Genomic DNA, 53,405 nt, shown 5'->3' with positions numbered 1-53,405 from the left:
CTGCATGCAGACAGAATACTACTCACACAAAGTTGAGAACATTATTCACACAAAAGTGAAAAAATTACTCGTACACGAATGAGATTGAACTCAAAATCTTTCACAAATGAGAGCTTTTGGAGGTGGGCAATTATTTATAGAAGTTTTTAGTATAGCACGTAACTCTGAGTTGCTTTACAATATAAAATGATAAAATCAAATCTAGGTTCACAACTTAATCGATTAGTGTACGAAAAGTAGAAGTAAAAATTTGGTGACGTATATATGTCGTATACCAATCAAACTCTTTTGGCATTTTCCACATGGTTGTTATACAAATATGAGTAAGTATTAATCTAAAACAATCGATGAGTATATAAAATTCAATATTTTTCTACAACACGTTACACAACCAAATCTATTATTCTCAATTCCGGTTTTCAAGGTTCTCAAAAAAAAAAAAAAAAAATCCGGTTTTCTTCAATTTTTATCAAGGATGTTAATCTAGTCCGAAACCCGTAGACTGACCCGATTAACCCGTTGCCCGAGAGGATTAGGGTTGAATATTTTTAACCCGATACAACTCAATTAGCCCGTAATCGAATAGCCCGGAACCCAATACGGTCGGCCCGACTAACCTGATGAGCTAGCCCGAAATCCGAATACTTAATATTAAATATTTAGATATAAAAATAAAAAAATGACATAATATTATAAAGTCTTATCATTTCACTTTTTTGTATTTCTGAGATGCTTTGATTCTATGAATTCAAACTATTGTTGGATATTTTATTATTTTTTCGTTAACAAAGTTGAACATTTTATTGTTACCAACTTATTTTATATGTTATGTAATCTTGATGTCTTTTTCAATATCTTATATTTTTGCATTTCATGCTTGCTATATAATTATATCTTTGATTTCTAGGTATATTTTATACATTATACATTAGATCATTAAAAATAATAAAATACAAATAATTATTTTATTTTTACGCATTTAAGCCGACTAGCCCGATGGGCTACCTCGAAACCCGAACATTTAGGGTTATGGTTGAAAATTTATAACCCGACAAAATCTCCAACCCAATTAACCCGCACCCCCGATAGGATTGGCCCAAAACCCGGTGGACTGGCTTGATTGACATCCCTAATTTTTATTATAGTCACATCACATCTATTGAATGCCAAAATTGAATATAAACACACACTTCAGTAAAATGACTCTTCGATCATCGAGAACTCTGAGCCACGGCAATGTCGAAGCGAAAGCAGCCTGAATTCGCCACAGATCATTCCGACGACGTCCTTTCTGGTACTTCACGCGAGCATGATGAATTATCCACTTCAATTCATCTGTTGAGTTTTGAGAAAGCGTGCAAAAATTGATTTCTGAGCTTAATTTCAAAATGCAAGTTTTTGTGAGGGTTTCGGTTGATGAATTTCTCTCGATTTACTCTTGTTTCATTACATGAATGTTTCGTTGTTGCTGAAATTTTGTTTGTGTGAAATATTGCTTGTCTTCGTTTCAACGACGACTAGCAGCTGGTTTTATAGGTGTTGTATCATTGTATGTGATGAACTGTGCTGTGCTCGATGTTGTATTTATGATCCATTAGTAGGCATATTAACAATCTATATCACTATATGTGCAAATGGTGTGTATTATGCTAAATGTAATATCTACTCTACTGTTCATGTAGTAGACAATTGAACAGATTAATGTGTGTAAATATTTGGTAGACTTAACATATAGCTCATGAGGTGTAGCATCTACAGATAGGGAGCGTTTAATTTGGAGGATTAGCCTTGATAGATAAAAATAGTTAGTGGTAATTCCTTGTTTACTTAGATGGGTTGAAACTTTAGGATATCTCAAGGCCCTTGATTATTTCTGTCATTTAAGCTAATTTTGCTTGATTCATATCCCATGGAAAGGGTGGGATTGGAGAAATCCTACTCTCGAGGATAAAAAATACTCAATCATGCAAAGTAAACGCCCCCATAGTGTATTATATTCGGAATTGTCTTGTATATACTGATGACTGAATTTGATTTTGCAGAAGAATTTGGAAGTTTGAAAAATATAAAGGGTTGTTATCATTTACATCCAATTTATAAGTCCATCCAGCGTAGGATAGAATTCTATGATCTACTTGATAAAGATAAGATTCCTCGTTGCCGGAGGTCAATGAGGGGATTTAGGAGGAAGAAAAAAACAGCCGAGCTAGATGCTGGTATGTTTCTCAATTTGTTTGTTTTTTATATGCTGCTTGCTTTGGATATTTGAAAAATATTGTGGATGTAACTGTTTGCCCTTGTAATGACTGATTAGGGAAACGGGTTGGAAGCGTTGCGAAGGCAAGCAGCAGATCTCGGGACGTGAGATGCAAACTGAAAGCAGAGACAGAGGAAAGTGATTGTGTAGTCATATACACATCTGTTTGTAATGGCCGAGTACTGAGGAGGCCGCGTGGTAGCACCACCGAGGGTCAGGAGACGGGGAAGTTAAGCTCTGGAAAGTTTGAAATCCACATAGAGTATGATATGATTTCTCCTATTTTTGTATGGAACTAATTCAATCTTATATTTTTTTATCATCTGACCTGTTGCTTTGGATGATGTAGGAATATGTGGAGAAAACTTTCAGAAGAAGAAAAGAAGGGTTTTACTTATCTTGACTCCTTGTGGTTTTCCTTGCATGCTAAAGGAACACACAAAACCAAAGTGTTGAGTTGGATTAAGAAAAAGGACATATTCTCGAAAAAATATGTATTTGTTCCAATTGTTCAGTGGTATGTGGTTGCATGTTGTGATAAAATCACTATCATTATGAATTTATGATTGTTCCTTAAGAGGTTATGCTGTTGCATATATTAATTTCTTGAGGTTCACTCATTAATGTTGCAATTTGCTAGGGGTCATTGGTTTCTTTTGATCTTCTGCCACTTTGGTGAAAATTCAGAGGCAAAATCTGAACGTCGCTGCATGTTGTTGCTAGATTCACTGCAAAAGGCACATGCTAAGCAGCTAGAATCTGGAATTAGAAAGTACATTATTCTTTTGTTCGACGTGAAGTATTTTTGTAGGATATGTACTTATAGTTTTCCTCTATATTTTCTTTACAGATTTGTCTTTGACATATTCAAAACAGAAAAACGGCCAGAGAATAAAGAACTAATCAGGAAACTCCCTCTTTTAATTCCGAAGGTCACATTACTAATCTACCAAGTACCTAATATTCAATATTCAGTTCAGTATATAGACTCACTTGATTGGGTGCATGATTCCAGGTGCCACAACAGAAAAGCAGTGATGAGTGTGGATTTTTTGTTCTCTACTACATATATCAATTCCTAAAGACTGCTCGTGATAATTTTAGCTTCTCAAGAGGCTGCACACACTTTGTAAGTGTTCATATTATTTCATTTTATCGTCTTTTAAAAGAAACCCTTTGCTTCAAGGTCTCATGCTGGGTCACTTTCTGCTCTGTGATGTATAGATGAAAGAGGACTGGTTTACTCCTGAAGATGTGGAATGCTTTATCAAATCACTGGACTCGATGACCAAATTATCTGATTGATCAGATCAGTATCTTAATTCTTGTCGTAAATGACGTATGGCAAATCAGTTAAATTTAGCAGTAAGAAGCTAGGTAGATGATGGTTATCGTTTTGGTTTTGGCTAACTAATTATCTTTCTGGGAGTACAAATTGGATTACTGTTCCCATTTTCTAATTAAATCCATAAGTATGTAGATTATTGTAAGAATATGAACGGAACAGCCCTGTTCCTAGTATTATATAAATTAGAAAAATTGTATATAATCTTGTTCTACTTTCTTGACATCTTACTATCCATATCTTTGGAAATTGATTGCCTACTTGTCCATTTTATATGCTGGCACAGTCATTTTGAGGAAAGCTTAGCATCACTGGGTAGTAGAAATAGATAGATTGTTGCTTTATATTCGTTTTTCTCTGTTTACTTATGGTTTTGAGACCAAATGAGACAATTTGCTAGCAACTTGCAGAAATAGTTCATGGTTGCTACTGTGGTGAGTGGTCGTATCAAGGTGATGATGCTGTGTGATCGATTCTTTGTGTTATCATTTTCAATATGTTATACTGATATGTTTGTCTCTGTGAAAGTATTGGCTGGACCAGATGCAAAAAGCGCGGTCCCTCAACAAGTAATGGGGCGTCTGAAAATCGCTGCTCCCTTTAATCCGACGGTCAGTATATTCTGTTGAATTAACACTGATTTTTCTTGTTTATTTGTGGCCCTTTGATATCTACTATGATCTTTTTAATCATGCAATACGGACTAGTTAATGGGAAGAATGTGGTTATATGTGTGTCTTTATTTGTGAAAAATGTGGGGTAAAGGAGAAATGATATTGACAGGTGAACCAATATGCTTTTCAGTATTTGGCACTCTATGGATAATGAATTATATGTGAACAATATTATTTGCTTGCACTTGAAGTTTAATCAAATGTCTAATGCATGATTAATCTCTCTCTCTTATTTGGAGTTGGATATGTTAACTTTTGTTTGGTTTAATTGAGTTCTTAAACTTTGTATTGTGTTCTCATTGGGACTTGTTATGGGTAGTTAGTAGTCATTTGAAATTTAAACATAATTCAAAGTTCAGTGATTCAATTGAAACAATTGGAAGTTTAATGGCTCATTTATAACATATTTGAAACATAAAACGTTTAATTGTATCAAACAAAAGTTTGAGAAGCCTAAATCATTTAATTTTAAGAATCTTGGGTTTTTTTTCCCCCTAAAACGTGCTTCCATTTAGCTGCAACTGTGTAAATTCTTTTTTGAGTTTGTATTTTTATTCTTTTTATAAAAATGATAACTTTGGGAAACCCTTTTCACCTTTTGTCATTTTGCCACCTCAATTTTACATTTTATTTTATTTTGTTAAATTGAAATGGCAAGAGATGGAAAAGAAGAAAGGTGATGTGACAAAAAAGAAAAAATAAAATTGAAAGGAAAGTGATGAAATTGAAAAGGTTTAAGTGACCTCATAATTTATTTTGCCTATAACTATAAAAATATAATACTGAGACTCGACTATGTCAAAGTGACTAAAAAAATGAATTGGTCAAAAGGGAAACAATTTTCCATAATAAGTTCTATACTGAAGCAATTTATATTGGCCAAAAGAAAAAAAATGATCTTTCTTGAAATTTAATTTTAGACTCGTAGTGGTGAAAGCAAGACAGTAGTATTATTTAATGTGGAAGAAGCAAAATTCTCTACAGATTTCTTAACTAATTTAACTTAGATTGCTAAATTTATCAGAAACGGTTGCTATCGTACGTGCCACTCATTTACTCGATCATTTTAGAAGAAAAAAACCGAATTTATTTAATTTTGTCCAAAACTAAATCGAAATTTGTTATTAAGAAGTTCACTAGAAAATTCATACTATTCGTTAAAGGTTGGCCGTGTTTTAATAAATTGCCTAACAATAGAAACGCGTCATTATGAAAATCATGTAACACCTTAAATAATAATTTAATGAGTTTATATTGGTAAAGTTGTAACTGCTTTTTGTTTGGTTTGGTGTGAAAACGACTCCAGAGGTAATCCACTCCATTCGTACCCATTTTATACTCCACGTACAATTTATACAATAGAACTCTATTTTTAAAATTAAACAGAGTTGTCTTCGGTAAAAAGTCTATTTTCAGAACATTATTATATTAATTTTTATAATATAGTCGAATAAAAAAAAATATTATAATATAGTGATATTATCGAAATTAGCATTATTGCGCCCCGGTAGTCCAATCTTATTAATAAATTTTAGGTAAAAAACTTTCTCATAAAATAGTTCGGATGTTATAAAATAGAGTTAATTGCAAAAGGATACACCAAAATTTGATTTTCCACACATTTCAAAATTATCGCAATAATAATCTAATTTTTTTATTGCAAAATAAACCCATCTCAAAACTTTCAGTAACTTACAAAATACCTTGATATAATTTTTTAATTAAGAAATTGTTGGATCTCGAAAAAAAAAACCATGTCACAATATTTTTCCAATAGTCATACTGCAAAGTTTATAAAATATGCTTAAAATCAAATTTGGGTAAGAACCAATGATTTTTTTTTTTAACAATTAATCTTATAGAATACAATACGTATTGAGTTATATCTCGACAGACATGACTCGAATATGAATGCAAGTATGTCATATATAAACAAGATATGAAATTATAATACATGATCAAATAAAGAAAATTTGTATGCGACATATATTTATTCTAAACAATAGTCTCTAAGGGAACATTAAGCGGTGTGATCTTCTGTCTGTGAACAGTGAGGTTTCAAGTTCAAACTCCTCTGCTCCCCCTCCTCAACCACCCCAAGTAAAAAAAACAACATAATAATAAATTATTTAATTATTATGTAATAAATAATACTACGCGACAGGACAATATTTTGAAAGTCTTTTAAAAAAATAAATTACACGAACATTTTATAATAAGTTATATAATAAAGTTCTTAAGGAGTCAAAACAATAGTAACACTAACACAACTATTTTTTTAGATACGATCACAAATAATAAATACTATAAACATCAAAATTAGTTTCATGTCGTGTAAACGAAGACCCTCGACGCGTATGCTGAATTGCTAATCTCTGTTTCATCCTTTTTAGAAATTAATTAATTAATAAATAGTAATACATAAAATAATTGTGTGAAGAAATAAAATTACATTGTTTATGTGCTCTCGTTGAATGAAAGAGAAACATGAAAACACACACACACACACACGTACGTTGGAAACAGACAACAGTATACGTCCAAGACTTTTCCACTTTCTCATTTCTTGCTCATCTTCTTCCTTGAATTTTCTTCTCTCTCTAACTCCCTTTTATATTTATTATGCATATAGACAGGAGCCCTGCTTCTCCATTATTACTACTGTTAGACTTTCAACCCCTTTCTTCAACACCATAAATTCTTTCCATCTCTCACCTCGTCTTCTTTCTTCTTCACCGTTTTCTTTTTGCTCGTTTTTGATCTGCATATTTGAAGCTCGTGATCCTTTGTTTTCAAAGTCAGGATTTTTCAGCTGTCTGTGGAAGAACTTGATAACAGGTACCTTTTTTTTTTTTCCTGTTTCTCTCTCTCTCTCTCTCTCTATCTCTCTGTTCCTTTTTTCTTCCTGTTGTTGTTTGGTTTAGCTTTCTATATTATTTCTGAGAGGCTGTATTGTTATGTATGGTGGGTTTTTGATTTGTAGTGTAAAGACTCCAGGTTTCGTGTGTGTGGTTTTATGTGGGTATGAAGTTTTGATTTTGAAGGTGTGATTGTTTTTCAAGAACCTTGCTCATCTGGGTTTATTGATGAGTTTCTTGTTTTGATGATTAGTTATGATATAAACAGAAATCTCGTTGAAAGTGGGAATTTTATTTAAAGTAATACAGTTCTTTAGCTAATGGAATATAACAAAAAAGTGGAGCTCTTTTTGAACAAAAAATCGGAATTTGGGATATTCTGTTCTTTATTTCAGCCTCGTAGGTTGACATGGGTTCAGATATTAGATACCTATAGTTCTTAAAGTTCTCTTTGTGGAAAGTGGAAATGTGTGATTAAATTCAATGTTTCTTGGTTTCTGGTTAATGAATCAATAATTTGATTTTGACATATGTTCTTGTTTGAGTCTAGAGAAATAAGATGAAACTGAATACTATAATCTTTGTGAGTGAGTCGAATAAGAATGATTTTTTTCACACATTTTGCTGCTCTTTTTATGACGCGTTTAGAGTTGCATTAGCACTGACATATTGCTGGATTAAAAAAGTGGATGTTTAGGGATGGATGATGTTGAACATGTAGATTTTGATGTTTTTGTAGGAATTCTATTCTGACTTTTTTTTTTTTTTTTGTTTTGGAACGATTAGTATTGCAAATGTTGTTATCGCATTTACCTTATATAAAAAAAAATATTGCTGGATGATGGAGGTTATGCGTTGTTGATATGAGCTTTAACGAAGCTTTAGACTTTAGTGTCATAACTGTGAATTGCTCTTGATTCTTTAGCGCTCACCACTTTCACTGCCGCAAAATCAATAGTTCTTATCTCTCTTCCGAGGGGTCGGGTTATATTTTTAAAACTCTTAAGCTGAACAGCTTTTGTTAGCTAAACAGCATTGTTTTTTTTGGTACTGAAAAAAGATGTCCTGTCTCTAAAAATGCAGGTGGTATTTCTTTTGACACTTCATCATCACTCGACGTTGCTCCTCCTTTTCACGAGCAGGTTGCTGAATTCACCGAAAACAAGACATTGGTGCTTTGTGGCGTAACCCATGAGCAATCTCAAGCTAGGTGTAGAGGTTGTAAGAGCCCACAACCTTTTGCCCAAAGATGGGCAGGGCTCGTCTAGTCCATTCGTGGAGCTTCATTTTGATGGTCAGAGATTCCACACCACGGTAAAAGAAAAGGACCTCAACCCATTCTGGAATGAGACATTCTATTTCAATGTGTCGAATCCTGATAACCTGCACAATCTCATCCTTGAGGCTCACGTCTACAACATCAACATAACCACCAAGTCAAAATCTTCCCTTGGAAAGGTTAGATTAACCAGTACATCGTTTATTCCCCATGCTGATGCCGTTGTATTTAACTATCCATTGGAAAAGGGGAATTTATTCACACGTGCAAGAGGTGAGCTTGGCATGAAAGTATTTGTGACGAATGATCCCTCTATCAGACCTTCAGTGCCTCTTCCTGAGACAGCTTCTTCGTCTTCACATTCAAGCGTGCATCCAAGCAGCCATGCCGATCATTTGCCTTCTGAGAAAGTGGAAGAGGCCGTCTCTGGCACATCGGCTAAAGGCAAAAGGGGGTCAATACGCACGTTTTTCCATCTTCCTAACTCAAGTAGCCAACGACAACAGCCTCCTCCTACGGGCTCCCAGAAATCAAATGTTTACGGAGTTGATGAAATGAGGTCTCACCCTCAGGTACCACAAGCATATGGCATGTATGCAAATTCCTCCTTGCATCCTGCTGATTTTTCTCTTAAAGAAACGAGCCCTTTTCTTGGAGGGGGCCAGGTCATTGGAGGACGAGTTAGACGTTCAGACAAGCCGTCTGGTATCTATGATCTTGTCGAGCCTATGCAGTTCCTATTTGTTAGAGTTGTTCGAGCTCATGATCTTCCTTCCAAGGATGTTACTGGGAGTCTTGACCCGTATGTAGAAGTGAAGCTCGGTAACTATAAAGGAGTCACGAAGCATTTCGAAAAAAACCAAAGTCCAGAGTGGAACACTGTGTTCACCTTTTCAAAGGACAGAATACAATCATCAGTTCTAGAAGTCGCTGTTAAAGATAAGGACACACTGAAAGACGAGGTCATTGGCAGTGTTCGATTTGATCTCCGTGAGATTCCCACACGAGTTCCACCAGACAGTCCGTTGGCTCCAGAATGGTATCGACTTGAGGACAAGAAGGGTGGGAAAAAGAAAGGTGAATTGATGCTAGCTGTCTGGATGGGCACACAAGCCGATGAGGCTTTTTCTGAAGCTTGGCACTCTGATGCAGCTGGTCCAGTTGATAGCTCGGTGGCCTCCACCCACATTCGCTCAAAAGTCTACATCTCACCGAGGTTATGGTATGTGAGATGTAATGTGATCGAGGCACAGGACTTGGTCATGGGTGACAAACATCGTATTGCAAATGTACATGTTAAGGCACAGATTGGCAACCAAGTTTTAAAGACGAAACCTGTCCAATCACATAGTATGAATGCTTCATGGAATGAAGATTTGATGTTTGTTGCTGCTGAACCTTTTGATGACCATCTGATACTTTCAGTCGAAGATCGTGTGGGTCCAAACAAGGATGAGGTTCTTGGTAAGGTTTTCATACCACTGACAACAGTTGAACGGCGAGCTGATGACCGAATTGTTCACTCTCGATGGTTTAACCTACACAAAGAAAGTTCAGCTGATACTGAGGAGCCAAAGAAAGACAAGTTTGCTAGTAGAATCCATCTCCGTGTTTGCCTTGACGGGGGCTACCACGTGCTTGATGAATCCACACATTATAGCAGTGATCTCCGACCATCAGCTAAGCTGCTATGGAAGCCACCCATTGGCCTTCTGGAGCTTGGCATTTTGAGTGCTGATGCTATTACCCCCATGAAGACGGTAAAAGGTCGGGGCACTTCTGATACTTTCTGTGTGGCGAAGTATGGTCAGAAGTGGGTGAGAACAAGGACAATTACAGACAGCTTAAATCCGAAATACAATGAGCAGTATACTTGGGAAGTTTCTGATCCAGCCACCGTTCTTACAGTTGGTGTTTTCGATAATGGTCATATTGGTGAGAGGGCCTCAAATGGTCACAGAGATCTGAAGATAGGTAAAGTTAGGATACGAGTCTCAACTCTTGAAACTGGCCGAGTCTATACTCATTCGTACCCGTTGCTGGTGCTTCATCCCTCCGGTGTCAAGAAAATGGGAGAGTTGCATTTGGCAATTCGGTTCACATGCTCATCAATGTCTGACATGATGTGCTTGTATTCCAAACCGCTCTTGCCCAAAATGCACTATAAGATGCCGTTGACAATGGTGCAGCTTGACATGCTGCGCCACCAAGCTGTCAATATAGTGGCAGCACGTTTGAGCCGTGCAGAGCCCCCTCTCAGACGAGAAGTGGTTGAGTACATGAACGATGCTGACTCACATCTCTGGAGCATGAGGCGTAGCAAGGCTAATTTCTTCAGGCTGATGTCTGTTTTCAATGGATTGTTTGCTGTTGGGAGATGGTTCAAGGAAGTCTCCCTGTGGAAGAACCCGATCACGACTGTACTAGTGCATGTTCTCTTCATCATGCTCATCTGTTTCCCGGAACTGATCCTGCCCACGCTGTTCCTCTACATGTTCCTCATCGGGCTTTGGAACTACCGCTTCAGGCCAAAGTATCCACCTCACATGAACATACGTCTGTCCTGCGCTGACACTGTGCACTCTGATGAGCTTGATGAGGAATTCGACACATTCCCTACCTCAAGAGGCTCAGATCTCGTCAGGATGAGGTATGACCGACTACGAACCATTGCTGGAAGAATCCAGACAGTGGTAGGTGACATAGCATCCCAAGGGGAGAGGATCCAGGCACTGCTGAGTTGGCGAGACCCACGCGCAACTGTCCTGTTCATGATCTTCTGTGTCGTGGCCGCCACCGTGCTATATGTTGTGCCTTTCCAGTTGTTGATTATCATGATTGGACTATATTCCATGAGGCATCCGAGATTCCGGCACAAGTTACCTCCGGCACCACTCAACTTCTTCCGCCGCCTCCCTGCCAGGACTGATAGCATGTTGTAAGCCATCAGATTCCAGTATGTCTCTTCCTCAAATTCATGTAGTTTAGCTATGTTTCTTATGGGTTTCTAAAGTGTACAAAAGTGTGTATACAGCCGTTTCTTTGCTGTAACAAGCCACTTTTTTTTCTTTTTTGGGTTACAGAAACTCAATTCCATGTATAATAGAGCTTCCTGTTTCTTGTTCTTCAATTCATGGATATGTTCGGTGGTATCACTTGTTTTCTGATTTCTGCTAGAAAGCCAAAAAAAAAGTGTTTGTGTTGGTATATGTATCATAGTATCATAATTATAATATGTATCAGATTATACATTTTATTTGACAAGTAGTGCAAATTTCTTGGAAACAAAGACTGTTTCTGACCACATACAGACTCTTATTCCTTAAAACTCTTATTCCTTAAAACACAAAGTAATTGTCTTCAACAAGTCACTGAATTCTATCTCAGTGCTGTTCTTGGTCAAGCATCAGTCCAGTGGATTTCCATTTCACCCCAATCCTTTTCAGGCACTTCTAGAGCTTGCCAGACAGCTTTAGAAGCGTCAACGATGTTGTTGTTGCACGGCGGCTGATAGTCGTGCTCCTCATCACACCCCACAGACGAATCGCACTCATCCACCACCTTGGCAACCACTTTCTTCCCATTGCCATGGATGACAACTTTCTTCAAACACCTCTTCCTGTTGTTGAACCACCCCGTCGAGAGTGCCACGATCGGAGTGTCGTCAGAGTGGAAGTTACCGTCACACGCTGCCGCCCCTCCACCATCATCTCCTTTGCCGAAGCCATTGAGAGTCAGGACTGCTTTAGTCCGGCCAGTGACCGCGGGTGAGCATCTGAAGGTCTTGTAGAACTTGCCACTTTCACAGCATTCGGAGTCGTGGTCCCGATTGCATTTCCCTTTAGGAGGCTTCTTGCCCTTGATCTTGCCGCTTGCTTTGCAGGTTTTAGGTCTAGCATCGACGCCCAAGCTCAACGACGCGATCAGAACAAAGAAGAGCAGGAAGAGCAAGAATGTGAAGGCATGATTTCTCATCTTCCTCTTCTTGTAATAGATTTTTAAAGTCTGTTGCTTTTAGCTTTTGGTGGTACATGTATATTTGTAGTGCTTGCAATCATCATCTGCTGAAAACATAGCTAACGACAATTTTGGCAGTTTGATGTGTTCTAGGATTTCCCTAGCTGTCATGAACAAGGAATCCTTGTAACTTTCCTAGGTTGTCAGATATATATGCACAGTGAATCTTTGCTTATGATTATTATTTTATTGAAAGTAATAGATACCTTATCAGAATCTAATTTGGTTGGTTGAATCTTGCAAGATACTTAGTTAATTTCATACATACGACAAGAGCTACAGTGATTAATCACATAGTAGTTTCAGCAGTTGTGTTTACTTGATTAATCATGGATGCAGAAAAACAGTGAAAACTGCAATTAACAGTTTGTTCATAACATGATTTGCTAAGTATTACACCATGCTTTTACATCATATTTTACAGCAGTATTGTTAAGCATCAGACCAGGTAATATCCAGCTCGCCCCAGTCACCTTCGGGAACCCCCAAGGCTTTCCAGACGGCCTTAGAGGCGTCAACAATGTTGTTAGGACACGGTGGCTGATAGTCGTGATCATCATCACATCCCATGGTGGAATCACACTCATCCACCACCATTGCTGTCACACTCCGGCCATTACCACTTATAGTTACGTTGTTGAGGCATCTGCTCCCTCCGCTGTACCAACCTGTAATACCCCGTTTCCCTGAGTTAAATTTAGAATTTATTTTGAACTTAGATTTAAGATGATTCACGCCGGAATGAGAAAAAGAATTTATTTTTAATTCCAACACAAATGATTTACAAAAACATTTGTAAATTTAGTTATTAAATTTATATGCATTACATATTTATTTAATTGAGCATCGATCATTTACACGAACTATTTTATTTAACGAACACTGAACGATTATTACAGTTTTCATAGTACAACCCGGAAGATTTTTATTTTATTTTATTTTATTACTCCCATCTACACCTACACCCTACAACTCCTATCCGCCACTCTACTGCCATCATCATCATGACTTTTTCAATCCCTACCATCAATACCTATTATTACACCCACCTACTCCCTCCCTTCTCCCACCTACTCTCCACACCTCTCTGACATATCTCAATTATATCAAATCATGGAGACTTTACTCATACCAAAGAGACTTTACTCATTCTACACAAAAGACATGTTGCATTTTTCTCATCTGCATTCAAGAAGGCAAGAACGCACAAAAGAAGCCACCAAGCACCAAGCACCAACCATCAGTAACCCTCAAGGTTTTTCTTCAATTCATAGCAGTAAACACACACATATACAGCTTTATGTTTGTTCATATGTCCATCTATAACTGAGTTTACATAACAATAAAGACAACGAGATGTAAATGTTTCATACAATGAGAATACAGATAATGAGATATAAGAACTGATAGTTTGTTGCCTATGTTTTGTTTATTTGTGTACCAATCACTGCTCCATAAGAACATAAGATATGTGCATGAAATGAAAATACTGATAACTAAAACAAGAATAGAACTCGTGGGGTATCTCTGCTTGGAGAGTGTCTGCGAGGAAGGGATGTGAGAGTCGGGAGTCAGGGCGGCAACGGCGGTGGCTATTAGCTGTTGTCGGACCGAACAAAGGGAAGATGGAGGCAGTAGCTAGGGCACGGCGGTGGTGGCCGTCTGTTTTGCTCGCTGGAGACCGAAGAGGGGTGACGGCCGGCGGCCTTGCTGCCGTCGATCTGAGGAGGGAGAACCGAGTGTCGTCAGCGGCTGTCGCTGCTCCCCGGCGAGCTTCCACGGCGGTGCGGCTGGTTGTTGCTGTCGGCAGCAACCTCGTCGTTTGTCGCTGGGAGTTTGATGGGGGCGGCTGGTCATTGTAGGTGTCGGGTAGGAACAGGAGGCGGCCGTGGCATCGCTGCGGTTGCCGGAGGTGAAGGCAGCGCGGCATATAGCTGTCGTTCGCCGGAGTTCCAGGAGGAGGGAGCGACGATCTCACCGTTTCCAAGGAGGGAGAATCGGCGGCAGCCTATCTGCTGCAGTCGCCGAGAGAGAGGCCGAGGGAGGCGGCGGCACTCGTCGTCGCCAAGGGGGAAAGAGAGAGCAGGGGGATTCGAGGGAGAAGTGACCGGAGCGGCGCTCGCCGCCGGGAGTGGTGGGCGTGCGGCCGTGAGTCCGAGAGGGAGAGATAGAGCAGTCGAGAGGGAGAGAGAGCAGTCGTGAGATGAGAGATAAGAGAGGGTGTGCGGCTGATAGGGAGAAGATAGAGAAGGGTTGGGGGTGTTGGGCTTTGGAGTGGGCTTGAGCATATGGGCCGAAAATTTTAAAGGTTGGGCTTTGTTATTTCCTTATTTGGGCCGAGTATTTGGGCCGATTTTTATGAGTGATGGGCTTCGATTTTTAAATAGATTTGGGCTGCGATTTTTAAAAGCTTGGGCCGATTTTTAATTTTATTTAGCTGGGCCCGATTTATTTTATTCAGTCTGGGCCATTCATATTTTATTGAGTTGGGCCTCATCTTTTAAATTTATATGGGCTATTATTTATTTAAGCATGAGCTCTATTTCATCTATTTAAATGGCTTCCCTATTTTATTTAATTAGACTATTAATTAGTTTGATTAATTATTTTTAAAGACTTTGGATTGCCTTCAATTAATTAAATTGGGCTTTCTTATTTTTAATTAATTGAACTATTATTAGTTTGATTAATTTATTTAAAGGATAATTTTTATAATAATATTAAATTATTATTAAGTGCATATTTTAAGTAATTACTTATCATATGCTAAGCATGACATGACATTTCATTTGCATCATGAAATAAAAAGTATTTATGATTTAATTGGTTTTATTTATAATTCCAATTATTAAAGAAAGATGAGTAAGAATATTGTTGGTGTTCTTAACTCAAGAGAAATGTTTTTAATTATTTATTCATTAAAAACCCGGCTAAGTGAATCATAGAATGTTAAGCACTACACCATGACTTAAGATTAGATTCAAGGAGACCTATTAAGAATAGAATTTCTTGTAGGCTTTGTGGACCAAGGGGATTAGCACTGTTTTCCCAAGACAGGTTATGTGATTATGATCTTCAGGCTTTGCCTATCCAGGTGGGCATTACTTTTACTATACGTATATAGAGATCCCCTGCGTGTCGTAGGCCTCTTATACGAATATATGCATGAGATGATTTTAACTGTTAATTTCAGTTTATTATTATGCCCAAATGATAAATGACTCTTATGAAATGAAAATGAAATGTTCATGAAATGAAATGAAATGTTTATGAAATGATTGACTGCCAAAAATGTTTATGTTTTTATATGTATCCTATCTGTGTTGGTTCGCCAACTTTAAAGGAAATCCAATTGGGATCCTATGCTAGACAAAGGTCGCTAGCTAGGGTTAACGTGTACACTTATGGAGACCGCGAGTCGCTTGCGACCGGTCTTGGCGTCCGTGGTAAGGAGGCCTCCTTCCCGGCGCGTGACAGAAAGGAACAGATATGGATCATATGAAGGAAAATGATCGGCCGATCGACTTTATGAAAATGAAAGAAATATTTTAGTAAGCGCAGGTCATTTAAGAAAACCCCTGTGTGTTACTGTTATGGCAGTTCAATTTATATATGTATGCATGTTGTATTTTCGGCTATGCCCACTGAGTATTTTTATACTCAGCCCTGCATGTATTTCTAAATGTGCAGGTTGAGCAGTTGATGGAATGGAATGATGTTGAGCGGGTGTTCCTTTGATCATTTCAAGAAATGTAACCTTGAGTATACATCTTCATATGTATATCTCACATGTTTTCCGCTGCAAAATACGTTGATTAGGATAGCCCTATGTTATGAAGTTGGGATACGTGTTATTGGGTAATCCACCTTAATCAGTTCTCATTTATGTGTATGTTTTATAAGTATCCAAATAATCATATATGATCCTAGCATTTTATCTATGAGTGACATTTCCATATACTTTAATGTTAAGTAATTGTCCATTTCCATTTCTTATTGTTCACCCCAAGTCATAACCCCGGTTAACCCGTCATTGGGATAGTGGGCTGTGACACAACCAGTGGAGAGGGCGACGACTGGAGTGTCATCAGAGTGGTACTGACTGTCACACTCTGATGGGCCGCCTCCGTCTCCACCCTTCTGGAAGCTGTTGATGGTGAGAACTGCCTTCGTGCTGCCAGAGACGGGTGGAGAGCATTTGTAAGTGGTGTAGAGCTTCCCTTGCTGGCAGCAGTCGGAGTCGTTTTCCTGGTTGCATTGCCCCGGAGGTGGCTTCTTTCCTCTGATTTTGCCACTCGGGTTGCAAGACTGGAGACGGCCCTCCAACGCCTGAGCAGCGAGGATGAGCAGCAAGACGAGAACGGCTACTTTTCCGAAGTAATTCATCTCAAAGCTCGGTTTTGTTTAGGATTAGTATTGGAAGAATGAATGTTGGATGCAGAATTGGGATGATATTATATGTTTCTATAAAGTTTCCAGCCTTAAAAATGCCAAAAATGTGCTCAAGGCAGTTGATTTAAACCAAATCATCTGTCTGCAACATGAAGAGAGATTCCGATGGAGGGTTCAAAATATTTGACTTCAGAACCCATGGCAAGGACTGTTACATTAGCTTGACCTGCTTAATTAGATTTTGAGAAGTTATAACAAAACTTCATTTTCCTTTTATTTTTCTCGAAATTTCTTTTTGGGTAAATATTAGTTTTTGGCCCATTGTTTGAACGTTTTCTCAAAAATATCCCACTCTAAGCATAATTACAAAACAATATCTATCGTTTCATTTTTTTTCTTATTTATGGCCCGCAAAAATTTTCCGACGACCGGTATTTGACGTGTTCCGGCCAAGTGCCATGTCATTAGTACATGTCAGCATTAAAAAAATAAAAGAAAAAAACTTAACATCAGTTTTTGGCCCATCGTTTGGGCGTTTTCTCAAATATATCCCACCCTAATCAAATTTCCAAAATAATACCCATCGTTTCATTTTTTTCTAATTTGTGACCCGCAAAAATAATCCGACGATCGATTTTTGACGTGTTCCACCATTTGACGTTTCATTAGTATTATATGCACTAATATAAATAAGAATCATCGATATTATTGTTATTGTGTCTGTATCACTCTGTGGATAATAATATGTGTGTTTGTGAAATTTTCCTAGAGTTTAAGCGACCTGCCATCATCATTTCATGACTTCCAAAAGCTTAAGCTATCGGTCTTGAGACCCCAGTCTTACCTCCTACTTTGACAGATTTGTCCTGGAGTGAGAGATTCATGTATTGTTCTCTCATTCATTTTTCTCAATTGTTATAAATTTTATTTGTTGTTGAGATATGGAGTGCAATGTCTATAAATGATCTAGGTCAAATACCGTCAAATGATGAAACACGTCAAATACCGATCGTCGGATTATTTTTGCGGGTCACAAATAAGAAAAAAAATGAAACGATGAGTATTGTTTTGTAAATGATTAGGGTGTGATATATTTGAAAACGCCCAAACGTTGGTCCAAAAATTGATGTCAAGTTTTTTTCTTTTATTTTTTTAATGCTGACGTGTACTAATGACATGGCACTTGGCCGGAACACGTCAAATATAGGTCATCGGAAAATTTTTGCGGGCCATAAATAAGAAAAAAAATGAAACCAAACCATGTTTATTGTTTTATAATTATGCTTAGGGTGAGATATTTTTAAGAAAACGCCCAAACGATAGGCCAAAAAGTACCATTTCTTTTTTACTACATTCACAATTAGCAGAAGATTTGGTATAACTCAAATTCCTTGATTATTTTCTTGGCATTTTAATCATAGATAGATTTTACATGTCCATCAGCAACAGACACAACAAACACCGTTAATTATAGTTTACTGGTACGATGTTTTCAATGTGTAGAGCAGTAACAATATGTTTGTAGTGAGAGTAAATTCAAAGAAACAGAGTTAATAGTCCAAAAACAACAAACAGAAGCTGAAGAATCAGGCTTTCTCTCTCCTCCTTCTGCTTCTCTCTCTTCTCACCATGGCCTTGCATTGCATGGGGTTGAAGCTAAACCATGCAAGCCTAATGGCAAGATTAAGGGCACGGACTGCGATGATTGCTGTCATTAAAACTAAAGTAGTAATCAAATCTTTATAAAAGATTCTCACACAAAATGTTGAGAGATGTGGAATTTTAGCAGACTAGGCCAATGTATCAGTCTTGGCATGGAAAGATCAACTGAAACGGCAAATTCAAGCAATTTCATATGGATATATTACTCTCTCTCTCATCATGTTTCAGACATGATTTGGTTTCAATCAACTGCCTTGATCAATTTCTTGGCATTTTTAAGGCTGGAAACTTTATATAAACATATAATTGCATCCCATTTCTGCAACCAACATTCATTCTTCCAATACTAATCTTAAAGAACCCGAGCTTTGAGATGAATTACTTCGGAAAAGGAGCCGTTCTCGTCTTGCTGCTCATCCTCGCTGCTCAGGCGTTGGAGGGCCGTCTCCAGTCTTGCAACCCGAGTGGCAAAATCAGAGGAAAGAAGCCACCTCCGGGGCAATGCAACCAGGAAAACGACTCTGATTGCTGTAAACAGGGGAAGCTCTACACTACTTACAAATGCTCACCCCCCGTCTCTGGCAGCACGAAGGCAGTTCTCACCATCAACAGCTTCCAGAAGGGTGGAGACGGAGGCGGACCATCAGAGTGTGACAATCAGTACCACTCTGATGACACTCCAGTCGTCGCTCTATCAACTGGCTGGTACAGCGGAGGGAGCAGATGCCTCAACAACGTGACTATAAGTGGCAATGGCCGGAGTGTGACAGCAATGGTGGTGGATGAGTGTGATTCCACCATGGGATGTGATGAGGTTCACGACTATCAGCCACCGTGTCCTAACAACATTGTTGACGCCTCAAAGGCTGTCTGGAAAGCCCTGGGGGTTCCTGAAGGCGACTGGGGCGGCTTGGATATCACTTGGTCTGATGCTTAATGCTTGTTTAAATGATGTAAGGATATGTTGTATCGCCTTGTAAATCATCTTATGCTCGTATGAATATTACTTTGAGTCTTGGTGTTCATTATTTTGCACTTTTGTTGAACTATATAAATCACTAGTTTCTTGCAGGAAAGCATCAATGTTTCTGATAAGTGATAACCATTCATCACTATTTCTCTTCATTTTACATCAAACAATTCTATCTTTCTTACTGAAGACAAACTGTTTAAAGCTAGCTTAAATAATTGGTATCAAGAAACATTTCTTGTATAAAATATGGTTCTTGATAGTTGAATTTAATTTCTAAAATTCATCTTTTAATTATGCCAATTGACAACGGTCTTCTTTATGAATTCCAAAGCTTAAACAGTTGAGTTGGAGATGGAGATGTTCTGTTTTTTGCATGCCTTGATTTTATCTCCAACTGGTAATAACATGGTGAAATAATCTACTAAAAACGGAAAGCTAATAGTACATGGTAATAATATGTAATGGGTTAATAGTGATGAAAGGGACTGCATAATCAGACAAAAAACCTATTTTCAGACAAGATTTAGCCCATGGATTCATGCTAAGAAGCTTAACCAACAAATATATAGAATGATTCACAGATTTTCCTTTGTATAATTCTTGTATGACATGAAAGAAGCTTTGGATGTTAAGGTTGCATAACTAGGTAACTTGGTGAATAACTGTTCAAACAGAAAAAACCTTTTTTTCAGAGAAAATAATAATAATTAATTTTGAAGATCAGAAAGAAATCCATCATCAATGCTTGAGTTTACTTCTGTTATATTTCATCTGTAAATTGATGGTCATTTTAAGTTTATGGTCAAATAGGATCCATAGGTTTATCGATGTTTAGGCCGTGACACAGATGCTTTTTAATCATGCATCATTAATGGAACAAGAAATTTATGCAAGGAACAGAAGTTTGAACAAACTGCATTATATTTACATTCTTGATATGATTCAAGGATTCTCACAACATAATTTTACAATGACATAAAAACTGGAGAAAACACATAAACTGCATTAGGCATCAGACCAAGTGATATCCAACTCTCCCCAGTCACCTTCATCCACTCCCAATGCTTTCCAGACGGCTTTTGAGGCGTCAACGATGTTGTTAGGACACGGAGGCTGGTAGTCGTGGTCATCATCGCATCCCATTGTCGAGTCACACTCATCAACCACCATGGCAGTCACACTCTGCCTGTTGCCACTGATGACAATGTTCTTGAGGCACCTTGATCCTCCGGTGTACCATCCAGTCGAGAGCGCCACAACAGGCGTGTCGTCAGAGTGGTACTTGTTGTCGCACTCTGATGGGCCGCCTCCATCCCCACCCTTCTGGAAGCTGTTGAGGGTCAGAACTGCCTTCGTGCTACCAGAAACGGGGGGAGAGCACTTGTAGGTTGTGTATGACTCCCCTGCTTTGCAGCAGTCGGAGTCGATCTCCTGATTGCATTCCCCCGGAGGCGGAGTCGTGCCCTTTATCGTGCCACTCGGCTTGCACGACTGGAGCCTGGCATCGGAGGGATATGCTGCAAGAAAGATCAGCACAAGGAGAAATCCTCCAAGTTCCTCATTTTGGATTGATATTTGATATATTGCTTTTGAATTATTGATAAAAAACTGGATAATTTGATGCAAATTAGGATGGAATAATCTGATTATATATATACAGGTTTAGCCACTAGAAATGAGTCAAATGACAAGAAAGTGCTCAAACAGCAGTGAACTGATAATTTGTCTGTGATGATCCAGTTTTTCTAGTAATTAAGAATCAGTAACTTTACAATGATGCATCAAGACTTGAAAAACACTCATAATAAAAACAAAAAAGTCAGAAAAATGAATCTCAACCATTGATGAAATACTTAGGCCAAAATATCAGTCTGTGGCTTGAGAGAGAGTGGATGAGAAGCTTTATTTATTTTTGACTGATAATGTAAATTAAGCTTAAGATATTTTGAGCAGATTATTTAGTTGAAGTTGAATGCATTGATCAGTTTCTTGGCATTTTTCTTGCAAAAATACTTATATAAACAGATCTCATCATCCCATTTTAGCATCAAACATACAGCAATCTAATACATGATGATGAACCTCAAAAAAGTATCCATCTTTGCTTTGCTAATCGTCCTTGCTGCTCAGGCGTTGGAGGGCCGACTTCAATCCTGCAACCCGAGTGGCAAAATCAGAGGAAAGAAGCCACCTCCGGGGCAATGCAACCAGCAAAATGACTCCGATTGCTGTAAACAAGGGAAGCTCTACACCACTTACAAATGCTCTCCCCCCATTTCTGGAAGCACGAAAGCAGTTCTCACCATCAACAGCTTCCAGAAGGGTGGAGATGGAGGCGGCCCATCAGAATGTGACAATCAGTACCACTCTGATGACACACCAGTCGTCGCCCTATCAACTGGTTGGTACAGCGGAGGGAGCAGATGCCTCAACAACGTAACTGTAAGTGGCAATGGCCGGAGCGTGACAGCAATGGTGGTGGATGAGTGTGATTCCACCATGGGATGTGATGAGGATCACGATTATCAGCCACCGTGTCCTAACAACATTGTTGACGCCTCAAAGGCTGTCTGGAAGGCCTTGGGTGTTCCTGAAGGCGACTGGGGCGAGTTGGATATTACTTGGTCTGATGCTTGATGCTTGTTTGAATGATGTAAGAATATGTTGTATTACTTTGTAAATCATCTTATGAATATATTTTGCACTTTTGTTGAAATATAACGCGCAGTTTCTTGCACACACCTGCTTATTTCTGTTCTGAGAAATCGATGTTTCTGAGAAGCAGAGTGAAACTGATAACTCGTGAACTGCCCTAAACTGTTATACATTTCATCACCATTTCTCTTTTTATTACATAAAGTAATTCTACTCTCTTGGAAAAGAAAAACTGTCTCATTCGTCTTAAAGCTATCAAAGATCGTCTGAATCTTGAGAAAACTACTATTTTGGCATACATCTCCCATCAAAACTGAATCTTTCTGGCAAAAGTATCATAATTTGAAGAAGAGAAAGTTTTCTTGAATATAATTCTTGATGGTTGAATTACTCCTTTTAATATGCCAACAACAGCACTTTTTTTTTGTCACTTGCTTTTGCCTTTTGCTTTGAGCATGGTTTTGTTGTCTGTAACTTGTATGGTTTTTGTAATACATAATTCATCTGAAAAATTCAAACCCTTCCTCGACTTGAAATCTTCAAAACTCTGCGAAGCAGAAGAGTTTTCTCTCTCATATCCAAAGCTTAATGTGGACAAAGGATTGATAAATACATTGTTTTGTTGTAACTGAGATTAGTTCTATGCTATCTACTGCTTAACTTTGATTCTGCAGAACTTTCTAAAGAAGATTGAGACAGGAAATTATGACATCATTAAAATTATTCTTAATCCACATGAAACCATACATTGAAAATGCAACAAAAAGAAATGAAAGCACAAGTTGTCATTAGGAATCCAACCAGGTGATGTCCAGTTCATCCCAGTCTTGCACGGGCACCTTCAACGCTTTCCAGACAGCAGAAGACGCACCAACAACGTTGTTAGAGCACGGAGGGAGGTAATCGCTGCCTGCATCGCATCCCTTGGAGGAATCACACTCATCAACCACCATAGCTTCCACACTACGCCCATTACCACTTATGGTGATGTTGTTCAGACACCTTCTCCCTCCACTGTACCATCCGGTAGGCAGAGAGACAACAGGTGTGTCGTCTGAGTAGTACTTGTGCTCACATTTGGATGGCTTATATCCATCTCCGCCTTTCTCAAAGCTGGTGACGTAGAGAACTGCCTTTGTGGCTGCAGACACTGGTGGAGAACATTTGTAAGTAGTGTAATATTTCCCCTCTCTGCAGCAGATGTTGTCGTCTTCGTTGCAGTATCCTTCAGGCGGCTTCTTTCCCTTCACTTTGCCACTCGCCTTGCAGGTTTGATGCCGAGCTTCTAACAAATGAGGGGAGAATATTAGTGCAAGAAAAAGTGCTCCCAAGCTCAAGTTCCTCATCATGATACCAATTTTAGCTCAGCAGAGGAATTTCTTGATATTGGGAGTGAAAAATATGAGTTTATATAGAGGTTTACCACAAGAAAAATGCCATTGTTGTTGTCAAAACTGAAATAATAAAATTAAATTTTTAAATGCTGATGATGGAGATGGAAATAGAGATAGGTTATGTTCTGTCTTCAGCAGCCTTGATTGGATCTCTAACCGGCAATAAAAAGGCGAAAGAATCGACTCAGAAGTCAGAAATGCATGCTATCTTCTTATTAGTATATGTTTATATGCTTCCACACTGTGTTATCAAATGACATAAATGAAAATATGACAAGATTTTAGTCCATGCTTATGGCTAAGTAACTAATTCTTAATTAGTATAATTAATAAATTATCAGTTCACTGCTGTTTGAGCACTTTCTTGTCATTTCCACTGCCTAAACCTGTATACATATAATCAGATTATTCCATCCTAATTTGCATCAAATTATCCAGTTCTTGATCAATAATTCAAAAGCAATATATCCAACATCAATCCAAAATGAGGAACTTCAATCTAGGAGGACTTCTCCTTGTGCTGATCTTTCTTGCAGCATATCCCTCCGATGCCAGGCTCCAGTCGTGCAAGCCGAGTGGCACGATAAAGGGCACGACTCCACCACCGGGGGAATGCAATCAGGAGAACGACTCTGACTGCTGCAAAGCAGGGGAGTCATACACCACCTACAAGTGCTCTCCCCCCGTTTCTGGAAGCACGAAGGCTGTTCTGACCCTCAACAGCTTCCAGAAGGGTGGGGACGGAGGCGGCCCATCAGAGTGCGACAACAAGTACCACTCTGACGACACGCCTGTTGTGGCGCTCTCGACTGGATGGTACACCGGAGGATCAAGGTGCCTCAAGAACATTGTCATCAGTGGCAATGGGCAGAGTGTGACTGCCATGGTGGTTGATGAGTGTGACTCGACAATGGGATGCGATGATGACCACGACTACCAGCCTCCGTGTCCTAACAACATCGTTGACGCCTCAAAAGCCGTCTGGAAAGCATTGGGAGTGGATGAAGGTGACTGGGGAGAGTTGGATATCACTTGGTCTGATGCCTAATTCAGTTTATGTGTTTGATCCAGTTTTTATGTCATTGTAAGATTATGTTGTGAGAATTCTTGAATCATATCAAGAATGTAAATATAATGCAGTTTGTTCAAACTTCTATTCTTTGCATAAATTTCTTGTTCCATTAATATGACGGCCTAAACGTTGGACGTGTAACCATCTTCACAACGGTTCTTGAAAGATAATTATCGAGTTAAAAAAAGGTAAAAATGTGGCATCAAAATCTTTATTTTGATCTGGTAATTGCACAAATTAGATAATATGGAGCTGCTCTTTTTAAAAAAAACAGAGAAATACTGGAATTTTTTAACTATGTTTGGTTGAGTTTTCAGATAAAGAGAGTTAAATGAGAACAAAACAGTATGAATGTCTAAAACATATGAACTCTATCTTATCATTACAATAAAATGAAGTTACTTACAAAGATAAAATCAAGTATTGATGATGCTTTTTTTATCTTCAAAATTAAAGATTGCTTTTTATCTTCAAAACCAGAGAAAAAAAACACACACACACACAAAGAGTGAGAGAGAGAGAGAAATTTCTGTTGGTTATCAGCACTGTACATTTTTTTTTGTTTTTTGTGCAACCTCAGAATCTTTGGATGATTTTCTAAGTTTTTAGTGCATTATTTTTTGTTACAGACTAAACAAAAGCTAATAAAGGAAAGTTTTTCTAAAGAAATAAAGCTTAAGCTATCATGAAAAATATAGGCCAAAATTTATTTTGACTGATAATGTAAACTATGTGCAAATAATTTTGAATGTAAGAAATGATGCCTCTAACTGTCACATTATGCACTGATAATTTGGTTTGAAGTTGAATGCCTTGAGCAGTTTCTTGGCATTTTTACTTCAAAAATACTTATATAAACAGATCTCACCATCCCATTTCAGCATCAAACATACAGCAATCTAATACAAGATGATGAACCTCAGAAAAATAGCCATCTTTGCTTTGCTAATCGTCCTCGCTGCTCAGGTGTTGGAGGGCCGTCTTCAATCCTGCAATCCGAGTGGCAAAATCAGAGGAAAGAAGCCACCTCCGGGGCAATGCAACCAGGAAAACGACTCCGATTGCTGTAAACAGGGGAAGCTCTACACCACTTACAAATGCTCCCCCTCCGTTTCTGGCAGCACGAAGGCAGTTCTCACCATAAACAGCTTCCAGAAGGGTGGAGACGGAGGCGGCCCATCAGAATGTGACAATCAGTACCACTCTGACGACACACCAGTCGTCGCCCTATCAACTGGTTGGTACAGCGGAGGGAGCAGATGCCTCAACAACGTAACTATAAGTGGCAATGGACGGAGTGTGACAGCAATGGTGGTGGATGAGTGTGATTCCACCATGGGATGTGATGAGGATCACGATTATCAGCCACCGTGTCCTAACAACATTGTCGACGCCTCAAAGGCTGTCTGGAAAGCCTTGGGGGTTCCCGAAGGCGACTGGGGGGAGCTGGATATCACTTGGTCTGATGCTTAATGTTTTATATGTTAATCTCTTTTAACTGCTGTGAAACATATGTAAAACTATGGTGTAATAATAAAACTTGGCAAATCTTGTCATAAACATACTGTCAATCGCAGTTTTTTCACTTATTTTCACATCCATGATCAAAATTCTTAAGAAACACAGTTGTTCAAAATGCTGTGGATTAATCACTGTAGTTCTTGTTCATTTCTATGAAGCTTTTCCTAATCTTACACAGCTTGTCTGAAGCTTGAGAAAATGGCTTTCTCCCATGAATTTTTTCCAATCAAAAACTAGATATTTTACAAGATTCCACCAAGGCTGTAAAGGAATCAAACAATTCAATAAACTACTAATCATAAGCAGAGATTCACTGTCCACATATTTCTGAGAAGCTGGGAAAATGACAAGGATTCCTTGTTTATGGCAGCAAGGAGAATCCTCGAACACATAAAACTGTCGTTAACTCTATCAAGCACTATAAAAATATGCTTGAAACAAATCTAACTTCACACCATTAAGCAAGAAAAATCTGTAAGAAGAAGAAGAAGCAAAAATGAGAAACCAAACCTTGTCATTCTTGCTCTTCTCTGTCCTGATCATGTCGTTGAGCTCGAGTGTCGATGCTAGAGCTAAAACCTGCAAACCAAGTGGCAAGATCAAGGGCAAGAAACCTCCTAAAGACAAATGCAATCAGGACCACGACTCCGATTGCTGTGAAAGTGGCAAGTACTACGACACCTACAAGTGCTCGCCCCCCGTCACTGGCCGGACTAAAGCAGTCCTGACTATCAATGGCTTCGGGAAAGGTGATGACGGTGGAGGGCCGGCAGAGTGTGATGGCAAGTACCACTCGGACGACACCCCCATCGTGGCTCTCTCGACAGGGTGGTTCAACAACATGAAGAGGTGCTTCCAGAACATCACCATTCATGGCAATGGGAAGAGTGTGGCTGCCATGGTGGTGGATGAGTGTGACTCAACTGTGGGGTGCGATGACGAGCACGACTACCAGCCGCCGTGCCCCAACAACATTGTCGATGCTTCTGAAGCTGTCTGGAGAGCTCTAGGAGTGCCTAAAAATGATTGGGGTGAAATGAAAATCAAGTGGTCTACTTGATCAAGAACAGAACCAACACATAATTCAGTGACTTGTTGAAGACTTTGTGTTTTTAAGTGGTGAGTCAATCTTTGTTTTCTAGGAGATTGCAATATATTTGTTAAAAATATACCCATGTAGCAACATATGTGCATATCAAGATATATACAATAAATATATATTTGTTTTCTTTTCTACTGTTTTACTATTTATAGAAAGTTACCAGACTTGCAATACATTGGTTTATCTCAAAATGCACTCTTAATATTTTTAGAGAAGAATAAAAAATGTTGCAGTTATCAGAGTATGGATGGTTAAAGAAAGAACTTAATCATCAAACAACTTTCCAAATGGCTTAAACCTATAAAATCTACTTACAATTTTTTACATGAAATTTTTGTTCCATGATGAACAGATGATATGAATCATAACTCGTCGTTTGAAGTTTTGGAGACGAAATTTAGCAGATAGGCCAATGCACAAGTCTTGACAGCGATGAAGAAAAGATCAACTGAGACGGCATTTCAGTTGAGCATAAGACTGTATCTCTGTCATCTTATATACAGATAATATAGCAGAAGAAGTCACATATCTTGAGCACTTTTTTGGAGTTATTTATTGAAAATGAATCTATTTAAACACTCAAACTTCATCCCATTTCTGCATCCAAAAATCAGTGTTTCAATACTAAACTTAAAGAAAACATAGAGCCAAGATGAAGAACCTCAACAAAGTAGCCATCTTTGCTTTGCTAATCATCCTTGCTGCTCAGGCGTTGGAGGGCCGTCTTCAATCCTGCAACCCGAGTGGCAAAATCAGGGGAAAGAAACCACCTCCGGGGCAATGCAACCAGCAAAATGACTCCGATTGCTGTAAACAAGGGAAGCTCTACACCACTTACAAATGCTCTCCCCCCATTTCTGGAAGCACGAAAGCAGTTCTCACCATCAACAGCTTCCAGAAGGGTGGAGACGGAGGGGGCCCATCAGAATGTGACAATCAGTACCACTCTGACGACACACCAGTCGTCGCCCTATCAACTGGTTGGTACAGCGGAGGGAGCAGATGCCTCAACAACGTAACTATAAGTGGTAATGGCCGGAGTGTGACAGCCATGGTGGTGGATGAGTGTGATTCCACCATGGGATGTGATGAGGATCACGATTATCAGCCACCGTGTCCTAACAACATCGTTGATGCCTCAAAGGCTGTCTGGAAAGCCTTGGGGGTTCCTGAAGGCGACTGGGGCGAGTTGGATATCACATGGTCTGATGCTTAGTAACATCCTTTGATTCTTGAAGGGCAGTTATACTAGTTTAAATGATGTAAGAATATGATTATCTACCTATTAAATCATGTTAAGAGCTTAATATATGCAATCCTGGTTTTACTAGTCTCATGGTTTCTTGTATAATTTCTCACACCTTTGACATAAAAATTTCTCTTTGGCATCATAATAGGTATTAAACAGTACCCTATTTTCTTGCTTATATCTATAATCTCTAACCATTATCCTTAAATCAGAAAAAATATGGAAAACAAAACATCAAATTGTAATCATTCAGAGTCTGACATCTTGTTGCTTTCTGCCGTCTAGAGATAGTTCACAAACAACACAATAAATGACAGAACATTTTTCTCCATCACATCACCTTCATGTGAAAATGGAGCACATAGGATTTGATATCGAAATTGTATGTTTTATAACGACGTCAAACTGGCCTAGATTAAAACGAAACTAATGCAGTATGGAACCATAAAGTTTTCTGGGATTGCATGCAGAGAAATCTTAGTCTGTTTCTTGCAGACATGACCATTGATATTATTATTAGGGGAAAAAAAAAATTACACTACTTACCGTATTCGTTTGCTCTAACTATGGTCCCTCATCTATCATAGAAGGAAGGCCATAGACATAAAAAAGTTCTTCTTTGTTCAAATTATGATCAAGAATTTTCTTAGATTCTCAAACCTTGCTCATATAGATGATTTAGACATGGGATGGCTTCTTTCGTGTCGTTTGTCTTCTTCACCGTTGCCTAATGTTGCGTGGATATTATCTAAATAAGGGGTCAAACAGTTACAAAAAAACAGAGAAGAGATCCTGCAAGGAACAAAAGAAATCAGAAACAAAGATTCATTGTGGAATTAATGTAAAGTCCAAACAACAATTCTTGTTAATGTCAATCACTTATGTTTACTAAGTTAATAGAAGAGTCCACTAGAATAAGACACAATCAGTCTCTAGTTCCATTTCAAGAAATCGACAAACGAATTTCACTGTTCCAACATCTATAAAATGGCTGCATTCACTTCTAAATTTCATGAAAAAGAGCTCAAATCATCAGGCTTACTAGTAAGAAAGATGAGGAATCGGTCTCTCTTATTCTTGCTCTTCATCGTCTTCTCTGCTCTCATCATGTCGTTCATCCCGCAAATCGAAGCCAAACCTTGCAAACCAAGTGGCAAGATCAAGGGGAAGAAGCCACCAAAAGATAAATGCAACAAGTCCAACGACTCTGAATGCTGCGAAGAAGGAAAGTTCTACGACATCTACAAATGCTCACCTTCAGTTTCAGGCAGGACTAAAGGCTTCCTGACTCTCAACGGATTCGAGAAGGGCAAGGACGGTGGAGGGCCGTCGGAGTGCGACGGCCACTACCACTCAGACGACATCCCGATCGTGGCGCTGTCGACTGGTTGGTTCAATAACATGAAGAGGTGCTTCAACAACATTACCATTTATGGCAATGGGAAGAGTGTGACTGCCATGGTGATTGATGAGTGTGACTCCACAATGGGGTGCGATCTCGAGCACGACTACCAGCCGCCCTGCGACAGAAACATTGTCGACGCCTCGAGGGCCGTCTGGAAGGCTCTAGGTGTGCCTGAAAAGGACTGGGGTGGATTGGACATACACTGGTCAGATGCTTGAAAAGGACAGTATAAATATGCAGCATTATTACAGAGCTCAGTGATCAAATAAAGGAGGATGTTGCTTATGTCTGTTTTAAAATAATGTTGCTTCAGTCCATATATATTTGATATTTCTGAATATGGATGCAGATATTGTAAATGTGTCTATCCTACATACTAGTACGTCCGCCCGTGCGATGCACCACGAACATCGACATTTTAAATAAATAAATATAAATTTAAAAAAGGGGGAGAGAGTTATATGACATGATCATCTGAAAATAGATAATTAAGTTCAATGACTAATCTTGATGTCTCTCTTATTTCAGTATGCAATTTTCAAAGGTACAAAATAACATACAAGTCAGCATACTGCTTACAAAAACAATGATAACAACACATATTTAAAAAAGAAATATTGATATATCTATCTATAAATAAATAAATATATATATATATGCATATGAAAATGCAGAAATGTGTTATGCCATTCATGTCTTAGATAGTATGAAACAGAGCCCCTCTTCAATCAATGCACTTACTCTGCAACCCCTTCACAGAAACGTCGATAAACAGAGGATCTTGTGTGACAGGCAAAATGCAAACACTCACCAAGATTGAGAAAAAAAGCTTCCAATTTGTTACAAAAAACTGAGTATACAAATGTTTCTTGAGCTGTCCTCTCAAGATGAATTACAAGTATTGTTGTTCATACAGCAGGTACGAGGAAAATCCTTTTAATGGAGGGGTGTACATTTTGGGAAAGCCTATGTCATGTAAGAAAAAGCGAATGCATTGTGCTCTTTCCTTCCAGCTTCAGTTAATGTCAACACAACAATTTCATATACATCCATCATCTTGAATTCGTCCAGGCGCGCATCTGGTTGAGATTCTGACTAACGTTAGCTGGATTTACCGAGTTTCCAAGTGTGCTACGATGAGGGTCTCCAGAAGGTTCCAGATCTTCGGGCGCCTTGTTTTTGGGCTTAGAAGTGAAAGGAACCATGCTTCCAGCAATCACCTGGAGCAGTTCATAACCAATGGAAAAAGAAAACGAGAAAAAAGAAAAAGAGAGAAAAAGATAGAAAAAGGTATATCTTCAACAACCAAAATAGAAGATTAAGTTGGCTATCAACTATATGCTGTTTGAATACAAAAATGGAAGAAAATATTTGATCACAGATATTGAAAATCAGAGGTGAAAGCATATTGTTATATTGTTATGGTATCATATTTCACCCAATGAAAACATAGTGAATTATATCTAGGCAGCAGCCATGTAAAATCATAGTAAATTTCAGCTGGTTTCAACACGAGAGAGCGTTTTAATGGCACCTGAACAGGGCTGCCAGCAATGAGGAGGCCCTCGACAGGGCCGCCTATGAGACGACCATCAGGACCAGCAAACGTAACATTAAGACCTCCAGTCGGGCCGTGAGGACCATCAACATCATTGATGTAAGAACCTGATAAATTTATCATATCAAAGTGCCCCTGCAAAAGGATGAAAAAGCACGATTCGTTTCAGACAAAAACTGTTCCTCGAATTCTATAATGAAGATTTCTTAGAGCTTAGCCAACACCTCACCTCGTACGTGACACTTCCACTAGAATTTGAAATCTTGATATTTGCAGCCGAGATGGAACCAATGCCCGACAAGATAACTATGCCCCTTCGTCCCTGTAAAAGAGATAATACCTTTCTTTTGATATCCTGCAACGTAGCAGTTACAAATTACCATTTTGTTCCAGTTGAGAAAGGCAAAAAGCCTATAATTGTATGACATGATTCGCAAAGATTTATACATACTTCTCCAACTGCAACATTGATGATATGTGGAGTCATTGTTCCAGCTCCAGTGAAAGTAGATCCACCTGAAAAAGGTTATTAGTTCTTTGAAAATTCAGCCAAACAGTAAATATTTTAAAACTGGAGAAACAGATTAGTATATAAAAATATCAAAACGCATGAATATCGTACACTTGAAGAAGGCAGCTAGCTCAAGATAGTAGCCTTTTTTATTGATTCTATATCCACACAAATGACATAAATATATTGAGTTCAACAGCACTTGATTTTATTTTTAGAAGCTTTGCATAAGAAATTTGCCCGCTTGAACTCATGATTCGGACATGTACATAGTGCTACAAATACAAGGAACAATTAAAGCATGAGGAACCTTGAAATTGTATAACATGGTGAAATTGTAAATTGTAAATTCATGAGACTTGTCTTCAAGATTTTTGCATCAATTAACAATGTTAAAAAGATAATGAATCCATCATAAGCTCTAAAAAAAGCAAAGGGGAAAACTACCTAGAGGCGACAGCTGTTGCTTACGTCCAGCTCCCGGTGGTCTCCCTCTCCACTTCTGAGTGGCTCTTGCCATCGGTGTAGGACTAGAGATAGAGGGAGACAGTCCCAATGAAACTGCACCATCGTGTCCATATTTACGCGGCCTTCCCCTTTTCCTGCGCACAGGTTCGCCTTGCTGCATAGCATGTGGACCTACACCTACACCTACACTAACTCCGTGAGGAGACATTGCTGATGAAGTATCTAAAGGTAACGACGACACATTTAAGCTGCCACCGGTGTTGGACTGGAAGTGTACAGCAGCATTCGACATTGGGCTCATGTTAGGTGAGCTCTGCAGCCCTGCTGCAGAGTCGGCCTGCATGTAATACGAACCCGAGCCCGCTAATGTCATAGCATCCCTTTGATCCATGCATTTACTTTGGGGCTTCTACTCTTGACACAACTACAACAACATCATAGTTCAAAGCTTCAACAACCATAGCAAATCCACACACTAAACTCTCCCTCCTTTCCAATTTACAAAACTTAATCAAGACAGCTCAAACCCCATCAGATAAAACCTATGATAATCATGAAAATGATACACAAAGAAGATGAAAAGCAAATCAAATCTACCAAACATCCAATAATTCTATTCACATAAAGGACTTAAATTCAATATATCCCACACTCTATAAATCAACAGAGAAAAGGAAAAAAAAAAAGCTTCATTCAAGAAAATAATCAAGAAAAATTCACAGCCTACCAATCCAAAAAAGACAGTAAAATAAGCTTCTAGAAACAATTTCTCCTCACACTCTTGTCAATCCTCAAGCAGAATTTCAAGAAACAAAACCCATTTTTCTTAGACAAAAAACGCCATTGCCTTACAAGAACATGGTACATACTAAACATGCACAATGGTTTTCGAGAAAGTTGAGGAAAGATTGAAACTTGACGAATGAAATGCGAACATAAGCCATAGTGTTGAAAAGGGTTGGCAGAGATAAACAGTTGAAGAAATAAGGCATGGATGAACTCACCATAACTTTGAAAGCGTTCTTATCTGAAGATATGCAGTGCTCTTTTTCTTGGTTTTTTCTGACTAAATGCCTGTTGAGAATGCGAACAGATATTTTGCCGCAATCGGGCTTTCCATGTCAGAAAATAGAGTACTTTATTTTCGTAAATATTTACTATTTATGGTTGGAATCTTGAAATTTTTCCAAAATAAAATTACTTTTAAAATTCTTTAACATGTGTGTGTGCATTATTTTGAATATGATTACATATAATCAACACAATTATTGAATTATTTCATGATTTAATTGAATCGAGCCTACGTCTAATTCTAACATATTTATACTTCTTTTTTTTGGGATAATATGAGCGCTGACTTTCTTTAATTATCTGCTGTGTTTATTTAGATATATCATGCACATTTAACTATAGCATTTTTGACAAATAAAATCACGAATTATTTTAAAATTATAATTTTACTGTGACTTTTAAAGTGTGATGAATAAAATCACCACATTTTCAATTTTTATAATTTTGTCCTCCAATTCAAAAATTAGGAGCTTACACAGATTAATAAAGGTTTAAATGATATTGTTTCGTACAATTTCAATTAATTTTTTTTTCAAATTATAAATTAAATGTATCGTGTATCTACACTCTACAACCTAATTTCCAATATTCAACAATTTTATTGCAAATGATGGTGTAGCATAAATATTATGTGACGAACTAATACACGTAAACTCCAACTCAACAATCCAACGATAAAAAAAAAAAAATAGAGGGACAGAATTGCAAAAATTAAAAAAAAATCATGATTTAATTTACTACACTTTAAAAATCATATTAAAATTATAATTTCGAAGTAGTTTGTTATTCTATTTACCAAAACTCCTTAATTATATTGTATACTAATATTAGTGGAATAGAAAATGAGACGGTTGAAATAGGAAGATCAAAAGTGGTGGTTGGAGGCCTTCGTTCATGCTCATGAGACGGTGGTGTTGGATTTTTTTTCATGTTCGTCGTGAGACTAATAGAGCAGCTCGTGAACTTGGCATACATATTTTATCTTTATCTGATGTAATGATTTGGAAGTTGGATTTTCCTATTTGACTTTCTTCTTCCGAATTAAATAAAGCTATTCTTCTCTCAAAAAAAAAGTGGGGGGTTGGAGTAGAGAGAGAAAGTAGAAAACAAGACAAAGGAGAGTGCTTGGTCCATAATTCTCATCTCAAATATCTTCATGCCAATGTGATTGTCACACTTCAATTCAATCACTAACACCTATTATCCCACTCGCTCATGTGGGCCGTCGACTTTAATCGACTACCATTTCAACATAGATATTTCTTTTTAATTTTATTCGGAAATTTCAGCCCAATTTTGCTACAACCTTTTCATCGTTAACGTCTTAATAATTTATTTATTTTTTAAAATTACGCTAATCCCATGTCCCCTAGATAAAAGAATTCCAATTTATCATGTGATTCATTAAAAGTAAAAACAAAAATTTACAAAATTCTTTGAGTATGAACCTAACATCTTAATGAGAATCTTTAATCGGCCAAACACTGAATAATAATTTCTCTTTAAAGTGATTGTATAAAATATTGAGAAAAATATTTGCACCATACAAAATTTATACTTGAATATTCAGCTAATTATGAGCTGAATAAGATTGTCACGTGAGAGAAAATTATTAACTAACTAAGATTGTCAATTGTGAGTCAAATGAGAATTAGTTGATCAGTTGATTAAGTTTGTTAAAGCAGCGTTATTGAGTTATTTTATTACTTTCTTGAAAGTTAATCTCAAGTGTTGATCAATCTTAATTAGTTTCATCCTCTTAGGGGGCGTTCGGTTCTAAGGATGAGATAGGATTAGATTAGATTAATTTTATGATATCTTGTTCGGTTGGATTAATTTTATGATAAAATGTCAATTTTGAAAAACTATAAACCAATTTTTAGACTTCTTTCTCGATTAAGCCAAAATTTTCAATTCCAACAGCACTCTAATTCGTCAACCTTATTCTAAGTCGATGCATTCGTCAACAGAGTGTTGAAAATAGATCTATTAATTTAAGTTGGTGAGAACTATTTTTTTTCTTCAAGTTTGTTCAACTTGAAGCATTGATTTGCCAGCATTCACGCCCTTAGATATTGGGAAAACAGAATATGACTGGTGGGGCGTTTGAAGCAACATCATTGGGGATCCCGGTTCGGGCGGTGCGGGACCCACATCAAGCGGATATGATAGCGATCCGACTGCATAGACCCACACAACCACTCTCGTTCAAACTCGTTTAGTGAAATTTACCAATAATAACTCATGAATTATTGTACGGGAGTCTCAATCCCGGACCCAGACAACTGAACATTTATGTATACAAATTAAATAATTTTGAATTTAATATTCAAATTAAAAAAAAATCATGATATTCGATTTGATATTAAAAATATTCAATTATATATATTATATATATAAAAGAAAAGAATAGTGATAAAGTGAAAAAGGAATATAGCTCCATATTATTTAACAAAATAATAAACAAAAAAATATTTACTAGCGTAAAAAAGAATATGGAAGAAAGAAAAATAATATCAAAATAAAAAGAAGTATTGAATATAGCTCCATATTATTTAAAATATTGTTTGAAAATTTCTCCTTCAAAATTACGAATTAAATATATTCATATTCAGTCGAATAGTAGAAAAGTTCAAATTGAATATTCAATTCGATCCATATTCGCGAATCATATCAATGTACAACTCGAGTTCAAATCACAAATATGATTCGAATATATATTTACAAATAAAAATCGAATCTAGTGATATTCACTTTGATTCGAATTGTTTACATTCCTATCTCCCAAGCACATTCATATATTCTAAACAGATCAACATATCCAAAAATATATGAGATTTCTACAAGCATGTAATGTAACAATCATCAACACATCCAAAAATATATGAGATTTCTACAAGCATGTAATGTAACAATCATCAACACATCCAAAAATATATGAGATTTCTACAAGCATGTAATGTAACAATCAACGGGAAATGTAGTCGTAAAATTACACAACGGAAAGAAGGAACCATCTATCAAATAGTTGCACACACAACCTAGATTACTTAGACAAGCTACACAACAGGAAAGCAACCATCTAGGAGAGGATTTAGTATAGAGATGGGCTAAACTTTGTGCAAGCTCGATTTGAAAGAGTGATGGTTCATTACAATAGGACCACAGCACAACAACATGCAATAGTAATAGAACAATGAAACAATGAAGTGAAGCATGTGAGGTGGGATTGTCTTGACCTCAAAGAACTGCCTTAAACCATAAAAATAATGTCACACCACATTCCCGCACTTCCTACCCGATTCTCACTATCAACAACTAGTCATAATTCGCTCTGTAGAATTCCCTCAACTATGGGACACCCAAGAATATCTACGAGAAATTCCCACATACGCTGACCAAACCAAAACTGAAGTTAAAGAACACAAAAGCATAAATGGTAGATTTCAAAAGGCAAAGTGTGCAAACATTTGAATTTACAATCTATGAGATTCAACAAATTTCCTATTTTCTGCTAGCATTTAATCCAATGACAGTAACCTTATTTGTCGACCTCCATTGCCTGGGCAGCTTTAGCTTTGGCCAACGGCGTCATCCTCGTTTTCAACTTTTTCTTTCCTACTTGAAATCCACTCCCACCCTTCTTCTTCTTACTGCTGCTACCATCAACCTAAGCACAATACAAATCGACTTCTTCAACATAAAGAATAAAATCATCTCCAAACCCAAAAAAGACATAGCCAATCTCTCATACTAAACTATGCAAAAACAATTTAATCTATTCAAAATCATGATACGCAGAAACACTACATCAAGGATAAGTTAAATTAATCCCATAAACAATCAAACAAATTTATATTATATCACCAGACGCCATAAATTCATAGTAATCGAAGTAAAAAGGGAGTGAATTACTTTCATCTTATTTTTCTTGGCATTCAGCTTCTTTTCCTTCTTTTCCTTCGCTTCTTTTTCCCCTGTTTTTTCGCAAAGCAACGAGAAAAAAAGTAGATAATCAACAAAGAGAACTACAAAATTGATTTTAGCGAAATCAATAGATTAAAAAGTAAGCAGATTAAGAAGATAAGAAAAGCATTACTCTTTAAATCGAAATCATGCTGCCTTTTTCTTCGGCCTAAATCGTTCTTCTTCGACATTCTCTCACTCAATTGGGGCGTCGAGTGGGAAACAATCACAAACCCTAATGCTTCAATTTAGGCGCTGCACACAACTTCTTCTTTTCTCGTAGAAGGCCTCAAAGTTCTTTATATTTCTTTTGAAGCCCCACAGGTTCTGAAAATCATGTTCTTCACCACAATGTTTTAAAATTTCAAACATTAGGAAACATATTCAAATTTCAATATTTTCATGGATTACCTGCACGTTAATAAATTATATACCATAAATATATCTATACTATATTAAAAAGGGAGTTCTCAATTTCAAATTCAATGGCAATTTTGAAAATAATTTTAATATGAAGGATAAGAATTAAATGATCCATTCACAACTCCACTATCTCTCACTCACGTTCTCGCATATCTAATTAAAGTATTTCTTCTAAAAAAAAAATTAAAGTATTTAAACCCACTAACTCATGAAATGTTAATTTATTTATAATTCTATAATTTATAAAAAGGTTTATTTTCTTTTTCTTTAAAGATCACGATAAGAGTTTTAATTTGATATATTTTATGTTAATATTTTATTTAAAATATAAAAGTTATATTTATTTAAAGATTAAAACTTTAAAAAAATCTCTCTTCTCTCTCATCTTTTTTTTGAATAAATCTATTTTTTAGTTATTTTTTATTTTTAACTTATTTTGTTGTCTTTAAATAATACTCTCTTCGTCCCACCGAAAGTGGTGCGTATTCATTTTTGGACTGTCCCACCGAAAGTGATGCATTTCCTTTTTTTGGTAATAATTTTACACTACAAACAATGTGGCCCCACACACATTTACACACTTTTACATTACAATCTTATTCTCTTTAAATCCCGTGCCCAAAAGAAGTGCACCACTTTGACCGGGACGGAGGGAGTATCAATTTTTATTATTGTGAATTCTTTTTTATTTTTTCATTTTTCAATATTCAAATAAAATACTATATAATTAATTCAAGTTAATTTTTATTATATTTATAAATATGATATTGAGTTGATATCAATTTTATATAAATTTAAAAATATAAAAATGTTTCCCGTGCATTGCACGGGGTGCAAATGCTAGTATTAATTTAAATATTAGTATTTAATTTAAAATATTGTATAATAACAATTTTATCAACTCAATGAGTATAATTGTAAAATTTAATGAGTGTTATGTATAACCATAATTAAATTTATAGATTGTAAAGCAAATAATTTAAGACAATCTCATTTTGAGCAAATCTATATCTATATAATACTCCCTCCGTCCCGCCCAAGATGCTACATATTCCTTTTTGGGCCGTCCCAACAAAGATGCTACATTTCTATATTTGGCAAAAATAAGGAATTTAAACACTTAATTAACACTAATTAAGGAGTATTTTTTTTATTACATTCTCTCTCCTACTTTATCACTTTATTACCTTCTCTCTCCTACTTTATCACTTTATTACCTTCTCTTTCTTACTTTATATTACTTTCTCTCTCATACTTTATCACTTTATTACTACACACTTAAAACATTAATCTACAACTCCTTAAATTCCGTGCCGAAGAGCAAATGTAGCGTCTTGGCCGGGACGGAGGGAGTATATAAAAGAGGAGTTTATTTCCTCCAATTTTCCCCTCTTTTTCCCTCTCTTTTTCTACTAATTTTTCTATTATTTTTTTCTTTTTCTTTTTTATATTTTAATTCTTTTTTAAACATTGTCCAATTTAATTCATAAAAAAATATTTAATATATATCTTGAATTTAATATAGCATAAAAATCGTCAAAAATAAATATAAGATGATTAAGTTATGGAAACTTCAAAATCTAAAATATTTTATTTTCTATCTTCCTTGAAAATTTGCCATCTCTACTTTTACCTTAGGGTTGGGATCATTATCCACTATCTTTGAATACTTTATGTATAGGAAAAATACATTATGAAGTCCCTCTACTTTTACTCTTTATTTCAATAGGTCCCTATACAATAATTTTGTTTTAATATTATATGTGATATCATCACGTCTTTATATTATTTGGAGATATCAATTAATTTATTAAATTTTTGTAATTTAAATGTCATGTCATCCGTATTTGAATAATGCAAATCCATATCATATCCTAGTTCGAAATTTAATACAAAAGCCTAAGAAAATTTAATTCCAAAAAATAATAGTAGCGGTATTCTTAATTCTTCGCCCAAATACTGCTCTGCAATTTATTTTCCTATTATCTACAAACTTTATTCTATCAAGTTTATTTGAAATAATTATTCTATCAATTTTATGTATACATGCGCAAGGTTTGTAGAAAATAGGAAATCAAAATGCAGAGAAGTGTTTGGGGGAAGAAGAGAATTTTGATGCCATTATTGTTTGGGATTAAAGTTTATTAAGGTTTTGTATTAAATTTTCAACTAGAATACGGTATGGATTTGAATTATCTTAATCTAAGTACGGAATGACATAGCATTTAAGTTATACTAAAAAATTATAACAAATCATTAATACTCGTCTTCAAATAAGGACTCAATGATGATATCAAATATAAAAATATAAGTACCTATTAGAACAATAATATTGTGTAGGGACCTATTGAAATAATAAGTAAAAGTAGAGAGACTTAAGAATTAGTTTTGCCTTGTGTATATATGATCGCCTCTTTCAAACACGAAAGAAAGCATATGACGCGTTAGGGTTCATTCATTCCCTTTCTTCTTCTTCGAAAGCCTTCAATTTTTGATAGTATAATTAGTAATATTTGGATTAAATATCTAATTATCAGCACTTAATAAAATCCTGAATTTAAAAATATAATTTCCAACTACCTATAAAGTGTAATGATAATTAAGGCTATTAAATAATTTTAATTATTTGATAATTAAAATTAATATACATATTATTATTATATAGATTATTCCACATAATAATAAATTAATAAATAGATATTTTCATACACAAATATAAATAAAAAAATTGTAAAATTTTAGCAAAGAGAAAAAAAATATTTGTATATTATAACCAATTTTTACGATGTTTAGAAAAAAAAATTATTAATAAAAAAGAGAAAAACAATGAAAAAATTAATAGAAGAAAAGAGAGAAAAAATAAAGGGAGAAAACTCCTCTTTTATAGATTATATAGATACAAATATACAAAAAATATATATTAATTTAAATATTAATATTCGATTTAAAATAGTATATAATAAAAATTTTATTAACTTAATGCGTATAATATTAAATTTAACGACTATTGTATAATAATAATAATAATAATAATAATAATAATAATAATAATAATAATAATAATAATAATAATAATAATAATAATAATAATAATTAAATTTAAGGATTGTAAAACAAATAATTTAAGGCAATCTCATTTTGAACAAATAATATTAAATCATTATTAGATAAGCTAAGTTGTACTTCATCCGTCCCAAACGAAATGTCCTGTTTTCCTTTTTGAGCTGTCCCAAACGAAATGTCCTGTTTCCTTTTTTGGCAATACAATCTCTCTCTATACTTAATATTTAAATAATTTCCACCAACTCACTTTATCTACTTTATACACATTTCAATCTCCGTGCCGAAAAGAAATAGACCATTTCGTTTGGGACGAAGGGAATATTTTGTAGAGAGAAAACCATTTTCTTTATTGTGTAAAAACTCTGAGCAGAGCTTTAGCTATTTAAGCTATACAATGAAGCTTCTAGATGAGTTACAGTTATAAACTAACTCTTGTAACTAACCCCAACTAACTAATCATATAACTGTGATGGAGAGTTGTTGCATGCAGCGACTCGTCTTCTGTTATGCATGCTCGGATACTTGAATAATCATCAACATAATAAAATTAATAGTCATTATTTAATACAATAATTTTAGGATTTTAAAAGTCTAGGCTGTATTAGGTTATATTTAAATAGCCCAAAATTAATTAAAAATCTGAATAATATATATATATATATATATAAAAGAAAATGGTAAGTATAAAGTAGAGGGTCGGGCTTAAGAATTAGGGCTCATTCCCTTTCTTCTTTCAAACACGAAAGAGAGCATATTAGGGTTCATTCATTATTCCCTTTCTTCCTCTTCTTCTTGGAAAGCCATCAATTTTTGATCGACGATGAAGAATTCCGGCGAGACACGGCTTGTTGTGAAACGCAACCATGGAAAAGGTGGTACGTGTTATTTAAGTGGTCTTTCTCCCCAAGATTTATCTGAAATCCCTGAATATAGGTTAGACCTTCCTTTTATGTATCAAATGGATCCGACTGGTATTCGCAGTTGCAGCGGGGGTTTGTTGTCAATGGCCGATTCTAGTGGTCGTATTTATCTTTGCAACCCCACAACCAAACAGTTTCAGATCCTTGAGCCCAAGGAAACTCCTTATGGGACTCCAAGTCTGAGTGTGACCGCAATTATTGGTAGTTGTGTTGGCTATGATTCTAAATCTGATGATTACAGAATCCTAAGAGTTTGTGAACGTCGCCACACTTTAGGAATCGGAAATCCTCGGGAGAAGCACCGGACTTATGATTTGTATTCGTTACGAGATGATTCTTGGAAGCCGATTGAGCCTCCTAAATTTCATTGTCGCCTCTCCGGTACGGATCATACAATTATATATGCTAGAGATAAGTTTTATTGGTCTACTCTGGACTTCCAAGTTATGTGTTACGACTGTAGTGAGGAAAGGTTCTATTTGTTGCCTTCACCACCAAATACTCGTGGCCTGCATCTTGAGCCTGTCAAGTTTTATGAAGCAGATTCGTTAGGTGTTGTTTTATGTCGGCCTCGAAAAACTAATCGTGAAACGATTAAACCTGATTTTTATTTTGAGCTTTGGATATGGAGAGACGGGGCGAGGTGCTGGGATAGAGTGTTTTATGTCTCTCTTGGTGGTTGGATTCATGGAATAGATATTACGATATACGGTGAATTCGTGTTTGTTCATGGATCAGCTGGCCCGGTGAAGGATTGCAAACGGCGACTAGTAGCTTATGATTGGGGTAAGAAAGAGTGCAAGGAACTTGGTATTCATAATTATTTCATGGGAATCTATGTTTTTTGTTATGTTGAGAGCACCGTTGCGCTGCCCCATGGAAAGACAATCTCAATCTATGGGTACGTATGTATGCTACCATTCTTCTAGCTAGCTTTCTCTTGATTCACTTGACTCAACATGATGGATTTGTGAGTGCAGATCCCATATTATTGATTATGGTAATTATTTTAACAAGTACGAGTCTGATGATGATTCTTATGACGATGATGATGATGGCTTGAAGGCGGCAGATCTCAAGGATCTTGAAGATAATGGGTACGTTTTTTGGTGTATATGTTCTGATCCCAACATTCTACAATTGAAACGTGCATGGTGTTATGTTTGTATAAAGTTAGTTTCTTAAGTAGCATAAATCATTTGTGTTTTAGATTAGTTTTCAAATGAAAAGCAACTTTCTCTTATATACTAACTAAACATGTGTGACTCTAGATTCCGTATCATTAGTGAAATGGAGTTGGAGGAGGAGGTATTATTGTTCCAATTTGTTTATGTGAAGATCCTAGTAAATTTGGGTTAAAGGTATTAAAAATATGTGCTTCTTTTCTCGCAGGTTGGGAGAATTACAAATGGGAGCATGCCATCTGCATATCGCTTCCAGGACGGGGGGGTATTATTGTTTAAATTTGTTTATGTGAAGATCCTAGGAAATTTGGGTTAAAGATATTAAAAATATGTGCTTCTTTTCTCGCAGCTTCCGACAATTATCCTTCCCTTGAATCCTCTTACATTGGAAATTTTTCAGACAAGGTTTGCTGCTGACAAAGTGGGTCTGAATACTAGGGTTAATACTGTTACTTCTGGTAGTAATAGTATTACAACTCAAGCTGCACCCATTCCTCAGGTAATTAGAATCTATTTTTTGAAAATTTCTCTGTTTTAGATCATCTTATTGTACTCATTTCTTATACACCAATTTTCTTTTTAGATTAGAGGCCCTCAAGGCATGCAGAACAACACGCCAGTGACTAACAGCATAGACATACAAGAGGTATTTATAATTGTCTTTTCTTTGCCCTATGTCTTTATTATGCATCTCTTGTTAGAACCAACTACGCAACTACCATTTATTTTGAGTCTCTTTTCAGACAAGCTTCAATAAAGGTTCAATATTCAAGGGCCATACGTCGAAGACATCCCCACTTGAAAATAGACAGTTCAATTTGCGGGGCGAGAGAGAAGCCCAGGCTTCACTCGGAGGGTGTTTGATTGAGCTTATAAGCTCTTTGAAACATCTTATTAAATTGTTTCGAAGCTCGTAAGCTTCTTCAAAGTATTTAGCAAAATAAGTTTCTAAAGAGCTTATAAGCTCCTAAAAAATAAGTTCCTTTATTCAATTTATTTTTTCATTATTTTATAAGCGACATTAATTTTCAGAACTTATACCTAGGAAAAAAAATTACGCTTATGCTGTCTTGGATTGTTATTACTATTACTATTTCCTTCAAGTAGTGATAATGGGGATTTTATATGTTGATAGATAACAGCTTGGTGAAAAAATGAAAATGTCTCATTTCATTCACGAATTAAGTCTTGACGGTTAAGTTCCATGTTTATTTAACAAACAAAGCAGGTTGTCAGATTAAACTAACAAGATGGAAATGGGGCATACTTCTTATTGAAGTGTGATGCATTTATCTAGAATATTCTAGGTGAGAATAAGCTATGTATATTCTAGAGAATTCACCACTAGCTAGATCAATCTAGAGTATTCTAAATAATACTAGGACAAGTATGGTATTCTAGAGAATAGATATTTTCCATATAGTATCTAGAGAATTCCTTAAGTAGATGTTAGTAGAAAATTCTAGATACAAGCTAAATGTAGTGGGATCTAGAGAGATCTTCCCACACCTATAAATAGAGCTCTTGTGAGCCATTTGTAACCAATCTCAAAACCAATCTCACATAATCTCAAACATCTCAAAAACATCACTCTATCTAATATTATCTAAGTTCTTTGGAGACAAGAGCTCCACTCTAAAATCATTATCTCTATCTTCTACACACACTACACTCACAATATTCTCTACACCACTTCACTACAATCACTCACCATACTCAAACCTCTATATAATCACCTCCATTTTCTAACAAGTGGCATCAGAGCTTGTTCGATCATAAGCGGGCGTTATGGCGTCGTCAAGTCTCTCCATCACGACTCCAATATTCAATGGAGAAAACTATGACTATTGGAGTGTTCGTATGAAGACTTGCCTTGAATCCCATGATCTTTGGGATGTCATTGAAGAAGGAATCACCATGCCGGGAGAAGATATCGACAAGACATCCTCATCCGAGGTACGTAAGAAATTAAAGCAACAAAATGCTAAAGCTCTTTATCTTCTCCAACAATCTGTTAGTGATTCTATCATGGCAAGAATTATTCGAGCCACTACTGCAAAAGAAGCTTGGGATATCCTTAAGGAGGAGTTCCAAGGAAATGTTAAAGTTCGAACCATTAAACTACAAAGTTTAAGGCGAGAACTAGAGAATCTTAAAATGAAAGATTCAGAAGCCGCAAAAGATTATTTCTCAAGAATAATGGAAATAATCAATCAAATGCGGTCATACGGAGATAACGTCTCCGATGAAAGGATCATACAGAAGATCTTAATCAGCCTTACCGAGAAGTATGATCCAGTAGTGGCGGCGATTGAAGAATCAAAAGATTTATCAAAAATGTCTGTCGCGGAGCTGATGGGTTCCTTGGAAGCACACGAGCAACGATTGAGTAGGCGACATGAAAGTTCACTTGAGAGTGCCTTTCAGTCCAAACTCAACGTTAGAGGCAATAAGTCAAGGAGCGGCGGAAATTTTAAAAGCAATCACAAGGAAGGAAGCTCCAGCAACAAGGAGAGCAAGGCAAATTTTCCACCATGCGGAATTTGCAAGAAGACAAATCACTTGGAGAAGGATTGCTATCATCGAGGAAAGCCACAGTGCAAAAACTGTAAAAGGTTCGGGCACGTGGAAAAAGATTGCAGAGATAGAAGAAATCATCAAGCCAACTATTCAGAAAATCAAAATGAGAAGGAGAACATGTTCTATGCATGTCACTCGGCAACGGAAGCAGGAGAAGAAGAATGGTACATCGATAGCGGATGCAGCAACCACATGACATCCAACGAGACCATCTTCCGTGAGTTAGATACTTCAGTCAAGACGAAGGTGAAGATGGGCAATGGAGAACTGGTGGAGACGAAAGGGAAAGGTACAATTGCCATAGAAACTAATAAAGGTACGCGATTTATTAGAAATGTTCTCTTAGTACCTCGTCTTGCACAAAGTCTATTAAGTGTTGGCCAAATGATGGAAAGTGGATATGCCCTCCACTTTGAGAAAGATTCTTGTCGAATTTACGACAAGAAAAATAACCAAGATATTGCAGTAGTAAAAATGGGAAAAAATAGAAACTTTCCCATTCAATGGCAATATCCACAAAAGGCAATGGTGGCTCAACTCGACGATACGAGTCTATGGCACCGGAGATTTGGGCATTTCAACCTAAATGCCTTGAGGCTACTTCATCAGAAAAATATGATGAGAGATATGCCTCTTCTAAATGAAAGAGAAGGTGTATGCGAAGGATGCATGATCGGAAAGCAACACAGACAACCATTTCCAACGGAGAAAACATGGCGAGCCAAGGAGATACTAGAGCTTGTCCACACCGACGTTTGCGGTCCAATGCGCACACCTTCAGTAAACCAAAACAGGTACTTCATACTCTTTATTGATGACTACTCTAGAATGACTTGGGTATATTTTCTCCAAGAAAAATCAGAAGTCTTTAGAATCTTCAAGAGATTCAAGAACTTTGTGGAGAACCAAAGCGGTCGCAAAATAAAGAAACTGAGAAGCGATCGAGGTACCGAATACAACTCAAAAGAGTTCGACAAGTTCTGTGAAGATGAAGGTGTGGAGCATCAACTAACGGTGGCCTACACTCCACAACAAAACGGCGTGTCGGAAAGAAAGAATCGAACAGTCATGGAGATGGCGAGATCCATGCTGGCGGAGAAAGGATTGCCAAAGAAGTTTTGGGCGGAGGCAGTATATACATCGGTCTACCTACTCAACCGATGTCCAACAAAGGCCGTGCTAAACAAGACGCCGATCGAAGCTTGGTCAGGGCAAAAGCCTTCAGCCAAACATTTGAGGGTCTTTGGAAGTATCTGCTACATCCACATTCCCTCAGTAAAAAGACACAAACTGGAGGACAAGACGGAGAAGGGAATCTTCCTCGGCTACAGCTCTAAATCCAAGGGTTATAGAATCTACAATCTTGAGACCAAGAAGCTGGTGACAAGTCGAGACGTGGAATTTGACGAACAAGCCTCCTGGAATTGGGAGACAGAAAGTGTTGAAAGGCGGACAACAACTACACTCCTAAAAGAAGTCCCAGAACATGGAGAACAAGATCAACAAAGCCCACCAAGGTCCTCTTCAGAAGCCAATACCTCAAGTGGATCCGACTCAGACTCCTCACCAGACTTTCCACCTTTTCGGGTAAGAACTCTAGCAGATTTATATGAATCCACTGATATATATGAGACATGCAACTTTTGTTCTTTGGAGCCAAGTAACTATGCAGAAGCATCCAAAGAGAAAGTTTGGATTAAAGCAATGGAGGAGGAGATACAAATGATAGAAAAGAATGACACTTGGGAGTTGGTGGATCTTCCAAGTGACAAGGAAGTCATTGGAGTCAAATGGGTGTTCAAGACAAAGCTGAATCCTGATGGTTCGATCCAGAAGCATAAGGCAAGACTTGTCGCAAAAGGATATGCTCAAGTACCAGGAGTCGACTACACAGAAACGTTTGCTCCAGTGGCACGGATGGACACAATTCGAGCCCTCATAGCTCTAGCGGCTCAGAAGAAATGGAAAATCTATCAGCTTGATGTTAAGTCGGCATTTCTCAATGGAGATCTAACAGACAAGATATATGTGGAGCAGCCAGAAGGATTCACAAAGCAAGAAGGCAAAGTTCTTCGTCTTAAGAAAGCACTCTATGGGCTCAAACAAGCTCCACGAGCCTGGTACAGCAAAATAGACGGATATTTCACCAGTCAAGGATTCAGGAGGAGCAAGAACGAAGCAACTCTATACATCAAAACTCTAGGTACGAACATCCTGATTGTCTCTCTTTATGTTGACGACTTAATTGTCACAGGAAATAACACAAAATTGATCGAGGATTTCAAGAGAGACATGATGAGCACCTTTGAGATGACGGACTTAGGATTAATGCACTATTTTCTCGGAATGGAGATAAGTCAAGAGGAAGAAGGCATCTTCCTATCACAAAAGAAGTATATTGAAGATATGCTCAAGAAGTTCAAGATGCAAGACTGCAAGCCAGTGGTTACACCTCTCATTCCAAATGAGAAGTTGAAGAAAGAAGATGGGTCAAAACCGACGGATTCTACAAAGTATCGAAGTTTGATTGGGAGTCTACTATATTTGACGGCAACAAGGCCAGACATCAAGTATGCAACAAGCCTTCTATCCAGATTCATGGAAAGTCCGAAGGAGACCCACTATGGAGCAGCAAAGAGACTTCTCAGATACCTGCAAGGTACGCTCAACTATGGTATCTGGTACAAACCAAAGTCTGACTCACAGATCAGTGGATATAGTGATAGTGATTGGGCTGGATCTCAAGATGACATGAAAAGCACATCAGGCTATGCTTTCAAGCTTGGCTCAGGAATTTTTTCTTGGGGATCAAAGAAGCAAGACTCAGTTGCACTATCAACAGCAGAAGCTGAGTATGTTGCAGCAGCCGAAGCAGCATGCCAAGCTATATGGCTTAGAAGAATACTAGCGGATATGGGCGAACCACAAGACTCATCGACAGAGATCTACTGCGACAACAAGTCATCTATAGCAATGGCTAAGAATCCAGTTCAGCACAATCGCACCAAGCACATCGACATCAAGTATCACTTCTTGAGAGATGTTGAAGCAAAGAAACTTATCGAGATGAAGTATTGTCCAACAGAAGAGCAGTTGGCAGACATCTTCACAAAAGCACTACCAAGGGACAGATTCCAGTTTCTACGAAGAATGCTTGGAGTAACCGATAAATGCATCAAGGAGGAGTATTGAAGTGTGATGCATTTATCTAGAATATTCTAGGTGAGAATAAGCTATGTATATTTTAGAGAATTCACCACTAGCTAGATCAATCTAGAGTATTCTAAATAATACTAGGACAAGTATGGTATTCTAGAGAATAGATATTTTCCATATAGTATCTAGAGAATTCCTTAAGTAGATGTTAGTAGAAAATTCTAGATACAAGCTAAATGTAGTGGGATCTAGAGAGATCTTCCCACACCTATAAATAGAGCTCTTGTGAGCCATTTGTAACCAATCTCAAAACCAATCTCACATAATCTCAAACATCTCAAAAACATCACTCTATCTAATATTATCTAAGTTCTTTGGAGACAAGAGCTCCACTCTAAAATCATTATCTCTATCTTCTACACACACTACACTCACAATATTCTCTACACCACTTCACTACAATCACTCACCATACTCAAACCTCTATATAATCACCTCCATTTTCTAACACTTCTACATGTTATAATATGAACAAATTAGGTTGCGTTTACTTTGATAGATAAATTTATCATTGGAAAATGATAGATAACAAAAATTTATGCCTTCAAAATGTCTCATTTTTTTTTCAACATTTGACGCAAAACATAAGTTCACAATTTTTTCTTCCTTATTCACTTCAAGGATTCTTAATTCTACATTTTATTCATTTTTATTATATATGTATGTGTTAACTACAAACATATGCATATAATCAAGCAATCAATAAATTCACATGATTCTTTATTCTTGTACTGTATTTCTAAAATCTACATTTTATTCATTTTACTATATAAATATACATTGAATAAAAATAAATGCCTATTAATCTATATGCACTAATCAATATATAATCAATAAACCAACATATAATATAATCATATGTGTGTGTGTATATTATGAATATAGTGTGTATATAAATATATTAAAAAATTTAGGGGCAAAATGAAATATACCCTTTTTGAAAGACAAAACATAAAAAATACACACTATTTACAAAACAATAAATTATAGTACTACTCATTTAGGACATTTTTACCCTTATATATGATTCGCGCATTGCTCGACGGCGTTGAGCACTCAAATGTCGAGGGTTTAGCATAGACTCTCGAGCATTGAGGTGTAGAGCAATAGTTCAATTTCAAATTGAACTATTGCTCGACACCTCGAGCATCGAGAGACTGAGTGTCGAGCACTGAACCGACGAGGCGGAGGTGTCGAGCGTCGGGCACTCATGGCGAGATGCGATGAGGAGGAGGCGTGCTGTGGCAAGGCGAGTCACGACGACGCAGAGGCGCGCTGCGGCGAATCGACGCGGCGAAGGCAGATCTGGGAGGCGAGGCAGAGGCTGGGCGGAGGCAGATCTGGGAGGCGGTGGAAGGCCAATCTATGGGTACGTATGGTACCATTCTTCTAGCTTTCTCTTAATTCATTGTTCCAATGATACTTGACTGAACATGATGGATTTGTGAGTGAGTGCAGATCCCAATTTCTTGATTATGGTTCTTTTGACAAGCACTACCATGACCATGACTGCAACGACGAGGATGCTTTCCCTTCCCCCATCCCCCACCGCCACCACTTCCTCCGCCCTCTCTCTCTCTCTCTCTCTTCCACTCAATTCCTGACGCCGGTTGAAAATCCAATCATGCACATCCCACATCAAATCGATCTCAAATTTCAGGTAGTGGCGCCCTACCTTGCTCCTCTTCCTGACCTTCAAGAACAGATCCACACATGCCCCAATGGAAACCAAAGTCGAGCCCTAGTTCTCTTGGCTGAGGCAAACTTGCCGCCGTCTCTGAAAATTCTAGAGGAGTCGACGCCACTCTTCGGCTTGTGCCGTCTCTTGAAAACCGGCGTCCCTCCTCTCACTTCACAGATACGAGGCGTAAAGGGGGTGCGAGGCTTGTGCCATCTCCTATCACTTCACGGATCTGGGCGGCGGTGGAGGAAGTGAGAGAGAGGGGGAGAGCCAACGGGGAGAGGAAGAAGGGGAATGGGGGAAGAGAGAGAGAGAGAGTGACGACGTGGGAGGGGGAGGGTGACGTGGGAAGGTGTGTGTAAGTGTGATTTGGCATTTTTGATGCCATGTTGGCATTCCGGCTGCCAGCTCAAATTTAATTTGGCCGAAAAATTACTCCGGACGGACATTGCTATCAATTGAAAACTCGTTGAAATTTTTGCCACAATTAAAAATATTGTCAAAAAATCAGATTTTGGTATAAAGTGGGGTATTTTCATGCAATATGTCATTTTTTAAAGGGTTAAGGTACAAATTCAACCCTAAACTAGACACCCCTGTAACGTATTACTCCCCATTCTCGAGTCCTCGACCTTGTCCCAAATACACCCCCAAAATCCATAAAAATGGTGCATTTAAATCCAGCGAGTTAACGGCCGTTATCTCTCCGTTAACTTTATATATATATATATATATATATATATATATATATATATATATATATATAGGGGTGGGCTAGAATAAAAACACTCTTAAGTGTATAAAATATAAACGTTTCTTAGTGTACGAATTTTATGTAGAACACGTATGAATTTATCCAACAGGGTTACGAATTGCGAAAAATAAATTTTTGTTACCTTTGGGATTCGAACTCAGGACCACGAATTCATCCAACAGGGTTACGAATCAACCGTAGATCTTGATGATCTAAGGACTGAAAATCATTTATATTTTAAACACTTAAGAGTATTTTTATTCTAGCCCTCCCATATATATATATATATATATATATATATATATATATATATATATATATATATATAGGGAGATATATATATATATATATATATATATAGGAATTGGTTCAATTGAGATTTATATATATTTTGAGATTTTGAGATAAATGAACATATAAGTACATTTTGATGAACTTGTCAATTAATTTTTATGAACGCGCGTTGGTCTGGGGTTCAATCCCTACAAGTGGCGTGTTTTTTAAATAAATTAAATAGATTCATATGTTCATGAGTTATATTGGTTATGTTCAAAGAATTTATTGATATGTTCATTTATCTCAAAATCTCAAAATATTTAAAATCTCAATATAAGCTAACCCTATATATATATATATATATATATACATATAGGAATGGGATCATATAGATCCCAATGCTTATAATAGATCCCTAGATCCAAATCTTGACCACACATTTATGACATGTGGCGCATCAAGATGGTGACACGTGGCAAGGAGCTTCCAAGCATTTCAAGGCAAAATCTGGAATGTAATTTTCGGATTTAATAATTAAAAAAATATATATATTTTTTTAGATTTTCTCAAAATAGATATATTTTAGATGCATATAGTTTCACACAAAGATGCATAAAGTTTTCACATGAAATGCATAACTTTGAACAGAAAAATGCATTTAATTTTTCCAGTTTTGGTATTTTCACCACCCCACCCCATACCATACCACCCCCCAACCCTCCCCATTACCACCCCCCAAAAATAGGCATGTTTCACATGCATATAAAATCAAACAAAAATGCATAAAGTTTTCACATAAAAATGTATTAAATTATACAAAAAATGCATTTCATTTTAATAAATCTGGTAGTTTCGCCACCCCACCCCTGCCCCACCCACCCCCACCCCCACCCCCCACCCCCAAAAATATTTTTTTTTATTTTTTTTTAAAACTGATTTTCAAAAAAAAAAAAAATTTTTGGGGGTGGGGTGGGGTGGGGTGGGTGAGGGGGGTCAGTGGTCAGAAAATCAGTTTTTGAGAAAAAAATATATAAAAAAAAAATTTTGGTGGGAGGGGGTGGGTGGGTGGGGGGTGGGGGATGGGTCAGTGGTCAGAAAATCAGTTTAAAAAAAAAAAAAATTGGGGGTGGGTGGTGGGTGGGGGTGGGGTTCTGGGGTGGGGTGGGGTTCAGGGGTGTGGGGGGTGGGGTTGGGGTGGGGTGAAATCTTATGCATTTTTATATGAAACTTTATGCATTTTTATATGAAAGTTCATGCATTCTCGTATGAAACTTTATGCCTCTAAAATATACATATTTTAAGAAAATCTATTTTTTTTATTTCGAAAATTACATTCCAATTTTACCCCTCTCCAGATTTTGCCTTGAAATGCCTTGCCACGTGTCACCATCTTGATGCGCCACATGTCATAAATGTGTGGTCTAGATTTGGATCTACGGATCTATTATAAGCATAGGGATCCACCGGAACCCAACCCTATATATATATATATATATATATATATATATATATATATATATAAATTATGAATTTGGCCTCTTAAAACTTTTTCGGCCACCTTCGTCGGAACCCCAACCTTCACCGCCATAAAAAAAACTCTTGGTTGCAGCTTCGGTCTCAACTCCTCTAGCTTCACCTCCCGTCGTGACCGCTCCACCGGCACCAGTGCTAATAAGCTCACCCCCAGTGCCGACACCGACAACTTTCCCCCCTCTGTTGAGTCATCGTTGCCATCTCCCGAATAAATTAAATTGTGCATTTTGTCGTTGAGGGGCGCGCCGGAGTAGAGGGACACGCCGGAGAATTTTCTACCGTCGCTGAAGATGATGTCGGTAGGGAAATCGCGGTCGATTGTGCTAGCACCGACGGAAATCCTCCG

The 53,405-nt window shown here is 37.2% G+C and overlaps 10 protein-coding genes, 3 long non-coding RNA genes and 1 pseudogene across 16 annotated transcripts; 10 read left to right on the top strand and 4 right to left on the bottom strand.

Moving 5' to 3' along the window:
• The first annotated feature begins 1,070 nt into the window (after positions 1-1,070).
• LOC130999124 (probable ubiquitin-like-specific protease 2B) lies at positions 1,071-3,806 on the top strand. Its single transcript, XM_057924622.1, has 8 exons — positions 1,071-1,294; positions 2,043-2,216; positions 2,315-2,519; positions 2,607-2,774; positions 2,898-3,029; positions 3,108-3,189; positions 3,273-3,386; positions 3,482-3,806. The coding sequence occupies exons 1-8, from the start codon at positions 1,237-1,239 to the stop codon at positions 3,560-3,562; spliced, it is 1,014 nt and encodes a 337-aa protein (XP_057780605.1). The 5' UTR covers positions 1,071-1,236; the 3' UTR covers positions 3,563-3,806.
• An 87-nt stretch (positions 3,807-3,893) lies between these two features.
• LOC130999125 (uncharacterized) lies at positions 3,894-4,495 on the top strand. Its single transcript, XR_009093420.1, has 2 exons — positions 3,894-4,054; positions 4,131-4,495. It is a non-coding gene; the product is annotated as an uncharacterized LOC130999125 (long non-coding RNA).
• Positions 4,496-6,753: 2,258 nt separating this feature from the next.
• On the top strand, positions 6,754-11,565 carry LOC130999120 (FT-interacting protein 3-like). Its single transcript, XM_057924618.1, has 2 exons — positions 6,754-7,114; positions 8,218-11,565. The coding sequence occupies exon 2, from the start codon at positions 8,326-8,328 to the stop codon at positions 11,353-11,355; it is 3,030 nt and encodes a 1,009-aa protein (XP_057780601.1). The 5' UTR covers positions 6,754-7,114; positions 8,218-8,325; the 3' UTR covers positions 11,356-11,565.
• Positions 11,566-11,603: 38 nt separating this feature from the next.
• Positions 11,604-17,333, bottom strand: LOC130999122 (uncharacterized). The gene is made up of 3 exons (XM_057924621.1): positions 16,489-17,333; positions 12,869-13,098; positions 11,604-12,298 (listed from the first exon to the last, which is right to left on the bottom strand). The coding sequence occupies exons 1-3, from the start codon at positions 16,814-16,816 to the stop codon at positions 11,813-11,815; spliced, it is 1,044 nt and encodes a 347-aa protein (XP_057780604.1). The 5' UTR covers positions 16,817-17,333; the 3' UTR covers positions 11,604-11,812.
• LOC130999123 (uncharacterized) lies at positions 13,562-16,432 on the top strand. Its single transcript, XR_009093419.1, has 2 exons — positions 13,562-13,685; positions 15,446-16,432. It is a non-coding gene; the product is annotated as an uncharacterized LOC130999123 (long non-coding RNA).
• A 1,462-nt stretch (positions 17,334-18,795) lies between the features above and the next one.
• LOC130999121 (kiwellin-1-like) lies at positions 18,796-19,509 on the top strand. Its single transcript, XM_057924619.1, has one exon. It carries the CDS (start codon positions 18,858-18,860, stop codon positions 19,419-19,421), a length of 564 nt encoding a protein of 187 aa, XP_057780602.1. The 5' UTR covers positions 18,796-18,857; the 3' UTR covers positions 19,422-19,509.
• A 695-nt stretch (positions 19,510-20,204) lies between these two features.
• LOC130999119 (putative ripening-related protein 1) lies at positions 20,205-23,961 on the bottom strand. The gene is made up of 2 exons (XM_057924617.1): positions 22,914-23,961; positions 20,205-20,955 (listed from the first exon to the last, which is right to left on the bottom strand). Exons 1-2 carry the CDS (start codon positions 23,459-23,461, stop codon positions 20,463-20,465), a joined length of 1,041 nt encoding a protein of 346 aa, XP_057780600.1. The 5' UTR covers positions 23,462-23,961; the 3' UTR covers positions 20,205-20,462.
• On the top strand, positions 21,157-24,618 carry LOC130999117 (putative ripening-related protein 1). Its single transcript, XM_057924616.1, has 2 exons — positions 21,157-22,088; positions 24,069-24,618. Exons 1-2 carry the CDS (start codon positions 21,528-21,530, stop codon positions 24,552-24,554), a joined length of 1,047 nt encoding a protein of 348 aa, XP_057780599.1. The 5' UTR covers positions 21,157-21,527; the 3' UTR covers positions 24,555-24,618.
• A 739-nt stretch (positions 24,619-25,357) lies between these two features.
• On the top strand, positions 25,358-27,196 carry LOC130999116 (uncharacterized; annotated as a pseudogene).
• Positions 27,197-27,719: 523 nt separating this feature from the next.
• LOC130999115 (putative ripening-related protein 1) lies at positions 27,720-30,203 on the top strand. Its single transcript, XM_057924615.1, has 2 exons — positions 27,720-28,411; positions 29,588-30,203. Exons 1-2 carry the CDS (start codon positions 27,854-27,856, stop codon positions 30,071-30,073), a joined length of 1,044 nt encoding a protein of 347 aa, XP_057780598.1. The 5' UTR covers positions 27,720-27,853; the 3' UTR covers positions 30,074-30,203.
• Positions 30,204-30,671: 468 nt separating this feature from the next.
• Positions 30,672-33,553, bottom strand: LOC130999114 (AT-hook motif nuclear-localized protein 9-like). 3 transcript variants are annotated; one of them, XM_057924612.1, is made up of 6 exons: positions 33,397-33,553; positions 32,372-32,816; positions 31,865-31,929; positions 31,643-31,768; positions 31,390-31,548; positions 30,672-31,075 (listed from the first exon to the last, which is right to left on the bottom strand). In XM_057924612.1, exons 2-6 carry the CDS (start codon positions 32,781-32,783, stop codon positions 30,908-30,910), a joined length of 930 nt encoding a protein of 309 aa, XP_057780595.1. In that variant the 5' UTR covers positions 32,784-32,816; positions 33,397-33,553; the 3' UTR covers positions 30,672-30,907. The 3 variants fall into 3 exon arrangements, with proteins under 3 accessions (XP_057780595.1, XP_057780596.1, XP_057780597.1); XM_057924613.1 differs by having other exon boundaries at positions 33,120-33,399; XM_057924614.1 differs by having other exon boundaries at positions 33,262-33,399.
• Positions 33,554-36,878: 3,325 nt separating this feature from the next.
• Positions 36,879-37,716, bottom strand: LOC130999113 (uncharacterized). Its single transcript, XM_057924611.1, has 3 exons — positions 37,563-37,716; positions 37,379-37,440; positions 36,879-37,133 (listed from the first exon to the last, which is right to left on the bottom strand). Exons 1-3 carry the CDS (start codon positions 37,618-37,620, stop codon positions 37,005-37,007), a joined length of 249 nt encoding a protein of 82 aa, XP_057780594.1. The 5' UTR covers positions 37,621-37,716; the 3' UTR covers positions 36,879-37,004.
• A 3,902-nt stretch (positions 37,717-41,618) lies between these two features.
• On the top strand, positions 41,619-43,455 carry LOC130999111 (uncharacterized). 2 transcript variants are annotated; one of them, XR_009093417.1, is made up of 4 exons: positions 41,619-42,736; positions 42,816-42,932; positions 43,107-43,284; positions 43,420-43,455. XR_009093417.1 is itself a non-coding variant. In XM_057924609.1 (3 exons), exons 1-3 carry the CDS (start codon positions 41,736-41,738, stop codon positions 43,192-43,194), a joined length of 1,206 nt encoding a protein of 401 aa, XP_057780592.1. In that variant the 5' UTR covers positions 41,619-41,735; the 3' UTR covers positions 43,195-43,449. The 2 variants fall into 2 exon arrangements, 1 of the variants encoding a protein (XP_057780592.1); XM_057924609.1 differs by having other exon boundaries at positions 43,107-43,449.
• LOC130999112 (uncharacterized) lies at positions 43,455-44,100 on the top strand. Its single transcript, XR_009093418.1, has 3 exons — positions 43,455-43,518; positions 43,603-43,665; positions 43,763-44,100. It is a non-coding gene; the product is annotated as an uncharacterized LOC130999112 (long non-coding RNA).
• Positions 44,101-53,405: the final 9,305 nt, after the last annotated feature.

The sequence above is a fragment of the Salvia miltiorrhiza genome, chromosome 8, assembly GCF_028751815.1.
Source record: "Salvia miltiorrhiza cultivar Shanhuang (shh) chromosome 8, IMPLAD_Smil_shh, whole genome shotgun sequence".
Classification (NCBI taxonomy): Eukaryota; Viridiplantae; Streptophyta; class Magnoliopsida; order Lamiales; family Lamiaceae; genus Salvia; species Salvia miltiorrhiza.
The sequence above is the reverse complement of the archived record's forward strand: the minus strand, read 5'-3'. Positions and strand labels throughout refer to the sequence as shown.

What these genes read in the sequence shown, in the direction of transcription:
- LOC130999120 (XM_057924618.1), top strand. Translation starts at nt 8,326, where the DNA reads ATGAGCAATCTCAAGCTAGGTGTAGAGGTTGTAAGAGCCCACAACCTT.
- LOC130999114 (XM_057924612.1), bottom strand. Translation starts at nt 32,783, where the DNA reads ATGGATCAAAGGGATGCTATGACATTAGCGGGCTCGGGTTCGTATTAC. An exon ending in GCAACAGCTGTCGCCTCTAG is followed by an intron (nt 31,930 to 32,371) that starts GTAGTTTTCCCC and finishes AACCTTTTTCAG; the next exon opens with GTGGATCTACTTTCACTGGA. An exon ending in TTGCTGGCAGCCCTGTTCAG is followed by an intron (nt 31,076 to 31,389) that starts GTGCCATTAAAA and finishes GAACTGCTCCAG; the next exon opens with GTGATTGCTGGAAGCATGGT.
- LOC130999121 (XM_057924619.1), top strand. Translation starts at nt 18,858, where the DNA reads ATGAATTACTTCGGAAAAGGAGCCGTTCTCGTCTTGCTGCTCATCCTC.
- LOC130999124 (XM_057924622.1), top strand. Translation starts at nt 1,237, where the DNA reads ATGTCGAAGCGAAAGCAGCCTGAATTCGCCACAGATCATTCCGACGAC. An exon ending in CTAGAATCTGGAATTAGAAA is followed by an intron (nt 3,030 to 3,107) that starts GTACATTATTCT and finishes TTTTCTTTACAG; the next exon opens with ATTTGTCTTTGACATATTCA. An exon ending in CAAGAGGCTGCACACACTTT is followed by an intron (nt 3,387 to 3,481) that starts GTAAGTGTTCAT and finishes TGTGATGTATAG; the next exon opens with ATGAAAGAGGACTGGTTTAC.
- LOC130999111 (XM_057924609.1), top strand. Translation starts at nt 41,736, where the DNA reads ATGAAGAATTCCGGCGAGACACGGCTTGTTGTGAAACGCAACCATGGA. An exon ending in AAGACAATCTCAATCTATGG is followed by an intron (nt 42,737 to 42,815) that starts GTACGTATGTAT and finishes TTGTGAGTGCAG; the next exon opens with ATCCCATATTATTGATTATG. An exon ending in AAGGATCTTGAAGATAATGG is followed by an intron (nt 42,933 to 43,106) that starts GTACGTTTTTTG and finishes GTGTGACTCTAG; the next exon opens with ATTCCGTATCATTAGTGAAA.
- LOC130999115 (XM_057924615.1), top strand. Translation starts at nt 27,854, where the DNA reads ATGAAGAACCTCAACAAAGTAGCCATCTTTGCTTTGCTAATCATCCTT. An exon ending in TGGATATCACATGGTCTGAT is followed by an intron (nt 28,412 to 29,587) that starts GCTTAGTAACAT and finishes ATCGAAGCCAAA; the next exon opens with CCTTGCAAACCAAGTGGCAA.
- LOC130999122 (XM_057924621.1), bottom strand. Translation starts at nt 16,816, where the DNA reads ATGAATTACTTCGGAAAAGTAGCCGTTCTCGTCTTGCTGCTCATCCTC. An exon ending in AGTCGTCGCCCTCTCCACTG is followed by an intron (nt 13,099 to 16,488) that starts GTTGTGTCACAG and finishes GGGGTATTACAG; the next exon opens with GTTGGTACAGCGGAGGGAGC. An exon ending in TGGATATTACCTGGTCTGAT is followed by an intron (nt 12,299 to 12,868) that starts GCTTAACAATAC and finishes GCTAGACCTAAA; the next exon opens with ACCTGCAAAGCAAGCGGCAA.
- LOC130999113 (XM_057924611.1), bottom strand. Translation starts at nt 37,620, where the DNA reads ATGTCGAAGAAGAACGATTTAGGCCGAAGAAAAAGGCAGCATGATTTC. An exon ending in GCATGATTTCGATTTAAAGA is followed by an intron (nt 37,441 to 37,562) that starts GTAATGCTTTTC and finishes GCGAAAAAACAG; the next exon opens with GGGAAAAAGAAGCGAAGGAA. An exon ending in CCAAGAAAAATAAGATGAAA is followed by an intron (nt 37,134 to 37,378) that starts GTAATTCACTCC and finishes TATTGTGCTTAG; the next exon opens with GTTGATGGTAGCAGCAGTAA.
- LOC130999119 (XM_057924617.1), bottom strand. Translation starts at nt 23,461, where the DNA reads ATGATGAGGAACTTGAGCTTGGGAGCACTTTTTCTTGCACTAATATTC. An exon ending in GATGAACTGGACATCACCTG is followed by an intron (nt 20,956 to 22,913) that starts GTTGGATTCCTA and finishes CTCCGATGCCAG; the next exon opens with GCTCCAGTCGTGCAAGCCGA.
- LOC130999117 (XM_057924616.1), top strand. Translation starts at nt 21,528, where the DNA reads ATGATGATGAACCTCAAAAAAGTATCCATCTTTGCTTTGCTAATCGTC. An exon ending in TGGATATTACTTGGTCTGAT is followed by an intron (nt 22,089 to 24,068) that starts GCTTGATGCTTG and finishes GCCAGGCTCCAG; the next exon opens with TCGTGCAAGCCGAGTGGCAC.